Genomic DNA, 72089 nt, shown 5'->3' with positions numbered 1-72089 from the left:
CACTTCATTAAAGAAAAACTTGAAGCCGGAATCATTGCTTTCCCGTTTGTGAAGTCTGCAGACCAACTAGCCGATGTCCTTACCAAAGCTGTTGCCAGCAGTGTTTTTAGTCACTCTTTAGACAAGTTAGGCATGTGCGATATACATGCTCCAACTTAAGGGGGAGTGCTAGAATTAAGGATATGATTTAGTCAATATTTGATTTGGTCAATATCCTTAATTGTGTAATCTTATTTTATGCCATAAGTGTAGAATATTTCCATGTAATCTTGTATTCTTTCCTTGTTAATGTTTGTACTATATATATTGTACAACTACGATGAATGGAATTATCAGAAAATTACTCCACAATTGTGTTTATTTTCATAGTTCGTGCAAAGACCGCTTTGTGAGGCCCAGTTCAAGATCTCACAAAAATAATCCGAACCGTTAAGTAATCTTAAAATACTAATTAAGTGGCCTCGTAAAGAAACTAGGCAAATGGGAGACGGTTCTATACTTGTTTGTCAAATATAACAAATTAGAGGCTTTAAAAACGTCGGTGGAATATCTACAGAGCAAAGGAGTTTCTAGACAAAATTACAAGGACGATGATGACAACACTATTTTGCATCTTCCTGTAGCCCTCAAACAAATAGACGTATTGGCAAACAATGAGCTCTTATTTCAGTTGGTACGCCTCGCTTAGTGGAGGCATGGTTCAAGCCTTGCAAGAGATGGTTTGGGATTCAAGGTTATGGATAGCCTCTGAATTTACTGTGAACTAACATATTAACACATGCACACATGTAGTTACCCACACTGATATGACTAAAAAGAAGGAACAGTATGACCAAAAAAAAAAAGAACGGCAAATTCATTTTGTCCATTTATGGGTTGTTCTCAAGTCTACCTAAATGACGAGAAAATTTTCAGTGCAATGGTTATTTGTAACGTCCTTTCACATGATGTGCGCTACATGATGTGAAAGAGAGTTACAAATAACCGTTGCATTAAATATTATGACAGAACAGTTCATATTTAAAATCTATTACGGGTAACGTCAAACTCCGCTCCCCCAATTCCTAGCCTGTCAGCTTGGGACCTTTTGGTATCCAAAGGATATCATGTTGGCTCTGTCTTCTTCTTTTTTCCTGTATTAAAAGCTTTTTTTTTTCCTGTTTGACGAAAGTCGAGTTTTCTGAAAAACAATTGTTCTTGGAAAACAGCTTCTTACAGCTTTGATGTATTATTTATGACATTGTTGTCTCACCTAGTTACACCTCATCTCAATAAGACTCGTTCCTCGCCTCACACCTAGACCGGCCCTAACAGACTTCTGCGTCTCGCCCTAAATAATTGTGCTTGGTGCGGTGGTAACCAAATGAAAACCAAAAGCCTCAAGAAGTTTTTGGTCTAGGGTTCGGCTTCTGCCCGCGTGCTATTTATTCTTGTGCTGGACCTCTGTTAGTGAACATTGAGCCGGATACTAAGTTATAAAAAGGTTAACCTGGGAGGAAACAACATCTCTAATATAAAATTTCTCAGGGTTTAATTGCTTTTAATTCTTGCTCTTAATTTTGTGGCATCATTTTCCAACACTAATGGCGCTTTGGATATGCAGCAGACCACAGAATATCTGTTAGGAATAAGGAGTAGTTAAAGACCACGCCAACCTTAAGTACCAGAACGGTTCTACAAGACTACAACTTTTGATGTCGTGACTACAACTTTTGATGTCGTGGAGCACTGTTCCTACAGAAACCTAAAAACCATGAAAATCAGAAAATTTTCTTCTACAAGCATGTGCTTGTTAGATCCAATTGTGATGAGCCGAATCCGAACCCGAGTCACCTCCCAATAATCCTCCTCCTCCTCAACATTGCTGTAAAGCTGGAGTAATGTTAATGAGATGCATTTCTTGATTTTGGACTCTATATATATATATATATATATATATATATATATATATATATATAGGTATAGGTATTTTTTCTTATGAGTTACATATACACTCATACACAGGCAACACTGTAAATGATAGCTACATGCTCTTTCAGTCAAATTATTAACTTTGAGTATTATTCTCACAGATGTTTGTATATTTGGTGTTTAGTGGATTTGTTTTTTAGTTTGTTGTCAAAATATATATAGTTAGGATTAAAAATTGGGCTCGACGAGTAGCTAGAATTGAAAAGAGCGTAAAAATATAAATCGAGTTGAACAAAATTGCAAACAAGACTCAATTTTTTTAAATCCATTTTTAGTCAATTATTCTCAGTTTTTTTTCCTAATATATTTTTAATTTTCCGATACCTCTCTCAAGATAAATACTACCTGATTTCTAAAAAATTCGATGTGAATGTAAGAAAAAACTAGAAAAAGGACAAATACAATTATTGGTTCAAGGTAACCCACCTGAAATTGCATCGGAAATTTTCATATGCATCAAAGTGAACCTGACGGGCAAAACATACAGAAAAATAAGTGAATGAGATTAAAAGTAATGAGGCTATCAAATAAAGATTAAAAGTAATAACAAAGACTTCCATGCAAAACAAAAAAAAAATATTGACCAAGACTTACACATGAAACAAAGGAAAAAAATTAATACATCATGACCCAAACTTTGTGACAAATGCGTTGTGCTAATCCAGAAGAAGGAAAAGTAGACGCAACCAATGAAACTAGCGAGTGCCCGATTGAATTGATCTGGTCATGTAGGTACAAGATTCAAGTCTCCCCCCATATTCGATTAGCGTTTTTCTATTTCAAGGTGATTTACGCAAAAAAAAAAAAAAAAAAAGCATTCACATTGATTAATCAATTGATTATTTAAAACTAAACTTTTAATGACACAAAATTTCGTGTAATTCATACTAGTACTTTTAATTGGAGAAGAAATCAATTGATTAATCAATGGGAATGTATTCTACAATAACAAAGTCTTGGTCATCGTTTTTCTTTCTTTTCACTTATAAGTCTTATCCATCTTTAACAGAAAAAAAGCAAAAAACAATCTTTGAAATCCTTTTGTAATGGTCTTTTAGATGGAATATTGCGCCAGTTTTGTTTTGCATGAATATTGATCTACTTAACATTCTCAGCAAATCGATCTTACTAAAGCTAAGAAGAGATTGAGTTGGAAGAAAGAAGAAAAAATGTGTCATGTTTAGATCTGCGATTGCCGCTGCGGCTTTATCCGTTTCTTCCGAAGGGACAAACATGATTCATCTAGATGAGGCAAGGGCTACTTGGTCTATTGAGAAAATTTTGGGAGCCGATTATTTGGGTAGTGATGAGGATATAATAAGCAAATTCATGACTACGGAAGCCAAAGATGGCGCAAGGGCCAATGTTCAGGATTCTCAGTGTAATGATTGATCCTTAGTCATCTCGGGAGCGGGTTTTGTTTTAGGTGTCTTTTTGCCTTGGTTGGGTTTTGGGCGTGGTGCTTCTTCTTTGGGGTTGTATGCATTGGTTGGCTTCTTGCCATCTAAGAATGGTTATTTTTCCCTTCAGGTTCCTGGTGCTTCGTGCTTTGGATCCTTTTAATCTTTGTAATTTATTTTCAAAGATTAATAAAATTCTTTTCCCTGTTCAAAAAAAAGCAAATCGATCTTACTATTTCAAAGAATAAGATCGATTTAGATTATAGAGTAACTTTGAGTGTAACCTAAAGTAGCTTCTTTTGGCACTAATAAGAAACAGTTTGATTAGAAAGGGTGTATACGTACTAGATGCCATGATTTTTTTTTTTTTCCTTCAGTTTGTTGTCAAAATATTAAGGATTAAGAATTCAACTCGATGAGATCGAAGAACTGCAAAAATATGAAAATATGAATCGAGTTGAACAAAATGTAAAAACGCTTCAATTTGGAAAAAGTTTCTTTTTTTTTTTATACCATTTCTTTCATACAAAATATTGATTTGTGGAACACTACAAGAAAATCGTTCTATAACAGCGGTCGAAAGCGTCCCCAAAAAATCCAAAAACCGTTGGTAGAGACCCGTTTAGGCTATACCAACGGTTCGAGAACCGTTGGCCAAACCGTTGCAATATATCCGTTGTTGTACAGGTATAGCAACGGTTTTGACGAGCGTTGGTACAGATTTTTTTTACTAACGGTTCATATAACCGTTGCTAAAGGCAATTTTCATTTTTATTTTTTTTTTTACTAATGGTTCATATAACCGTTGCTAAAGGCAATTTTAATTTTTTTAAAAGCCAACCACTGTGTGACGTGGCAGCCGCATGGCGCTGACGGGGTGCCCACAACAGGCGAAATAATCTTGCTCCTCCTGAGAATCGAACCGCCGACCTCGTGTGTGCGCGCGCGCGCGAACCAACTGGGCTAGCCCATAACTTGTATAAAATCATACACCTTTTAATATTTATACTATACTAACCGGATTTTTTTAATCTTTTTTTTAAAATCCGGTTTATACTATACAAACACTTAATAATATTATTTTTTTCACTAGGTTCAATAATTACCTTTTAAAATTGGTATAAATGCACAAGACTGTATGCATGTAATCATATATGATACTATATTTAATTATAATTGTTTTTTTTTAACAGAAATTATAATTATTTAGATTGATGCAAAGTAGGATAATAATTTTGAGAGGTGTTTTATTTTGTAATATTCATTTACACAAAATGATATCTTGTGTGAGAAAAATAGTTCCATTATTCACTCATCTTTAATTAAATTGACTTGCACCATATACATAAAAAAAAAAAAAAACCTCTCTGTTTTCCTTTTTTTTTTTCAATATTAATTTTGCCTTCTCTAAATTTTTGTTAGATTCACAAAAAAAATTTTGATTGGTAAGTCATTTCTATGAGATTAGTCTAAAAAATAAAATAAAAATGCAATTAAAAGCATAAAAAATCAACATGGGCAAAAAAATATCAAACAACTAACATTTGTTGTCTTTAGTGTCATCTTATATGATATTTTTTTCAACTTCGGTCCACAATTTTATACTTTTTTTATTCTTATTAAGATGAATGATTAATCCCAAAATGAGATTAGTTTCAAAAATTACCACAAAATGCTAAAAAAATACGTTAAATAAACAATACCGGAAAAAATACCACAACAAAAATTTAGGAAAAATAGCCCTAACAAAAGCAATGGTCTCGATCATCATGATTGTGTCACGGTCAAGGGGCTAAAGTATGTTCAAGAATGAAGTTAATCGAGTATCACTACACACCTATCGGACAGAAAAACTCATTTTATTAATGAAATTGTGTATCGATAAAGAAATTTTCTAAATTTGATCGAGCCAAATTTCTACGAGAACGATTTAATCAACATGAAAAAAAAATCAACGGTCTCGATCGTTAGTTCGGGTTTGGAAAACCGATCGCATGAAAGAAAATTGATTTTGGCGGTGTAAAATTCTACTAACGGTTAATGAAAACCGTTGCTATAGTCCAGTTTATAGTAACGGTTATTTAAAACCGTTGCTATAATCCATCTTATAGTAACGGTTATTGAAAAACGTTGCTATAGGTCAGTTTTTACTAACGGTTAATGAAAACCGTTGTTATAGTGTTGTAATCTACTAACGGTCATACGAAAACCGTTGCTATAGTCCTGTTTCTAGTAACGTTTTGTAAACCGTTACTATACACCATCTATAGCAACGGTTTTTCCAACCGTTGCGAAAAAAACCGTTGGGAGATCCTGAATTTCTTGTAGTGGCAGTACTACTCCATGTATTCATTAAGAAACATTGTGCTCGACAAACAAGACCTGTATTTCTATTTCATATTTTCCTTGTGCGACTCAAGGCGATCGAGCTTCTTTTTAATTTGGTGGAAGCAGTTCTTTTTAATTTGGTGGAAGCAGTAGCGGCGGAGCCAGGATTCGGACGCGGAAGTAATACCATTAAATGGAAATCTAATTTTATATTGTGCAAAAAAAATATGGAGAAAAATAAAAGGTTTGGTTCTACTCTTTTAAGGTAGTAAGATAATAAGATATTGATTTTTCTTTATCCGAACCTATCATTCTCTAAATTCCATTTTTTACAGTATTTGTACAAAGTTTTAGTTTTTATTACATACCCGTAAATAACTAAACGAACCACATTAGTCTATAAAAAAAATTATGTATCCGAATGGGTTATAGAAAATTTATTGTCCAAATGGGTGACAGAAATTGGTTCACAGAGGAAGGACTATAACGTGGAAAAATAATGGAGAAGAAGAATTTCTTAGGAGTATTAATTATGTGTGTGACTGCAAACGACTTGGACTACCTGTTTGGCAGAAATTGGTTCATAGAGGAAGGACTATAACGTGGAAGAATAACGGAGAAGAAGAAAAACTTAGGAGTATTAGTTATATGGTGTGATTGCAAACGACTTGGACTTGGAAGAGGTCCCACAACTAGCTGTTTGGCAGAAATTGGTACACAGAGGAAGGACTATAACGTGGAAGAATAACGGGGATGAAGAAAAACTTTGGGAGTTCTGTGGGTCATGTGCCCCTGAATAGGTCTGCTGCTGCCTAAAAGGCTTTAAAGCTCAGATAATCGTGTAGGTCTTGGATTCGAATGGATGGACCCTAATAGTGATGTTAACTTGGTGTTTACGCTAGTGAATAACTTATGCAGAATAATTTTCTGGTTGTCTTTATTCAATTTTTTTTTTTTTTTTGCGTTTGTTAGTTTTATGCCAAACTTTTATATGATATGGGTGAGTAAGGACGAGAGGAATCATGTCATGTCACGTGATATCTTAGCCTGGTGGGAAAAAAATGAAGATAAATATCTCGTTCTTTCAATCATGTCACGTGATCTACTAACCCCTCATGTGTCTTCAGTGGCATCCGAATCTGCTTTTAATGCAGGTAAAAGAGTGTTGGATGAGAGGAGGAGCAGACTAGCTCCAAACATTTTGGATTATCTCATATGCTTAAAAGATTGGGAGGATGCATGCCTTGGAATTGAAAAACGCTCAGATAAAGATGAATTCAAGGGCTATTTTATAGACTCTGATATAAAGAATGATTAGGGGGACGTGCTAACATTTGGTTTATACCTATTATTCATTTATTCTGCTAGAGTTGTGTCTGTGGCTTATTCATTTCAGTATTGTATATTTGTGTTTGTGGTTTATTCATTTCAGTAAGTGGGCTGAAGTGGATGTTGTGGCAACTTATGAAGGCCTTAAATGGCAACATGATATTACCCCCACTTCAGTTTTTTACTATGAAGTATTTTCTTAACTAATATCTGAGCCTAAGTTTTGTTGCATGCCTTATGGTTTGTTTAGCTTCAGTTAACTAAAGTGGATGTTGTCTGCATGCGTTGTAGTGTATTTGTAGTTATGGCTAATTCATTTTAGTAAGTGGGCTATTGTGGATGTTGTGGCAACTTATGAAGGCATTAAATAGCAACATGATGTTGCCCCCGCTTTAGTTTTTGACTATGATATATTTTCTTAACTAATATCTGAGCCTAAGTTTTGCTGTATGCATTGTGGTCTGTTTAGCTTCCCTTAACTAAAGTGGATGTTGCCTGCATATGTTGTGGTGTGTGTGTGGTGTGTGCGTGTGTCTCCTTTTAGTCTGAAATGAATAAGTCACAGACATAACCCCAGTTTTTGGCTAAGAGAAGTGTGATTGTGTTGCAACTTATGACGGCCTTAATAGCAACTTAACGTTGCCGCATCCATTTCAGTTTTCGGCTATGATGATAAACCAAAAAAAAAAAAAAAACTAATGTCTGAGCCGTAGTGGTATTGTTATGAACTATGAAGTGGTGATGCAATTTATGAAGGCCTTAATGATAACTTAACGTTGCATCCATTTATTTTCTACTATGATGATAAAAGGAACTAATATTTGAGCAGAATTCAGTACTAAGTACATTCAGCACTAAAATGTACCTATATCTGAAAAACAATGTACTTAGTAATATTTCTTAGTTCATTTTTGGTGATGTTACGAAGTGCTGTTGCAACTTATGAAGACCTCTTAATGGTAAATTTCAGTTCCAATATTTTAGTTACTCTAATTTCCATTGGTATTCAATCTTTCTATTCTCTTATTGCTTTTCTGGTACTGTAGAAAGGAGGGACAGGACACCAATGACAAATTGCAGAAGAGGAATATCCGTGAAGAGTTGGAGGAGAGGGAGCGCAGGCATTTTTCATCAAAGGACAAGTCCTATGGTGGTAAACAAAATTGACCAACCTTCTTGTTAACATTTCTTCCTTATTTATGATTGGGACTGTGTTTTGTAATTTGATTGATATTATTTTTTTTGTAGTCGCATTCTTCGGAAACTAGCTAGTTCATGTGCTAAGGTAAGCTTTTGCCTATGTCTTGGTTTGTTGCTTGAATTCTAACACTTATGTGATTGCTTTATCCTTGATAGTCATATGAGTTTTACTAAATGCTCTTCAGTTCTTTGAAATCAATCAGTTTTACTAAATGTGTTTACCATGGATCTTGGCATCAATCTGTAAATGTTAGTTTTTCCTCCCGACATTGGAAATTTTGCTCTTCCTACATAGCTGGAGGAACCACTATTAGGATTTTGTATTTTGATTGGATGTCACAATGTTGTGGTTAGTGATGATGATGAGGATGACGACGATGAAGATGACACAGAAGCTCTTTCGGCTGAGCTTGAACAAATAAAGAAGGAAAGAGCAGAAGAGAATCTCCGTCAGGTAATTTCTCTTTGAAAATATCCAGCTGTCTTCCCGGGAAATAGTTGAAGCTTGTGATCTTTTATGCAGATACAGAAGAAGTGTGAATATTTTGCCATATTAGTTAGTTGTTATGAAGAGCTATATAAATTTGTGATAGAAAAAGATTATTCATGATTCTAACCTATTATCTTTGTCCATTAATGGGACTCCTGGAAAGGGCAGTTTGTAAATTAGTGCTCGATCTCGTGGAGTCTTAACTTACCGGAGTTGTATAAAATTCTGTACTTTGCTGTTGTACCATAAAAGGTGTTGAAGAATTAGTGTTATATGTTGACTTTTTGGTGTCACACCCTCTTCTACTTTTTTTGCAGGTGGGATGATGATGTGGTGTTCAAGAACCAGGCTTGTGGTGAATCCAAGACGCCCAAACGCTTCATCAATGACACCATCACAAGTGACTTTCGCCGGAAATTTCTGCGGTACATGAAATAACTCACGGTTTAAGCTTAAGAAAGATAACTTTAAGGACATCTTCTGTATGTACTGAACTCGCAATATTTGTGCTGTGTATGAATTTAGTCAAGAAATGACTCCGAAAGTAGACATCTCCGTGGTATTCTGTTGTGATATTTGCTTTTCAAGGAACTTGAAAAGAAACAGTTGATTTTCTGGATTGATCAACGTGGTGTAGTTGCTGATCAAAAAAAAAAAGTGGTGTTCTACTTTGTGTGCATTTACCAATTTCAGTGATCAATAATTAGTTGGTGGATACTGGATGGACATATACAATTCTAGTGCAGCAGTGCTGTACTGCTGTTTGTTCCATTCAAGCATTGAAAATGCGATTCCCGCGTGGTTTATTAACCAAATCTCTTAGTATAATTTTGTGAATTTAACATGCTTGTTAGTATTTATATTTCTTTTCGTGGCTGCAAATTGAGGTAGAAATGCAACCTTTAAAAGAAGTTAAACTCCCTTCGCAGGCAGGGCGCTGTCCTTGGAAAACATTCACTGCTGGATGACTGATTAATTGTGATAAGCTATGCTTAAGCATTGATGCATCTGGTTTTCATATTGTCTCCGATGAGTGAATGTGTGTTTTTTGGGAAGTTTTTTTTTCAAATGAAAATCGGTTGGTGATATGTATATGAAATCGACGGCACGACACGATTCAAAAAGGCATGGCACAGCACAACACATAATTAAGTAAACGGGCCGGCACGGCACGACATGAAACGATAAAAAATGCACAACACGACAAAAAAGGCACGACACGAACCATAAAAGGCACGGCACGACACGGCACGATTAATTAATCGGGCATGGCACGACACGACACGATTTAAAAAAGACACGGCCCGATACGGCACGATAAAGTAAAATGGCCTAGTAAGGCACGCTTAAAGCACGGCACGTCGTGGCACGATTAAGTAAACAGGCATGGCATGGCACGGCACGGCACGAAATATGGTTGGCACGAAATTAGTTGAACGGCACAACAGGCACGTTTGACACCTCTACCCAGAACCCACCGTCACTAGAAAGAACATCTCTCCAAAACCCACCTTTGCCGGAAAGATCAACCATCGCCAGCAACTCAACAGCAATCGACACCAACAAAATCTCCCCTACATAATCGACACCTATAGAGTTTGGAATTTGTATTCAATTGCTACCAGAACCGTCATATGGAATCGAACCCTTTGTCAAGTTTTTAATAAATTGTGTTGCCTATCAAAAAAAAAAAAGGAATCGAACCCAAATTAGTTTGTTAATCAATCAACTTATTATCAGATATTTGGGGAGTTCCATCCATCCAGAAAAATTGGAGTAAATAAAAAACACAAGGACAAATTTATGTGATCCGGAACACTTATTTCTCTTTTTGAGACATTTTCGGGTTAACTTTTCGGACGGCTTAGCATTAATTCTTATTACCTAGCATTAATGCTTATAACTTTCAAAGACAATTAAACCAAAGTTCTATCTGAAACATATAGGCCTCGTTTGATTCGCGGATTAATTGCCTGGGATAGGACTACATGTGCCTAATACTGAGTTATTCCACGTTTGATTCCCGAAATGGCTGTTGGGATTATTAATCCTAGGATTAATTTTATCCCTATACGGGGGTACTAAATAATCCTAGGGGGGAGGTGGGATTACGTAAGATTAACAAATAAGGAATTGTTTTCAAAAATATTTCGATGACATTGAGATTGATTTCAAAAAGTATTTTCAGAATTATTTTCTTTAATATTAATTTCATAAAATGTTTTAAAAAAACCGTTTTAAAAATATTAATTTCAGACAATGTTTAAAAAACACCTTTTTTAAAAAATATTAATTTCAAGGTTTTTTAAAAAATATTAATTTCAGAAATTGTTTTGAAAAAACTTTTTTTTAAAATATATATATATTCAAAATTTTCTTATTTTTCTAAAATGTTTTGCAAAAATTTTTTTAAAAAAAAACTATTTTAAAAAATTTCATGTTTTTCAAAAATGTTTTCAGAAATTATTTTTGTTAAAAAATACAAAAAATGTTTTTTAAAACTTTCTTTTTCTCAAAAAATGATTTCAAAAACTATTTTGTTTGAAAAATGTTTTCAAAAAGCCTTTTTCTTTTTTTTTTCTTTCAGAAATTGATTTTCAACTTTTTTAAGAAATTTGTTTTTTTTTTCAAACATTAGTTCAAAAAAAAAAATTCCCAAATTGTTTTGTAATAAAAATGTTTCACAAAATTATTTGTTTTAAAATGTTTCTTTTTCAAAAGTTTCTTTTTTCAAAATATGTTTTTGAATTTTTAAAAAAACAATACTATTCCTTATCCCATAATTAATCCCATGCGAATCAAACATGGGATTGGGTGAAATTAGGGATGAAATTAATCCAGGACTATTAATCTCAGGACTGTTAATCCCATTATTTTCAGTCCGCGAATCAAACGAGGCATAGAGGATAATAATAATTACCAAAAAAAACAAAAACAAAAAAAAATTGAGGATAATATCGTAGGTAAGGTTAGTTAGGGATAAGAATTTCAAATTGGGCTCGGCTAAATACAACTGCGAATTTACTATATGTAGCCAATTCATAAAAGGGAATCCCAAAATTTCCTTTTATGAATTAACTACATGTAGTAAATTCGCAGTTGTATTTAGCAGCACCCTTTCAAATATTTAGTAGAAAATTATGGAGACCAAGTCCCCCGTAGTCAACATCTAGACCTAGGAGAAAATTATGGAGACCAAGTCTCCCAAAGTCAACTTCTAGACCCATGTTCTCTAAAATACTTTATTTGAGTTTGTAACCGGATGTTCGGGCCATGCAGTTTGCACGCATCTCATCTTATTCTCGAACCCTGAAATTAAAGACCGGGCAAAACTTTTAGTAACCTCAAGATTTGAAATGTTTGGCCTCTATGATGGAATTTAAAAATGCGACCTCACGTTGATCAAATACTTATGTACTTTCTCAAACCCACTCGACCAAATTAACCTCTTGGTTACTCTTAAGCCCCGTTCTAGAATACCTTCTTAAAAAATAAGTACTAATTTCACATTTTCAAACTCAAAAATAATATAAATAAAAATTATTTTTTTAATTATTTTTTTGCACCGTATAAAAGATCTCTTAATGAGATTTATCAAACAAGATCCATATTGATAAGAAAATTATTTGCATAAGTGCATAATTTTTGAGATTGAAATTGCCTTCTTAAAAAATAAGTACTTATTTCCCTTTCGAAAACGGGACCTTATTAGGAGCACAGAATCCCAAACACCCATGCACTTTGGCTCCGTTTTGATGACCGTCGTCATTTCACACCAAAATCTACATATGTATGCATCTGTCTTTACTTACATTGTAGCATATACTGTAGAATGCAGACTGAAGCCTAGATGATTTTGGTGTATGGAATAAGAAGTTGGTATTTTGGTCCAGAAAACGTGAATACATACTTATACAGATCAAGGTGGCTCTTGAGTTGTATAGAGGAATCGAATCAATACAAGAAACTCTCGCAATGAATTCTATGTATTGAATTTTGCCATACCGAACAAGTGTGTGCTCCTCACACCGAAGCGCGTGTTGTGTTGTAGACTTATTGTTGAACACATTTGTGCCCCAGTCACTACATTTTTTCTTCTTTTTTTTTTCAATTTTCAACGTTGAGTTATGAGAGTTAAAACTAAAATTACAATTGATTAGGTTTTTATGCAATATATTTCTCTTATGACTATTCTTTTGGTTTTGCTTCAAATATTTTGCGGACCAAATTAAAAATTTTGGGAAAAATACCAAACATTCTCGTCATATAGAATGACTTTTTGTTTAATCTTGTTAAAACTTTTATTTCAAAGAATATGAATTCTATGGTAATTAGATTTATAGAGTAACTTTGAGTATTATTCTTGCAGATGTTTGTATATTTGGTGTTTAGTGGATTTTTTTAGTTTGTTGTCAATATATATATATATATATATATATATATATATATATATATATATTCAGGATTAAAAATTGGGTTCAAAGAGTAGCTAGAATTGAAAAAAGTGTAAAAATAAAAATCGAGTTAAACAAACCATAAACAAGACAAAATTCGACTTGAATGTAAGAAAAAACTGGAAAATGACAAATAAAAATATAATTATTGGTTCAAGGAAGACCCACCTGAAATCGCATCGGAAATTTTCATGCCTTAAAGTGAACCTAATAGGCAAAACACATAAAGAAAAATAAGTGAACGAGATTAAAAATACGGTTCATCTATAGTCAGCGTAGTGGGCTGACGATGTTGTCTTGTACGCGCCCTAAAAGGGCTGTAATTCCACCCAATTTCAAAGCATTGCCGGCCTTTTCCTCCCATGTGATTGACTGATGTGAGTTGTCAAAGCAAATTGACCCCTTTACCCTTTTTTCCCCATCTGAGATGCACCTCCTTTTTTACTACTCCAACAACCAATGGTTCATTAATTTTCTTTCCACAGCTTCAGTGAGTGAATATTATTTTTCGACTTTCGAAATAAAGCTTGAATGATTTCGGTGTCTCCGGTCATTTTAGAGATACTGTAACTTTTGACATAACAAAATCATTATGAGTATAACCAAAATCCATTATAAACATAACAAAACCATAACAAGGCATAGTTGGTTTTTTGGATATTCATTGGTTATGCCTTATTTGGGTTTTGTTATGCTTGTAATAGATTTTAGTTATGCTTATAATAGTGAAGTTATGCCAAAAATTACAGTGTCCCCAAAATGATCGGAGACACCATAGCATCATCCAAAGCTATTTTACCAAACAACGTTGCTAACCACACAAACATTTGCGTACAGAGTGTGCATAGATTTTTATGTGGGATTTATCATCAGTTCCACACAAATGATCCGATCTGTTCATTAAATGTAAAATATTTTTTCAATGATTTCCGTGAAAAATCAACTCAATCAGATACTTTTAGGTGCTCAATCCAATCATCCAATTTTTTATTCAAATTTCGACTGTATCTATAGGTATCGAATTGAGATAATTTTTTGCGGAGATCTTTAAAAAAATGTATATTTAATGAATGGCTCAGACTATTTGTATGTGATCTGTGATGGATCCCACAACAAAATTTGTGCCTAGTCTGTGTACAATTTGTCTGTGTGGACAGACTTATTGTTTACCAAATTTGGACTCCAAAACAAGCTCGCATCAACTCGGGTAAAAAATTAGCCATTTTTCTTTTAGAAAAAAATTCACTACAAATATCAAACCATTGTTCATAAGTTTTTAAAATATTATTTTTGTCTTTAAAACTCTTATAATTAAGTCTTTACTTTTTATTTGGTATTCTGTAGAGCAGATACTTAATTATGATAGTCCTATAAACAAAAATTAATCATAATCCCTTAGAATAAAATGATTAGAAAAATAAGATATTCACCTCGGGTCAAACGGATTACAAATTAGTACACTTAATTTTTTAACCACATTTTTTAATATACAAAAAGTCTAAAAAATTAAGTGCTCCAATTTTTATTCCATTTGAATGGGTGCGAATATCTTATTTTTTTGATCATTTTATCCTAAAGGGTCGTAATTAATTTTTATCTCTAGAACTATCATAATCAAGTATTTGCTCTACAGGGTCTCAAATAAAGAACAAATACTTAATTATGAGAGCCCTGCAGACTAAAATTAATTATGACCCTTTAAGATAAAATGACCAAAAAATAAAAAATTTCCACCGATTCAAACGAATTTAACATTGGAGCACTTAATACCGTCTAAGAAAAATTACACAGACAAAAAATGTAAATTTTAATTGATGATAAATAGTGTTGGTGTAGGTATAAAAGAAGAAAAAATTGATAACTAAACAAAAAACATGTACTGTTCATTAGGTAGTTTATCTATAGTATTTATCAATGTACATGTTCCTAAGCATGCAGCCTGAAATGGTAAAAGAAACTAGTAGTAGTAAATTAAAACAAAAAGTAGGGAAAGTTACTTTTGTGGGAAAGTGTGCGTGATTTTGTAGGAAAAATAACCGCATACTCTTTTTGTTATTTACAAGGAATGGTGGGTTATTTCTGTCATTTTGGGAGTAGACTTTTTACCTGCACAAGCTCTCAGAAAACGTGCCAAATTTAAGAGGTAAAAGGGACCCACTTATACTCTGACGGTAGATTTTGCCTTAAAAGTAATTGACCTATCGGAAAAAGATTTAAAGTAATGACAAAGACTTCCATGTAAAACAAAAAAAATTGACTTCCATGTAAAACAAAAAAAATTGACCAAGACTTGCACATGAAAGAAAGGAAAAAACAAATAAATTGACAAAGACTTACATGTGAAAGAAAGGAAAAAACAAATAAATTGACAAAGACTTACATGTGAAAGAAAGGAAAAAATAAATAAATTGACCAAGACAAAACAAATAAACTGACCAAGACTTACACGTGAAAGAAAGGAAAAAACAAATAAATTGACCAAGACTTTGTGACAAAAGTGGGAAGATTGTATTGATAAACGTCCAGCGACACTTACAAAATGGAGATCATTACAAAGAACTTAAATAAAGCCAAACTAATCATCTAACAAATACAAAACAAGTAAATCACAAGGCAATCAATGTCTTTCATCCTAACTCAGACATGGCCTGACGCAACAACAGCACTTTTAAACTGCCTAATATTCAATTAGGAGTCTCAAACGAGAAAAAGTGAAAAGTTAAGAATAAAAAGACATAAAATACCCAGACAATTAGATACACTGTACCCAAATATGAACGCGCCAATAAACTCTCAAGAACTACAGATTTGTCAAGCCGCTACGGGTTGGCTCGCCAAAGACATCGTATACGGATAGAGCACTAAAGCACATATATCGTTGTGAAGCAATCTCGATTGAGAAAACCCAATCTGTAGACAAAATTCGTCCAAAGACGAAACTAATAACTTTCGTTAAACGAGAGACAAAACTCTCGTAGAACAAGAGAAAAAATTCTTACAGATCAGACGACAAGTCATTGATCTAAAGAGACAGAAGGACAAAAAAAAAAAAGGGAGTCAGTAGTACCATGGTCTTCCCCTCCCGCCGCCGCACACGGGTATGAAACCCAAGGGGGAGGGGAAGAAAGAAGAGGAGTTGTGTTGACTAAAGTTGAGAGAGAGGAAAAGAGAGATAGAAGGCTTTTTACTTTGAGTTTTTACTAAACAATTAACTTACCCGTTGTGCTAATCCAGAAGGAGGAAAAGCAGATGCAACCAATAAAACTGATACGAGTGCCTAATTGAATTGACCTAGCCATGTAGGAACAAGATTCAAGTCTCCTTCCATATTCGGTTAGCGTTTCTCTATTCCAAGCTAATTTACTAAAAAAAGAATACGTTCACATTGATTAATCAATTGCTAACCTTCACCCACTAGACAGAGGATAATATACACATAATTCCAAAACAAATTCGAATATCAATGCATATTTCACGGATATTAATATACTTTCACGTATATTAATACATCTTTTTCAGTTATCAATGCATATTTTACATATTATCCTACACCCTTTAAGCGGATTGCTTGACGATTTCCTAGTTCTAAAATAATGGGTTGCCCGAAGCGTAGGGCTAAGACCGACGTATCACAATATCCAGTAAGTTCGGAATCGAATCCACAGAGACAGTGATGTGTGCTTACTAAAAATTTGGGTTGTTACTGATTAAAACAGACTCTTAGGTAGCCACCCCTTGTCGATTGGTTGAAATTAACTAAAACTTAGGAAAATATTTATTCTTTTCGAATAATTAAAAAGGAGGTACGGTCGTTGGGTTCATAGCACTCGTAACCAGTCCGGACTTAACCGCTCCATTCGATGTTCTTAAAAACATTTGACTTTAGAGAGAAAAAGATACCCCGAGAGATGCAAACCTTAATGGTCGCTGTTTATCCATGCGTAACAGGGAATGAGTTTTGGTCCTCCATTCCCCCATTCATATGGGCTCTAACAATGTCTTGGTTCGTCTAACGAATGTTCTTTATTAACCTAAAATTGCTTTTTTCATTATTTGAAAATAGGAGCAGTGCCCGGATTAGTCACGGTATGCTAATCACCCCGCGACTTTACCTAAACGACTACTCACTAATTATTGAACAAGAAACACAAGAAACCCTAATTTGAAACATGCTTCTATTACGCAAGATGAAAAATAAACAAGAAATATTAACTAATCAAATACCAGCGAATAACTTTTATTAAAAATTAAAATTAAAATTAGTTACCAGAGTACGAATAATTGAACAAAGCATCAAAAACTTAAAAGGAAAAGGAAATACTAAACAATATTGACCGCAGCCCCTCTCCTTCGTTCTCGGCAGCCCCGTTCGGCTCTATTTCGTCTGTCGAAAAAAAAATCCATTTATCTGTTGCTGACCTCCAAATGAACTAGCTTCAAACACTGTTTAATATTTTCTTTTTGCATATTTTTTTATCAAATCCTCAAAATACCTATAACACAAAAATTAAGCATTAAAACACCAAGTAATAAAATAAATAGACTTACCGATGATAAATTATAGGGCGCTTATGTGAACATTTACGCGTCTATCACGGATGTTAAAATAATCCAACTTTTAATAACACAAAATTTCAGGTAATTCATAGTAGTTTTAATAGGAAAGGAGAAGAAATCAATTGATTAATCAATGGGAGTGTAATCTACCGTCCCAAAGTCTTGGTCATCGTTTTTCTTTCTTTCTTTTCACTTATAAGTCTTATCCATCTTTAACAGAAAAAAAGCAAAAAAAAAAAAATCTGTGAAATCCTTTTGTAATGTCTTTTAGATGGAATTTTGCGTTAGTTTTATTTTGTATGTATGATCTATTCAACATTTTCAGCAAAGTGAATGGTTTATATAACAGATACGTTTTTTCGTTTAATCAGTAATTATAGCTTCTCCCCTCTTTAAATTTCACGTCCAGCCTAGCTCCTATATCCATCGCCTTATGAGCATTCTCACAAATAATGGAGTTCTTATTCCGGATGTTATTATTAGATGATAAAGAAGAAGAGGGGACATTCTTTTTCCTGTGATTCAATTTTTCGGCTTTAACCCTAATCTTTGCAAGAAGCTCTTTTTTGGAATCTTTCTTTTTGACCTTCTCAGGTCCCGTTCCGCTTTCTTTCTAAACTTTCTTTTTCAAAAAGAAGATAATTTCAAGCTCAAACATAATAAAAATGAAAAATAATGTTTTAATTTTTTGTTTGCACTATTTAAAAGATCTCAATAAGATATATCAAATAAAATTTATATTGGTGAAAAAATTATTTGCATAAACACATAAATTTGAAGCTTGAAATTAATTTCCTTTTCTAAAACTTGCTTTTGTCATAAATCTCTTTGACAATTTATGACAAAAGCATATTATAGAGGGCCCACAATCAGAGGCACTACCGGTGTTGGTGCCTTGGGCACTACGGGAATCCCAAATCCATACGGTACATGTAGACTTACATACAATTGACAACATTGAATACATATGACCCGCAATATTACACTTTTTCTTTTTTCTTTTTTTCTCTCTCTATTTGCAATGGTGAGATAGTTGAGTTTGGATTAAATTGATTAATTTTTTCTATTATACTTCTCTACTGTGAAATTTTCTTTGTTTTGCTTCAAATATTTAGCAAACCAACTAAAAAAAATTGGGAAAAAGTTCCAGACATTCTCGTCATAAAGAATGACTTTATGTTTAATCTTCTTAAAAATCGATCTTACTATTTCAAAGAATATGAATACTATGGAAATTAGAATATAACTTTGAGTGTAACCTAAAGTAGCTTATTTCAGCACTAAGAAACAGTTTGATTAGAAAGGTTGTATGCTTTTTCTTTTTCTTTTTTATACAAACTGAAATACCCATAAATTAAACTAGAGAGCCCACAGTCATATGCATGGACTAAGTACCATATTACAGACAAATCTAAGAATAAAACAAGAACCAAATTTAGGTTCTAAGGTGTCCAACACCTATAGCGTCGGCGAGAACAAACTCCCTAGCTGCAAAAGGAACATTTTCGATAACCACCAACTCCTCCTCTTGTTGGGAACCTAGACGAGCCAAACAATCCGCAACTTGATTAGCCTGACGGAATGCATGTGTGGGTAATGGTAGAGTTGGAGAAAGGGTGAATACGTACTCGGTGCCATGATTTGTTTTTTTCTTCAGTTTGTTGTCAAAATATTTAGGATTAAGAATGCAACTCAATGAGATCGAAGAATTGAAAAAGTATGAAAATATGAATCGATAGCTATATTAAAAATTAAATTTTGTTTTATAAAATAAACAATCCTGAACATTTTAACTTAAAAAACTAGTTAAACCCCGTTTTAAAAATCAAAAATCAACTTTTGATATAGCTATTGATGTCTGGCCAAACTGATTTTTTGCGTGAATATGTTACTTTAATTGCGGGCCGTACAAGATGAACGATTTAGATTGCTGCAGTAGACGCTTGTTGTTTAAGCTATTGGAGGTGAAACTCCAATTTTCACAATGTATTTATCTCCTAACCTAACCAAAGTTTTTGAATACCAACAAAATCACTGAACACGAGCCACACGCATGACACTAGTATAAGCCAAATAGACCGCGTGCTCACGACGCGAAAAAATTCTTCAGTGGTCCCGAAGTATCACATGGCATGTCTTACGCGGAGCTTCCGAAACTATTGAATAGTCGCTCCACGACGCATGACACTAGTATAAGACAAAGGACTAATGAATGCACATGTACGTACTGATGTGGCCGGTACAGTACAAGACAAAGGACTAATGAATGCACCAAAATGTCTCATTTCAGCCGAGACTTTTCGAACTTTCCATCCAACTCTTGTTGGGGACTTTTTCCATTCCATTTCCGTACGTACAACAAGGGTCCCATGTGACCTAGGTCGTAAACGTTACGATCTGTGTTCTGCGATGCTCTTGATAGATTTTTAGTGGTGTCTGATAGGGGTCCAAATATAGTCAAAAACATTTGATCAACTTTTATCAAAAGGGCCCGATTGCTTATCCTTTTCTGGTTAATCAAAAGCAACAAATTGCATTCATTAAAAAGTCATCTGACACTTACAATTTTCATCCAAAATAGAGAAAATGAGCTACAACCAAAATCGAGACACTAACGATATCTAATAAACACAATGAGACAAACTTATGTTTAAAACCTAAACGCGAGCCTTAAAACTCTATCCACACCGACAATAAAATTCAGCACTGATGGTTGTTAGAGATTTAGACCTTAAGTCGCCTCCGGGCAGTGCAGAACCAAATCAGAGATATGATCAGTTAAAATCGATGGAAATCCCAACTGCGAATTTGCTGTCTCGATTGCTTATCCTTCCTTTGCTCCAGATGACAAAACTACGATACAACGTTCCATTGCTAGGTGGGGTTTCCGCGGAATGGCTGCTTACATCCCGAATTATGAGACAATATGGGCTAGCTAATTTAGATTCAAGAGAATGGTTTGGAACTAATTAAAGAGAAACCTCTCTTCAGGCTCTACAAAATGCATGGTTTACAAGTTCTACACTATTTTATAAGTTCTACAAAATGAACGGTTTGGAATGGTTTTGCATAGATACATTATTTTATAGGCTCTACAAAATGTATGATTTGAATTACCAATAAAATGCGCGAGGGGGTCCATAGGGGGTGCTGGCAGAAAACCTCCTCTATCCGGCTAATCTGGGCAGAATTTAATCTCATCTTCATAATCTGCTAATGAGAGTTCAAAATCTGAAAGTTGAGAAAAAAAAGTATTTAGTACACACTCCCTTCGCAAATTTTCGTTGCTCATTTTATGAATCTTTTGCCCCATTTTATGAGCTTTTGCATTGATCTAATACATTTTTAGCTTGTGTGTTATTCATTGACCTAATGCTTAAGTCGTAGTGATAGTTTCAAGAATATCTAGGTCCAATTGCCTTAAGGTTAAAAAGGGTTTTTATTTTTTATAATGTTTTCCAAGAAAGAAAAAAAAAAGTGCAATAAATTTAGCTCCCGTGTGTAAGCTGAAATTTTTCATGGCAAATAACATGTTCTATTGTTAGGTAAAGTGTTCTAATGAATTGATTGTGGCTTGATATTTTGATAGCTAAGTTATAGGTTAGATGGATGTTCTTTTTAATTGGGAAAAGAAGGTGCATATGTTCATTTTTAACCTAACATCAAGGTATACATTTGGAGTGAGAGGGTTGAGCAACCTGTAAGCGGTCAAAAAGGGAGTTCAGGAACTTACAAAAGAGCTCTTTCATGTTGAGTTTAAATTCTTTCCGGATGAGGTAGAAATACCGTGGTTTCTATTGCCTTTATATTGTGGGCTCCACCGTACATTCATTATAATAATTTGAATCGTTAATCTTGTAGGATCCATAGAATAATATACCCACGCAAAAAAATTAGCTTCATCGGACATCAATAACTATAATAAAAATTAAATTTTGCTTTATAAAATAAATGATCCTGAACATTTTAACTTAAAAAATAAAAATTAAAATTAATTATCAGAGTGCGAGTAATTGAACAAGCATCAAAAACTTGAAAGAAAAAAATAATACTAAACAATATTGACCTCGGCAGTCCTGTTCTACGTTCTCGGCAGCCCTGTTTCCTGTCCGTTACCCTTTTTCTTCTCCTTTTATAATAGTTTAAAACCCTTGCCATGTAAAACTTGGAAAAAGCCTTTTCTTCCTATTCTGGCCCACCACAGCAAAGGCCAATACAATAAATGTGCCTTTTTCCTGTTGGACCCACCGACACTTGTGTATTTTGTAAACCAATTTCAATTCTAAGAGCACATTGACGTTGATGGACGGTAGCAGTAAATTCCAAGGCTTAATTCATGATTCAATCCTCTCAACTCTCAACTCTGGCCACGTTCATTAATTAATAGGCTTTTACGATTTAAGCTTCCAAACACCTACAAGACAAAAATCACATTATTAATCTCCAAATAACAATATAAATAGACTTAACAAAGATAAATTATGGGGCACTTATGTGAACATTTATGCGCCTATCAGTCACCTCCTCCCACCCTTTTTTCCGGTCAAAAAAAAAAAAAAGTAAAATTTTTTTGGAAAAGTTTCCAGACATTCTTGTCATAAAGAATGACTTTATGTTTAATCTTCTTAAAAATCGATCTTACTATTTCAAAGAATATGAATACTATGGTAATTAATTTGATATTAGAGTAACTTTGAGTGTAACCTAAAGTAGCTTCTTTTAGCACTAATAAGAAACAGTTTGATTAGAAAGGGTCTATACGTACTCGGTGCCATGAATTTTTTTTTTTCTTCAATTTTTTGTCAAAATATTTAGGATTAAGAATTCAACTCGATGAGATCGAAAAACTGAAAAAGTATGAAAATATGAATCAAGTGGAACAAAATGTAAAAATGCCTCAATTTGGAAAAAGTTCCTCCTTTTTTTTTTTTACCATTTCTTTCATACAAAATATCGATTTGTGGCAGTACTATTCCATGTATTCGTTAAGAAACGTTGTTCTTGACAAACAAGACCTGTATTTCTATTTCATATCATCTTTGGGCGACTCAAGGTCATCGAGCTTCTTTTTAATTTGGTGGAAGCAGTGGCGGCGGAGCCAGGATTCAGATGCGGGAGTGACACCATTAAAAGATTGAATAAAGTCATATAATTAGGTTTTCGTGGGTATTTTTTTTTTCAAAAGAAATAAAGGTTTGGTTCAACTCTTTTAAGGTATGCAGATGCAAGATATTAAGATAATGATTTTTCTTTATCTGAACCTACCATTCTCTAAATTGCATTTTTTACAATATTTGTATGAAGTTTTAGTTTTTATTACATACCCATAAATACCTAAACGAACCACATTAGTCTATAAAAGAAATTATGTATCTGAATGGGTCATGGGAAATTTATTATCCAAATGGGTCATGTTCCTTTTCAATTAGTGAAAAAAATTACAAATTTTGTGGGAACTTATGCAAAAAAAATGAGAGAGAGAGAGAGAGAGAGAGTGCGCGCGCGCGCGCTTGAAAAACGGAAAAACATATAGTGTGCCAAGGGATTCAAACCACGGTGGAAATCACACTGGTGGCTACAAGGAGGGGCTTTACCGCTCTACCACAGCATGCACTTGTGTAGAATTCTTCAAAGTGTTTATATTTAACCTTTCTCTGAGTTTTTTTTTTTTTTTTTTGGTATTTTGAAAACGAGGGTGGCACGTCCTCAGTCTTAGGTCCGCCCCTGGATGGAAGATTAGAGGAGAGAAACCTAGTGGACCACTGGTCAAGAAAAAAAGTCCTTCAGGGACATCCGATAAAATTGGAATGAGGTGTGGTATAATTGAGGAGAATAAATTTTTACACCGCCGGTATAAACATTTGTTTCCTCCAAATCAATTACATTGCGTCATATTGCAAAACAGTGGTCCGAATCAATAAAACATGACAACATGGCGCAATATATAATTTGGAGAAAACAAATGTTTACCCCGGTGGTGTAAAGAATTTAATCTCAAAATTGAGTTCACTCATTAATTTGTTGCTGATCGTACTCCTATATTTTTGGACTGATATTTGCCCTATCTTCCCTTGTGGTGGTAGACAACTGGATTCTCCTTCACAGAAATGCTCGACCTTTCTTTTTTTTTCCTCGGCAAACGAAATATTTTTATAAATCTCGAAGAGGGATACATCGACCTTTTATCAATGTTTTGTTGTGCTTGGTCTCATTAATGCTAGGTACCCAAAAAAACTCACTCAAAAAGTATTCCGAAATGAAAAAATCAAGAGTACACCTCTTAAAATACGGGCTCCCCTTTCTGGATAAGTTGTTTGGATACCTAGCATTGCTCGGTCGGCTTTGCCTATATAAGAAGGTCTAGTATGCCGCTTTGATTTCATAGCAGTTTTTTCCTTTCTTATTACTTGTTTCGAGTGGTCAGTCAAATATTTCTAGTCTTTCCTTATTATTAAAGAAAAAAAAAAGTTAAATATTACTATTTCGATCGATATGAGCGAGACAGAAGAAGTGGCGAAAAGGCTCTATGAAGCCTGCTTGAGTGGGAGTGTCGAAATGTTAAAAACATTGATTGAGAAAGATCCACTCATTCTCGACCGAGCTAGCTCAACTGAGTGCTTCTCCAGTGACACCCCCTTGCACGTAGCGGTATTGCGCGGTCATTTGGATTTCACGAATGCCCTTCTGAGTCAGAAATCAACACTTGCCGCCGAGTTAGACTCGCGACGGTGTACACCCCTCCACTTGGCTTCCACTGAGGGCCACTTCAAGATTGTACACGAGTTGTTACGGGTGAACCCCAAAGTCTGCATCGCTCGTGATCAAGACGGTACTAATGTTGTTTTTCTCTCTCTTTAGTAATAAGTAGCATTGTATTTTTATTTCTTTTCTGTCGAACAAAACAAAGTCGTTGCTTTCCGCGTGAAGATTCTAGGAGACAGTAACAACTCCAAAAATCTAACCTGATGCTTATAGAAACTTTCCTCAAAGTGTTTGTGACTTCGTGTCCACTCCCTGGCGGCTCTACAGCTTGGCCAATAGAGATGGCAAAATCATGTCCCCACCCCGAACCCACCCCTAGCTCGTCTTGATTTGTCAAATTTTTGAACACCAGGATGGGTTCGGCGGAACTAAGAAAAACTCAATCGGGGTTGGGTAGGGTTCGGAGTGACATTATACGGCCTTGTTATCCACCCCGAAATGATTTAACATAAAAAATTCAATGTTTTTACTCATATATTTCACTATTATACTAAAAGAGTTGCATGTTTATCCATATCTTTTAACTATTTTAGTAAGAAATTATACTTTTCGCTTCTTTATTCACCATCAATATAAAATAACAATTGGTATATAACTATTCTTTCCATTTTGTATTTAGTTTACACAATTTGTTTCTCAATTTTTATGGGGTGGGATGGGGTGGGTTGCGTAAACCAGTTCCTTGACTTGGGCGGGAACGGGTCACCCATACATTAACCTGTTAGGGTTCGGGGCAGGTTCGAGCTCGAGGATGTGTTGCGCTTTTCAGGTTTGGGTCAGATATGACAAAATATGCCACACCCCGCCCCGTTGCCATTTCCACTGGACGGTCACATGACAACCAAATATTTTTTTCATATATATAACAGATGTAAAAACTTTAGGTTCATCCATCTATTAAACACTTCGCCCGAATATGAACGAACACTCGATTCAAAATTAAATGAACACCCACCCAACATATATTAGCCCAAAAATCAATCCATTTGAATAACCCAAAACAACCCATTACCATCCCAATAGCCCATAACAAATAAAAAACGGAAAAAAGAAATGAAGAAAAAGAAAGATGGGAGTCGTTAAAATAGAGGAGTCCTCCTCTCTGCACTTTGTTGTTTTCGGTTGTTGATAGGAAACATAGTAATAGTAGTCAATATAGCACATGGTCGTCAAAAAAATAAGCAAGTAAATTGTACAAAGATTCAAGTGTTGCGAACGACAAACGATTAGTTAATTACAACAAGTAGGATGTGCGGGATAGGACATCTTTTTGGAGGAATTATAGTCGTAGCCCTGTTAATAGAGTTCTGTGTAGAGCATGGAACATTTCAAAACATATTTTGTAACTAGCAGTAGTTAGGCTCTTGTTTTTTTAGTTGTTGGTGTTTTTGTTTGTTTCCGGTAGGTTAATTGGACTTTTTTCCGGGGTATGCCCTTGGTTCTTGTATTCTTGTTTCTTTTTGGTAATAAAATTTCTCTTTACCAAAAAACAAATAGGCCATCGTGCTCCCTCTTCTTTTTTTTTGGAACGGTGGATTTTTTTTATTAATCATTGAGAGATTACAAAGACTAACGGGAACAAAGAGAAGGGCAACAAGTGTCATCCGAGACCCAAACCCTTGATTGGCAAGATGCCAACCAAGGGAACACCTAAGGGACAAAGCTCAGATAATAGTGTAGGTCTTGGATTTGAACAGATGCCCTAATAGTGATGTTAACTTGGTGTTTACGCTAGTAATTAACTTATGCAGAATAATTTTCTGGTTGTCTTTATTCAATTTTTTTTTTTCATTTGTTAGTTTTACGCCAAACTTTTATATGATATCGGTAAGTAAGGACGAGAGGAATCAAAAAAGTAGGAAAAAAAAATAACTTTTACGCAAGTATTTTGAAAAATATCCAAAGAAAAGCTTAAAAAGTTAGTTTTTGGACTTTTTCTTGAATATTTTTCAAAATACTTGTTTAAAAGTCATAATTTCGATTCCTCTCGTCGTTACTCACCCATATCACATAAAAAATTGGTGTAGAACTAACAGATTTAAAAAAAAAATTGAAGAAGGACAACCCAAAAATTATTCTACATAAGTTAATCACTAGCGTGAATGGGGTTTGCCAAAAAAAAAAAAAAAGAACTTATGCAATCCAACATTGAAAAATGGGTGAGCTTTGTTATGGCGACAAATTGTGATTTTTGTGGTGTCGTGACAGAGCTTTTGTTTGGTCTTGTTGTTTGTTGGGTCTTTTCATTTTGCTTTTGGTCTTGTAAAGGATGTTAAGTGAATATGGTTGTACTGTCTTCATATTATACATAAATGGAATTATATTGTTCGTAAAAAAAAGACATTGAAAAATTTATAAAAGTCTTTTAGTAAGAGTTTTCTGACAAACAAGTATTCCAACAGGTAGAACCCCTCTTCACTTGGCGGTCATGAAAGAGCGAGTAGAGGTTATATTGGAACTACTTGGGGCCAAACCATTTTCAGTTCATGACAAACTAGGTAGAGGGGAGACTGTGTTGCACTTGTCAGTCAAGTACAATAGGCCAGAAGCTTTAAAGACATTGGTGAAACATCTGCATAGCAAGCAGAGCAGTGACATGGAATCTCTCCTAAACTCTAGAGATGATGATGGCAACAATATCTTGCATCTTGCTGCAGCCCTCAAACAAGTGAATGTAAGTACTTGTGTATACATGCAGTTATCCTCACTAACTTTACTAAAAAGGACCAGACTATGTAGTTTGTTTGTTTAAATTGTGAGTCATTTTCAGATATTCTTTGATAACGTAAAATTTATAAATCTCGCTGAGACGACGAGACCATCAACTATGTCAAAACTTAATTAAGTTGGCAGCTTCTAGACAAAAACGTAAGCGTTTTTACCATAACTAAATTGACTCTTATTGTACCGCTACAAGTTGCGTACAACAGTTTTTCATCCCTCTACCCCTTTTTAACATTTCTAACCATAAAACGAAAGAGAGAAATTGATTTCATAGACTTGGCGCAATGGTAATCAAATGAAAACTAGAAGTCTCAAGAATCTTTTGGCCTAGTGTTCGACTTCTACCCGCGTCTAAAGCTACCGATTCGTTAAAAAGAAATTGGGAAGGAAAATTTAGTCAAATTTTTTATCAACCGTTAATTGCTTTTAATTCTTGCTCTTAATTTTGAGGCACTAATTTCGAACATTAATGGCACTTTGGATGAGCAGACCATAGAGTATTTGTTGGGAATAAAGAGTGTCAAAGATCATGCCAATGACAAGAACCAGAACGGTTCTACAGCTTTGGATGTTGTGGAGCATTGTCCAAACAGAGACCTAAAAACAATGGAAATTCGTGAGTTTCTGTTGCAAGCTGGTGTTCAAAGATCCAATTGCGATGAGCCGAAACTGAAACCCGAGTTACCTTCCAAAAATCCTCCTCGTACTGAACAAAAGATTTCTCCGTTTTGGAAATGGTTTGAGGTCGACCCTCACTGGATCGAACAGGTACTTTCTGATGAGTTTCCACAGTTTTATATAGATACAATCATGCACACGCATTGCTCTAAATGACAGCTACACGTACACTCTTTTCATCAAACTTTTAACTACTGATTCAAGCAAAGTTTCAGCGTTAGCGAAGAAGTAAGTAAACACCAGATTCGTCTTGTTGTGCCCTTCATCCAAGCTCAAAAAGTGATTCGAATCGTTTATCTGTTTGAGTTTGTCGCGTACAACAAATTTTGGACACCGATAACAACAAAATTCGGACATCTTCAGACATCAGTATAAGCATGACCAAAATACTATCTCACAAAAATTAACGACTAGTATGATTTCCGATACTAAACTTTAGGATAAACATGTTTAAATCATGTGACTATTGATTTTTGATCGGTGTGGTCTTTTATGTGCAAGAGAAACTCGATGAGACGAACAAATAGAACGATTCCAATCCTTTTCAAGTCCTAATGGGTGTGTGTGTGTGTGTCTATATATATATATATATATATATATATATATATATATATGATGAGCAGTGTTGTGTTTAAGATACAGTCTTGATAGTAGCAATACAACTAGGGGGTCTTATGAAACTTTGGGTCTTATATTGAACTCCCAACCATGTACTATCAATTTCTTTGTAAGGTCAAATTCTATATAGGGTTTGGACCCTAGTTTTAATTGGATCCTCCATTAAGTACAATGGAAATGAACCCAAATTAGTCGGTATATGCATGGGGTCGGAACTCAAAACCCACTTTTTCAAGTTTTCATGACCCAATAGAAGTGTATTATAAATACATGTTCTATGCCAACAGGTACATGGCCATTTAATAACGACAGCTGCCTTGACGGCAACCATGGCTTATCAATGTATTATGAGTCCGCCTGGTGGTGTTTGGCAAAATGATAAAAAAGGCAGTTCGACTGTCCGTTCTTATTCCTTGGCCGATACTGCAGAAGAGGATGACGATGGGCATAAAGCGGGACACGCCATTTTGGAACATCGTGGCTCTTATCGTACTTTCTTGGCTCTAAACAACATAGTCTTGGCAGGATCGTTGGGCATTATTATGCTGGCCATGAGTGGATTCTCAATCCGCAATAAGTTTCTAACATGGTCGTTGGTAATCACTGTGTATATCACAGTTACATGCATGGGTGCAGCTTATGTGACAGCAATTAATTTAGTATCCCCAGAACCAGTTTTAGGGGACATACTTCATATACTGTTTGTGGCTTGGCTGGTTCTATGCTCAGTTTCTGTTGCGGTGCTTCACTCATGCCACTTATTGGTATCGCTGTGGAAAAAGACAAAAAATATGTTTCCACAAACTCGACGCGCTACCAACAATATTATAGTATAACGAGGAGTCATAAGTGCGTGGGAAACTTTTGCTTGCCGGTCTTTGTTGTACTTTGGGATTCTATTCGAAGCCGAGGATTTGTGTTTGTGGGCCTGGATGATTGCTGCAGACTGGCGGATCTAGTGTTGTCGTCAATCTTAAATAAAGAGTACTGTAACATAATATGCGTGTGCCCGAGGCCCTTTATTATGTGACTGTCTGTTGTATTTGTGCAATTCCTATGTTTGCACTAGCCTATATGGTGTGTAGTAGTATGAAAGAAGCTAGATCCTTCTTCTTTGTGTATTTGCCTGTATGGTTGTGGGTGCCATGTATTTGTTGTATGGTTGTTAATGAGTATTCGGTTTGTTGCATGTTATTGGAAGTGGTCAATGTATTTTAGTTCTTATATTGTTATTAAATTAGAGTTACTTCTAAATACGGAAGCAAGATTACTTTAGAGTAACTAATGTATTAGGCTTCAATGGACAAATCTATTAAAAATATTTTCAACAAAAGCTACTCTAATAATGGGGAATTTTTCAAAAAATGGGGTAGCAATTGCTCTTTATACATAGTCACTCCTCGGTCCATCCCTAACTAATTTATTCCAAACATATAAAGAAACCTTCTTATAATTTGTGCACAGGTAGTTCGTGCACAGTGCGTAGACTGTGCACAAACCGCTTTGTTGGGCGCACTTCGGGGTCTCGCAAAAGTAATCCGAACCTTTCAGTAATCTTAAAATACGTTATTAATTACTGACCTCATAAAGAAACTAGACAAAGAAGAGACGGTTCTACACTTGTGTGATATCTGCAGAACAGCTCAAACTCCACTCCCCCAATTCCTAGCCTGTCAGTTTGGGACCTTTTGGTATCCAAAGGATATCATGTTGGCTCTGTCTTCTTCTTTTCTTTTTTTCTTTTTTTCAGAATTATAAACTTTTTTTTCCTTGTTGGGCGAAAGTCGAGTTTTCTGAAAAACAGTTTTCCTTGGAAAACAGCTTCTTACAGCTTGATGTATTATTTATGACACTGTTGTCTCGCCTAGTTACACCTCATCTCAATAAGACTCGTGCCTCGCCTCACATTGAGGGCCCAACATATTTTTGCGTGTCGCTCCGCCTCTCGCCCTACATAATTATGCTTGGTCCAGTGGTAACCCAATGAAAACCAAAAGTCTTAAGAAGCTTTTGGTCTAGGATTCGAGTTCTATCCTCGTGCTATTAATTCTTGAGTTGTACCTCTCTGTTAGTGAATCTTGGTACGTAATTTAATCCCTCAATGGTTTTAAAGAAAATGGCGGATACGAACCAATCTACGAACATCAAAAGTTATTAATATTAAAAAAAAAATGAATTTCGATCGTAATTTTTCAACCACGTATGTTTAATGCCTCGCTAGCTGTTTTGTTGGCTGAGATTAGCCTTGGACTCTAATTGATTATTGGTGAAATTAGTGGACCAAGCAAGAAAACAATTGCCGTAACTGAAACTGGGGAATTGAGAAGCACTCAAAGATTTTTTCATTCCAATAGTTGTAGAGATTTCTGACATTTTTTTGTGTATATAGACACAACTTTGGGCCTACACACAAATATAAAGGAGGGCCAACACAAAATATTTCATGGCCCACGTACAAACTACATTTTATGGCCCACTTACATAATTACTAATATTTAGCCCAAATACAAAATTACAACAAGACATTAAATTTAACATGTTTCCAGAGTCCTAAGAAGGGGAACTTGTTCCAATTTTATTATCGGATGATCGGATGTCCCTGAAGGGACTAAGAAGGTGAACTTGGTTGCTGCATTAGTTCGTGGCATGCGCGTGGAAGACGCGGCGGTGTTGCAGTTGCAAATGTCGGTTAAGCGAGCCTCCAAAACGGTATATCAGGTGATAAAAACCATTGACTAATGGATATTTTTCCTGCATTTTCAAAAGAAAATAAATCCTTTCGGCCACAGGTTATAAACTCAGCCAGGGCAAATGCAACCCACAATCACGGATTAGACCCAGATCGTCTCCTCGTTGGTAACTACCAGAAATGAATTACCCCTTCTTGCTTTTACTTGAAATATGCTTATTGTACATTTTCATGCTTCTTACGGCTCAGGCATTCGTTGGGAGGGAAGGGCCTCTTCCTAAAGAGAACCCCTTTCCACGCTAGAGGAAGATGCGGAATAATGCATAAACCGGAGTGTAGATTGACCGTGATAGTTAGGGAAATAACTCCAGAAGTGGAGGCTGAGATAGCTAAGCTGAAGAAAGTTAGCAATTTCCTCAAGCTTACCAAGCGGGAGAGAGACGGCTTGTTCCCCATAAGCTTATTGAGACTACTCCGATTTGGAACCACAAAGGCAAATCAACAACTCGCGGATGACCTGGTATGGGTCCGTGACCAAGCTTTTCTTCAAATTTTCACATTCTGGTATGAAATCGTGTTGTGGTTGAAAGATGCGTAAATGTAAACTGTCATTAGGATCATTGTCCTTTTGATAGAATGGTTTAAAAGTTCAGTTCCTGTACTACCAGAGATGGATCCATGTATGGGCGTACGAGGGCCATGGTCCCCGCGTCGTTTTCGGGATTTTTTTTTTCAAATTTTAATATTAAAATTGGTTTTTTTTTTTTTTTTTGTTAAGAACACCTAGAATGTGTTCGTTTTGGGTGCACACGGTTTTCCATAAATTTTTCCTTTCTTAATAATCTCATTTCTCTTTCTATTTTTCTTCACTCATTATCCAAAAAATCCCCATCAAAATCTAAACCAAACAAACCATTAAATTTCCGAACCTTAAAATTTCAAAATTTTGTTGTTCATAGTTTGGCCTCCGTGCTTACGAAATCTTGGTTCCCTCCCTGTGTATAACATTTTGACAATGAGGAGCTTTGTTATGTGCAAAGACAACTGCGTGGCGGTGCCCAAGGGCATTGAATAATCCTTCCTTGCTTGGGACATTTGTGTCAATATATACTGTTTTTTTGTTGTTTGTTATTAGAGTGTCAGATTTTGGAATCGCATTTCTTGGACGGTGATAATGCTGCCTCGTTACATGCATGGGGTTGGAACTTAAAACCCACTTTTTCAAGTTTTCATGACCCAATATTAGTGTAATATAAATATATGTTTTATGCCAACAGGTGTGCGGCCATTTAATAACGGTAGTTACTTTGATGGCAACCATGGCTTATCAATCTATTTTGAGCCTGCCGGGTGGTTTTTGGCAAGAAACAAAAAACACCACTTCTCCTTCCTTGGGCTAAACTGCGCGCGGATGACAAGCAGATAGCGGGACATGCCATTATGGACACAAAGCGCTCTTGTCATGCTTACTTGGCTCTTAACACCGTAGTTTTAGGAGCATCGTCGTCTCGTTGAGCACTATTATGCTGGCCATGAGTGGATTCCCAGTGAAAAACAAGTTCTTGACATGGTCGTTGGTATTCACTGTGTATATCACAATTACATGTATGGGTGCAGCTTATGTGATAGCAATTAATTTAGTATCCCCAGACCCAGTTTCGGAGGATGCACTTGATGCCCAATTGATCTGTTGGTTGGCTCTATGCATAGGTTTTGTTTTGGTGCTTTCACTCATGCCACTTCTTGGTATATATGGCTGGGGAAAAAGTTGGTAAAACTCGTTAAAGCATGTTATGGATGTTGCAAATCAACTCCAAGAGCTACCAACAATATAGTATAACGAGGATAAACCAGCCGGCAGCCATATGTGCGTGGGAAACTTCTGCTAGCAAGTCTTTGTTGTACTTTGGGTTTCTATTCCAAGCCGAGGATTAATTTGTGCTTGTGGGCCTGGACGATTGCTGCAGACTGGCGGATCTGGTGTGGTCGCCATTATTAAATAAAGAGTACTACTGCAACATACGTGTGCCCGAGACCCTTTATTATGTGATTGTGTGCAGTATTTGTGCAATTCCTATGTGTGCACTAGCTGTGTAGTAGAATGAAAGAAGCTAGATCCTTCTTCTTTGTGTATTTGTCTATATGATTGTGGGTGCCATGTATTTGTTGTATGGTTGTCAATGAATATTCGGTTTGTTGCATGTTATTGGAAATGGTCAATGCGTTTTACTAGTTCTTAAACTATTATTAATTAAATTACAGTTACATCTTAATACGGACGTATGATTACTTTAGAGTAACTAATATATTAGGCTTCAAGGGACAAATCTATGGAGTAAGAATGTTTTAAACAAACGCTACTCTAATAATGGGGTTTTTTTGAAAAATGGGGTAGCGATTGCCTTTACATTGTCATTCCTCGGTCCATCCCCAGCTAATTTATTACAAACAGATAAAGAAACCTTCTTATAATTTACCGCTTTGTGGGGCCCACTTCTGCGTGTCACAAAAATAATTCGAACCTTTTATTTATCTTAAAATACTTTATTGAGTGGCCTCGTAAAGAAACTAGGCCGAGGGGAGACGATTCTGCACTTATGTGTCAAATATAACAAGTTAGAGGCTTTAAAGACATCGGTGCAATATCTTCAGAGCAATGACAAGGAGTTTCTACTCAACTACGAAAACGATGATGACAACATCATTTTGGATCTTGCTGCAACGCTCAAACAAATAGATGCATTCATTCATTTGTGTGCACAAGTAGTTACCCACATTGATATGACTATAAAGAAGGACCGGCAATTCACTTTGTCCATTTGTGGGTAACGTCAAACTCCACTCCCCCAATTCCTAGCCTGTCTCAGTTTGGGACCTTTTGGCTTATCCAAAGGATACCTACCCGTGATGTTGGCTCTGTTTTTTTTTTTCAGAATTAGAAACTTTTTTTTTTCCTTTTTGGGCAAAGTCGTTCATCCCTCGCACCTAGACCCCAACAGATCTTTACGTGATTACGTCTCACTCCACCTCTTGGCCTAAATAATTGTGCTTGGTGCAGTGGTAACCAAAAGTCTTGTGTAAATGGACGCTTTCTTGACTATTGTAAAGTAAACTGTTACGACACTCCAAATGCTCTTTGGTGTCAAAAATGTTGAGAAAATCGCGACCGTTGTACCCGATTCTCGATTCCCTACTCCCTCTACGAATCATTCGACTCTCCCCTTCCACCATCACGTCGTTACAACTAGCGTTATGCAGCCCAGGATCATCGATCGTCCCCCTCTCATCTCCTGATCAGTCACTTGCCACCTCCATTTTGGGATCCGAACGCGACCCAAAGACTTATGGATCTTCGTTCCATTGACATTTTTGCTATGTTGACGTTGCAGATATCATTTCAGTGTTTTGAAATGGAGAGAGAATTTCGCAAGTATGCGAGCATTTTTTTTCTCTATTTAAGATAGTTTCTTCTTGGAAAACATGAATATATGGATAAACCATAAGACATCGTCGAATCTTTTGAATTTTGTCTGTGTTCTTTTTTGGGAAATTTTTTTTCTTGAATTGATGAGCCAATAGGATAATTTTACTTAAAGCAAAAGACATAGCAAACAATTGATTTAAGGAAACTCGGTAGGGATAGATTAAGTTTACTTTTTTGAAATGTTTTTCAAAATTCAATAGAGATTCCTAAATCAGGGTTCAGCTAACAAATTAGCTTATTTGAATTCGTGGTAGAATAAGAGAATATTTGCTTGATTATTTGGCCAATCAGCTCATGCCACTTGTTGCATCGAGGTTCCTCCTCACGAAAAGTGCCTCTGCAATAATATATATTACAGATGATGAAAGCAATATATTTGATTTTGTTCATCAGGCCAGAATCACAGCAGAGCACAAGGGTTAACAAAAGTTGGTTTGAGTTACAATGTTGAGCAGTAAGCGCGAATGTAATAGAGTACTACTGATCGCTTCTTTGAAATCTGAGGATCTCCACGCCCAAGTAATCAACCGGACCCTGAACAGCAACATGCGGCTTGCCGACTGTGACACGAAGAGCAGATATCTGAGGGTACTTGATCAAGGTTGTCGATGCAATTTGTTGAGCCACCGACTCCAGAAGATTCTTAGGCGGTCCCTCCACAATTTCTCTGACTAAGCTGCCAGTCCACCGGATGAAACCATAAGCAGCAGGCATTTTAAATAGGAGGATGATTCTAAAATCGTAACCCAATATATTTACATGAAATGAAATTACATATGATGCAAGACTCCTCGGATTAGAATCTCCCCATAGAAGAGCTTAGCCACTTTTTCTAAGCTGTTTCATTATTGTAAGACTTCAAACATGCAAGACTCCTCAGATTAGAATCCCCGAGCTTGTTGATGTTCATCTCCTTGCTTGGATCTTCGATTTAAGTCTTTTGTGAACAAGAGTGTGAACTGGTGCAAGAGCCCAAGTTCATGCAGGCGCTACGTAAGTGTGCTGAGATGAAAACACTCTACTACAACATATCTAAATGTTGGCAAGGCCCAAGGGTGGGTATTAGGTATAGCCTACGAGAAGGTTTGTTTCCTGTAAAATGAGGACACCTCATCGTAATTTTTCTCCAAAAAACCAAGGCTAATCCAAAAGATGGAAAAGTCAATTTTTATCCCCAAGTGATTATGAAGTGGACCAACCGGACTTATCTCCATAATAGGTTTACCAACAGAGAAGAGATCTCAGAGTAAGTAAATTATGCATGGATACACAAGTGGGCATGGACACATTAACATGCTCACGTATGCAGGAACAGAGATTGATGCCAGAAGTAGACATATATTGGAGAAACAATTCCGATTTTCCATCAAATTTTTGCTCCGACCTTTGGTGCGTAAGCCATCATTACATCTCTTGGAATGACATTGAATTAATTGATTTTTAACATATCTGACAAATACTAGTACTACAAATTCAAGAGGTGCAGCCACCGCAAAACAAAGGGAAACCTACTATTTATCCTAGACTACTAATATAGTACAGATTTGGGTCCTAATGCATAGTTTACTATTGGAAAAGTGGAGGGAGGGACTCATATGAGCCAGGGACTGAAGGGCACAATCAATCCTAGAAATAAGCCCATTTACTGAGAATTATGGAACTCAAACACATCATGGGCGACAACGGGGGTTCCCTCCAAGAAAGTAAGAACTGGTGAAAGTGGGCAGGGCAAACTACCCTAAGAAAAAAAATGTGATTCAAAACTGGATTTAAACCATTAAATCTCCTGGATTAGCATTATACAAGTTGAGGACACATCTTTTCTATGCTATAAGTCTATAACACAACAAAATCTCGGGAACATTTATGTAAGGTACCATGCAACCCGTTGTCCAAAAGATACCATGCAACTTAACAAGTAGATGTGTGTAAGGTATTGTTGAACATAAACATGGAAAGAGTAGTGGAATCCAAAAGATACTTGCGAGAAACTATTAGACATTAAGCACCAAGTGCTACAATCAACTATTATATGCATCCTAGATACATGAATAGGTATGTTACGTATGTATGTTCCCTTTAGGCATGTGTTTACATGCTATATTCATAAATTCAGAAGATCAAGGACACATGAAGAGAGCGAAACATTCATATACTAAAATAGTCTGCTCTTAGTTTCCTGGTCATGATAGTACTTTCGGATAGTCTAGAGCATGAAGCATCAAACATTTAATTCATTTGAACCAATAAGTAAATATAGTCCAAGACAATTAAGTGCAATAATATTCCACACACATGATCAACCATTCTTGTTAGATGCATGCATATTCTGAACATGTATCCCGAAGCTTACCAAATTTCCTAGGCCTGATACGAGAACTTAATATGCTTATTGGGGTCTATACCATGGGGGCTATACATATATGCAGAGGAAAATTAAATTACACCAAATGGAAACTTATTTCCTGAACAATTTGATGCATTTCTGTAAACGTAAATTTCAAGCTGTTCAACTTCAAAGACTGCCTTCAAACTTCAATTAGACATACAAAGTCAAATCTCATATGATAGACCAACACTGAAGCAAAATCTGAATGGAAAATTCACAAACTCTGGTCAACCAGAAATTGAGCATGAGTAAAGAAGGAAAGAATTATCTAGTTGGTGGGGCCTCCAAAAACTTACAAGGAGGTGTCAAAACAAGAAGTTTCACCTCAAGTGAAATTATGACTATTAATATATATTGTAATGACCCGATTTCCATATAAAATCATAGCCATAAAGCATGTAAAGCTCGCTACCATGAACACTATTGGAATTGACCGAAGTTCCCCAATACAATTCCACCAAACTTAGAATTATCTGTTCCTCTAAAAAAACTGTGAGTGAATTCCCCATTATATGTTATAGGCTTATCACTAAACCATAACACAAAAACCATTAGATGAGTGTGTTCCCTTTCGCTGGCATTTTTGTCTCATTATGGGTCCCACTGACCAACTGCACTACCACATGTCCTGACATGCATCAACATCACACAAGCCTTTATGTCAACATGCACACACAACCTACAAGATTAACACTTGTATCCTCCATGTAGGCATAGTTTTATGCATTGATCCTCTCTGGAAAATAATATTAGGCATCTGCATGAATCGAATTCTCATCCTCTATAGTCATTTTGTTTTAATTTGATAAGCTAAACAATAACAACCAACCACTAATCAAAGAAACATGAGGTATCACACACACATATATACAGTAGACGAAATGTTGTTGGCTGAGAAAATGAGGGTAGAATTTTGTAAACTTCAGTGTCCATATTGAATTGTCAGTCTCAAAGGAGATAAAACGGAGAAGAGCTACAACCATCACTCACCGGTATATGTCAGAATAACTAACTGTATCTGACAAACAGTCCGATTTACCAGCTGCTTGGAGGTCCGTCCATGCATCTATGTCTACCAAGAACTTCTGGCCCAGATTCCTTTCTTCCGACTTCACCCCATGAAACCCGTGGAACTTGAGTCCTCTTAAAACAAGTTTGTCCCCTTTTATTTCCTCATTATTGCCCATCATTGCACCTGATGAAAAACCTTTGCTTTTAGAAATGCATCCTTGGATTAGAAAGTTAACAGTATACAAGTTGATTGGATTTGCTAAGATACTTAAAACGTATTCAACCATCATCAATTAAAATGCAAAACAAATTATTATGGATTTCAATGACATTTAGTTTCCAAATGCATATATACGTACATATGTATATATGTCTGTATATAACTCATGCAACCAGGAAAATCTTCAACCACGAATGCATTAAGATTGCAATAAATTTGGTATTTGCATCTCTCCACCGCCATCAGAACGTGCTGATGGATTGGATATGAGTTTAACTCAACAGACAACAGTATAGCCCATTCACTCCCTAGCACGTAATAGATAAGAATTAATAACCAAAAGACATGAGATGGACAGTGACGCTGACGAACACCACCAAAAACACAAACTTACCGAGTAAGAAAGTGAATTCCCTGAAGAAATCTAATAACTGTAACAGAGGTAAAACTGGACTGATGGTTGCAGAGAATAAGCGCAAGGGAAAATCACGGGGATAAGGAGAGAGTTCCTAGGAATGTGGTTGACAAAGCTCGTTATTGTAACAAATCAGAAAAAATAAAAATGTGCTAGTGTTCACTGTGTTCTACCCAACTGCTCCAAACTTTCATGAAGAGTACAAAGATGGAGGGAAAGAAGAAATGAGCTTTCCCAACTTCTCTGGTATACCAGCGCACATATTAAGTAAAAGAAAACCCTAGGTTTTGATCAGCTAGTCGAGATGTGCTGTACGTTTCATTCGATTTGGTTAGAAAAAAAAAAAAGAAATCAGCTCAACAAGAAGTCCAACTTTCAAATCCTTACCAACACAACTGATCTCAAACAACTGCTAGTATGAATATCATTTCCAAATAGCTCATTCTGCAGAAGCCTCTGTTTTAATTGTGCTATTTCCCCCATTGATATTTAAACGAAATGGTACTTGAAGTAGCGGCGGTCCCAGGGGGGGCTTGGGCCCCTGCAGAACTACTCTAGCATATTTTATTAATTTTCAGGTCAATTAAGAAAATTTTCATGGGACTAACCCCTGCAAGTCCTTCGAGTGAAAAAAAAAAATCTTAGAATTTCCACATGTGTGGAGTAAAAATCCCCAAAATTTGAAGTTATATATCTTTTCTTGCCAATACGAAATTACACGTGATTCGGGCCCCTCCAAAACACAAATCCTGCGTGTTTCAAATCACATACCGGATATAACTACAAGTAAGCAAAAGAAACCTACCGGGTCGAAATCTTTCCACCAAGTATTACCGGGCAAGTTCTTTGAGTACATATAAATATTATTGAAGAATAAGGGGAAAAAGGAAAGGAGAGAGAGAACCTAACAGAGAGACTCGGCGGAGGAGGGGATGCCGGATGGTGACTGGTTTGGTATGCTGGTTATTGAAGAAGAAAGGAGAGAGAGAGCGCAATGATATGGAGCACTCAGCTCCGATCCAGTCCCACTCCCATCCAGTGTGGTCCAGTTTGGGCCATTTGTCGGCCGACTCGGCCCTTCTCGGGCTCACAACAATGATCGAAATTGTTTCACTTTTTAGACCTCGTTAAGAACATCGCCACATCAAAATCAGGTTAATCGGATGCCGCTTGATATAATTTCGAAACAAGGTTCTAAATACCGTATCGGCCATGGTACCGGTTTTTCAACTGGTATAGTACGTACCAGTACCGGTCAAATAGCGGGTACCGTTTCGGATTTACTGCAACTACAATTATACATAATATAATTATAACTCAAAAAAATTCCCCATACCATGCAATTCATATAAAATCTGACAAAACACACGCAAAGCAACTTAATACACATTGTGTATAGTGATCTATTCGTTACAAGTTTCAGTCTGTGTAGTGATAAAATATTCAGTGAGAGAGAGAGATGAGTGGAGCATTCGGCATGTGTTGGCTATTGGTTGTTCAGAACCGATTGAATTGGGTGTTCAAATTGAAGAGTAGAACACATACGTATTAATTATCAATGCATTCATACATCAAACTGGGTGTTCAAAATCAAAAATCAAACTGGGTTTTAACAGTGTACACGTCGACCAAATAGAGTGTTGGAAACTTGGAGCCTAGAGGGAGTACCTTCGGTTGAGGGTGGCTCAGATCCCTGCTGGCGGCGGGAACAAGCTGCGCTGCACCGACTCCGCCGTGGATGAGATTTGACGGCGACAAACTGGAGATGAGAACAACTTGAATGGTGAGTGTAAGTGACTCACTGATCGATGTCTGCATGATTTGGGTAGATTAGATACACTAGATAGATACACCGAATTGAGGGGGAAAATACGGTCTTAGGACATAATTTGGACATTATTACAAAATGGACCAGCATTGCGAAAAACCGGCCGGAATTTCCAATAAGAGCATCTCCCCCGGTATTTACCAGAACGGCTTGTACAGAGCGGTATCGTCCAGTATTGGGACCGGTACGATATTGGAGGGTCATGGTAACGTTTACTCATCAATCCGGTACACACCAGTCGGTACTAGCAGGTACGGAACGGCATTCACAACCTTGTTTCGAAATACATTAAATTTTAGATAATTGTGTCAAATAAATTACAATTCAGTGTTGCGCATTTTTTTTAAACGAGATCAATGCATTTCAAAATCATATCAAATGGTATCCGATTAACTTGATTTTTCTGAGGGGTCAATGTTCTCGGAGAGGTCTAGAAAGTAAACGGTTCTGATGATTGTTATGGGTCCAAGAAAAGCCCACAAACAGACCAAACTGGACCGGACTAGATGGTGAGAGACTTAATGGGAGCCGAGTCCGGAGAGATGAGGGAGGATTTTTAAAAATAAAATTGATCGGTGAATGGGTCGAATATGTGGTTGTAGCCCCCCACACGCTGTAAGCGTGTGTGCGCGCGCAATTGTGCGAGTAAATGTACGTGGTTTTGGCATTTTTTTTGAATCGGAGGCAGGCAGGTTTGCCCCTATCCCGGCCCGCCCTATTCCCATCCCTCTCCCGCTTTCCTTTATTACAAGATGCCCAGGAGAGAGAGAGAGAGAGAGAGAGAGAGAGAGAACTGCATGTCATTGTATACCCAAAAGACATATCCATGTATTCCACATATATTCAGCAAAAAGGGAGAATTTGCTATCATTGTATTCCCACATATATTCAGCAAAAAGGAAGAAATGTAAATGCAAATGCATTTCATTGTATTCTCGCTCAAAAAAAACTAACATTACAAAACATCTTTTTCCTTTTGGGGTGGCAGCACGAATGTACCAAGTAACACAAAGGACACGCCCTTTGTAAGAATCTGCTATCCTGAGGCGTATGTACATACGAATTTCACCATTCTATTACCTGTGTATTTACATTCTTCTCTAATTCGGAACCCATGCAAAAAGATGCAGCTTTCCAGGTTCCCCGGTGCTTTCAGAGACAAACAAATGAGAATTTCATAAAGAAATTGAAGTTTCTCTCTTCACCAGAAGTCTCAAAAATAATCTCACTGTACGTCCACATAATATCAAACATCTGCTATCCTCCGGTAAAAAAGAACGTAGGCAGCTGATGACTTTATCTGGTGCTCACCAATAGGGGAGACATGACTGTCATCAAACTCATACCACTGATCACGACCATGCTGTACACAACAAACACAAGACTTTCTTAAAGCCAGTGATGGATAATAACAAACATCTTAAAGCTGTTTTTTTATACATGGATCCGTAGAGCATTATAGGGAAAACAATAAAGAGAGAGATACCAAGACAATAAGGGACAAAGCTAGATTTGTTATTATTTGGTTTCCCAATCATTTTCCAGTTCCTTGACAAATTTGATCAGAAATCCATGATCAAAACATAGGCAAATGACAAACATTCAACTACCAAGTACATTAAAAAATGAAATATCCCCGTAGTGTCCCTATTTTTTCGGTTTCTCGCCGAGTCCTTGTATCCTATGCTTTGGAGTTTGATATGTCAAAGGTCAGACCCCCTTATATACCCACCCAAGTCCATACAACATACTTAAGCTGGCTCTGAACAGTTTATAATAATGATGGTATCAAAGAATTCAGTTATAATAGAAAGTAACCACAATGGTAACCTTCAAATAAAACTATAAAAGCAGTACTTACTTGGACAAATGCAGTATAGTGACCACCGCCCAAGCCACCATAGTGATTACTAACTGCATACAGCTTGTAATGATGGGACTGCTGGCTATTATGAACAATGCAAGTTGAGAGATCAAAATTGTCAATCGGGAAGTCAACAAATGTGTCCAGCTTGTTCTTGAAAAAATGGTTGTATGAAAACCTCTTTAAATGAATAATTAAAATCTTGGGCAGTCGCCAAAGATCTAACTTCTTGTTAGCCTGTCGATGCGTCTTGCAATTGGGGCAGTACCTACAAGACACATAAAACATCTAACATTAGAGGGGCCAACCCACAAGACAAGTCAAACATTCGTATGGAAAAATTTTTTTGGTCTCGCACATTATTAGATACTCCCTCCGTCTCACCTTGTTGTGCATGTTTCCTTTTTTGGACGTCTCAAAAAATTGTCTATATATGTTAATTTATAATATTTTATATATTCAATTTGGATCTTGTCTGATAGATCTCAATAAATTCTTTTAAACAAAGTTTTTGAAATCGTAAAAAATATATAGATTGTGAGATATAGACAATTTTTTGTGAGGTGCCAAAAACAAAACAGACACAAAAGAGTGGGGACGGAGGGAGTAGAAGTTAAGGCAATACAATTACGAAAAAACCCAATGTCCTGCTATGTCACCACATCTAGTCAGACTGTCAGTGTCAGGAACACGCTAAGAAGATAAACAGACATACAGATTCGACATCTAAAGTGACTTCATAATTGGAATGTGTACTAACCACATGTCTTCTGGCCCTAGAGGCTCCTCCTTCAAGAATGCTTCAAGGCATTTATAAAGTGAAACAGATTCTCGAGGTTGCTTCGTAGGTAATCGAGGTTTGCAAACCTGAGGCAAAGAGCTTAGAACACAAGTATCGTATAACTTAGTCATTCTATCTGACCAAGAAACAAGCACGTTAATCTTCCCGGTTAATCCTTTCATTGATGTTGGCTCAGTCATCTGTATCTTAGAACATTTACGCAATAGTGTCCTCTCTTCCATCAAATAAAATTCGAAGTCAGGATTCAAATTCGAGTCATCCCCAGGTGCACTGTCTGACTTTTCATCTCCGTCAGATAATCTCGAGCCAGTAACATCCTCCATCTCGAAAACTTCATTAGCAATTATTTCATCATCATCATCCTCATCATTCAAAGAATCTCCAGCCCCAATAAAAAACGGATTGAGTAATTTGAGGAACTCTTCACGTATTTCGGATCCTCTAGAAATACTACATATCCTTGCCACAAGAGGAATACCAAACTTCTCCGTCGATGAAAATGCTTGACCGCGACAACTGACCAACAAATTAGTTAGTATTATGAAATCTATGCAAAGAAATCAATTTCCTAAGAAAATACATTCCTATTTTGTGCAAGTACATTTACATATTGACCAACAAAACAAGGGAATAACTACAAATTAAAAAGTGAAACCAAATACATAGCTTCAATGACCAAGTTCTGCTACTAAGATAATGAGTGATTATCTTCCACTACCTTCATATGGACAAACAAGTTAAGGATGGGGCGTGGAATACAACTGCAGTACGCACACTCAAAATTTCAAGCTATCAAGAGAGAGAAACAGAAAAAATGTGTCTCTGACAATGTTTAACTGAAACCTAAATACTTTACTTCTACAGTAAGACTGGAGTATTTTAGACACCCCAGGACCAGTATCAAAAAAAAAACTAGCTGATCAGGCTAAAACTGTAAAAGACAAAAATTCATTCCCGTTGGCCATTCCAGAAGACAACGAGCAATAGCTCTTTCAGCAACAGTTGATAGCAGATGCGCTCTCATAAAAGTAGGGGTGGGCATCTTGTCGTGTCGTGTTCGTATCATGTTGTGTCGTGTTCGTGTCAGAATTCTCTCAACCCTAACCCCACCTGTTTAACTTTTCGTGTTATTGTGTCGTGTCACATTTGTGTTTCGTGTCAGGAATAGCCGACCTTAACCCACTAACTTCGTGTTGGGTTATCGTGTCCTTTCATAAATTCTCGTGTTGTGTCGTGTTCGTATCAGAATTCTCTCAACCCTAACCCGACCTGTTTAGCTTTTCGTGTTATTCGTGTTTCGTGTCAGAAATAGCTGACCCTAACCCACTAACTTTGTGTCGTGTCGGAAATTCTCACCCCTACATAAAAGCTTACACTTTGGGAGTAGAAAGTACTTAACATGGTAAGGCGCATTCATAAAAGCTAACGCTTTGGGAGTAGACCGTACTCAAGTGGTAAGTTCTGGTTCAAACAAATTTCCAGATCAGGTTTCTCCCTTTTTACAATATTCATTTTTTTTTTTTTTTTACTCTGGTATTCACATTATTTGTGCATCTCAACCCACTCACCCAGTAATATCTGCTTCTCATGCTAGAAGAACACAAACACGCAATAGAGGGAGGACTGCTTAACATACAACATGGCATATCCTTTAACAGCTTAAGCTCCTGGGGAGCACAACTAGGATGACAAAGAAGCTCAAAAATTTTGGTTATTAAAGTACTCTAGAAATAATGAAAACTGCGAAAGAGACAATAACCTTCTTTAATTACTCAACACCGCCATACCCATACCAGATAAAATTCAAAGTACTACCAATTACAAATTCTTTCAAAAAAAAGACAGAAGCAAGACCTACCGTCATGCATATTCAACTCACAATTCAAAATGAAGTAGGAGTGATTCAGCCAAATCTTTAACAGACCAAAGCCCCCGCATAAAATCTCACTATTCCGAGTTTATTTCCCCACTCATCAGTTTCTTTTTTCCTGATAAGTCAATCAGTGGTATATAAGATAGTATTATGGGAATACAACCAGGTAACGAAAAAAGCCATCATGAGAAGGCCCTCCACACTCCATGCAGATCAAAATGCTCAACATGAATTGCCCAATAAAAGAATCTACCTCAACTCCAATTATGGAATGACTAACTAGGGAACAGTAAGTGTTTTCAAAGAACTCTCTATCCCATCAATTTGCCGAGATCCTCCCCGACAAATGAGCCACATCAAACGAAGATGAATCAATTTTCATATCTTCTTCCTCCGAGTGCAATAGCTCTATTACACTCCCAGGAAAAACCCATGACAAACTAAACAATCGAGCACCGTATATCAATATGGTTCCATGCCACCGCGCTGTGAACTGTTATTTAGAGCTTTTGTACTCCTATTTTCCAAAGGTTAGTTGGGGTTGTCTGCTTAACCTAATGTAGGTTTGTATATCTTTGATGACTAGTAATATACAGTTACACACTTCTTATTTCCAGTTCTCTTTTTCAATTGCATCTTTGTATCAGAGTCGCCATTAGAATAATTTGCACCGGCCAGCGCTGCCGGAATAGTTATTCCACCAAATTCTGCCACCACCTCTCCCTTTCACAAAAAAACAAAAAAAAAACCCCACAACTATCACTTCCCAAGCAAAGCTTGACTGAAAATCATTCTCCACTGCTTTGGTACCACCATTACTATGGAGTATAAGGAAAAAGGGGTTCCCCTACCTTTACGCCCTCCATGGATTGGAAGAATCTTGTTGAAATCCCGTTCACTAAATCCGATGTTCTTTGTGGAGACATACAGAACACTATCCATTTCCCTCCTTCGTCACCAGTTCCCCTCCTCTCCATCATACGGAACAAGAAGGCCCAGTTAACATCGTCTTAAGCTTCCTCAAGGTCCAATTTACATGCTACCCCCAGAATCCCAGTTCTCAAACTCAAGTCAATGCATTCACTGGGACCACATTCAAAATTTTCCTTCCTGCAACAAATGTATCCTAAGACTCTGAAACAAGCTGTCCCAGCACACTTTTTCAGCCTACTAATCCCTTCTCCATTTCTCTCCTGATTAAATTGTACACCGACTCTCACACTTTCCTCCCTCCCTCCAAAGCAGTGAGCCAGCACTTCATAGGGAATAACAAGAGACCTTGAACTCCAAAATGACTGTATTTTTCACTAGAGACCCCACATTGAACAGTGAATTAGTTTGGAAATATATTTGGACTATCTTATCCAAAGCAATTCACCACAGGGCCTTGAAACATCCAAGACACTGAATATATAATTTTAAAACTTCATTCATTTGGTCACAGTATTCACCATTGTTGCGAATGAATGTTTAACTTATGTCACTCTTAGTAAGAAATGCAAGAGATAAGATTCTGAAATACACAGAAATAACTCATACCCCAGTCTAAGGAATAAAGAATTAAGGATATCTTGTGTGGAGTATGTACAAATGGCACTTAGAATAATCTACTTCTTAGGCTTTGTCATACAAGACACTATAAGGTAGGTACAAGCGCAGCCTTCAGAAGAAAGATCCATATAGCGAACGCCAGATAGTTGAACAGATTGCATAATTTCTAAGGCAGGGGCAACAGTAGAATTACTATCAAGAATCAAACAGAGGCAAAAAATAAAAAGAAAATAAACAATTAAAAGGTGCAATATTAAAGAAGACATCTAGAGCTCCGATTTCAGAAGACTTCAACTGAGTATAGATAACAAAAATGGAGCCCACTATAAATTACAAAAATGTGAATAATGGAATTATGTATGCACAACTAACCTCTGTTCATGCATGAATACAACCAGAGGAGATGTCTCATTGTCTTTTGGCAGTCTATATGCAACAAGTCTATCATTATCTCGAAGAAGATCTATCGACCCGGATGCCTCATCCAAAGTTTGGAGTATGCGATTGTTGAATATCTGCCAATGCACCCATAGGATCATATCACAATATGCTAATCTTACAAGCACAAGCATGTAAAAGAAAATTTTTAAGTCCATGTAGACAAGTTTCCCATGCTAAATCTTGGAAAATAAAGAATAGGATCTCCAGTAGACTGGGGTAAGGGTCTGACCTAACAAAACACAGATCAACGCACAATATACAGAACAACTATATTTAGTGTAATTTTTCTTTGGTACATTGGAATATCGTGTACCCGAATTCCCACAACTACATATAGGATTAATTTGGCTTGAGAAATACAGAAGTGCTTACATTTTTATAAATTGCTGTCTCTTGGTCAAATTTGTTGTGTTACACAACCACACAAGTTCCATTCCACCTACTGGTGTGCTTGAAGAACTATTTTCAGTTTTAAGGTTCCAATACAAGATATTCACATATTGATACACTAGAAACCTCAGGTTCAAGCAACACATTGTCCTCCTGTTGTCAACTGGAAACTGAAAACAAAAGAAATTGCATGCTTTATGCTATACTCCTGACGATCAAGCAGACTATGCTAGAGGAGTAACAGACTAAGAAACCAAAGATGCCCTTTTCTCAATTGGGGCCTTTAAGGCACCAGGACCAGAGGGCTATCAGGCACTCTGCTTTCCCAAGTTCTGGCATGTGTTGGGAAGCTCTATTTGTCCAGAGAACATAACTGGTCAAGTGTTGCATGACCAGTTACAGACTTAGAGTGCCTGCAGTCCATGCTGTACCATCATGCAATTGTGACATGTCAATATGGTATTTACCCCGTCATTTCGATGAGCCTTGATGTAAATTGCCTTTTGCATATATGTAGGGAATAGCCAAAGTTCACAAGTACTTCATATGTTGTTGACCACATTGCTATGAAACATACCTCAGCTACCAAGAAAGTTTCATCTTCTCTCAAACAGCATGCAGTGCTTAAGGCCTGCACAAGATCCTTACACCTTCCATCCTTTGGTACCGTTACAGTGACAGGAAATGGCAAAGCAGTCCCGTCAGTGTGCACGACTGTCAGTGTTATTGTGCGCATTGTTGTTGAAGGCAGTGGCAACGAAAGGTACATGAATGGATCAAATGTAATGGACAACTTCTTGCAAAATGGACAAACTAATGTTGACCGGTATTGACCCTATAGTCAAAGGAAAAGAATTCAACTGAGTCAGAAAGACCAACAAATACGCTATTTCAGTCAAAGTTTAAAACCCGTAAAACTCATGTAAATACTGCTTTAGTCTCAACCATAACGCGAAAAACATTTACCTCTTTGAAAAACTTTAATGAATCTTAAGTACAGAAGTAAATAAATTTACCATGGGTCCATGGTAAACAAGGCAGCCTAAATTACCAAAGACTCACTTGAAACAAATCAACAATGATGGAGTCATTGCGAGCTAGATGATTCTGCCAATGTTCATCTGCCACTGCTTCATCGGGATGACCTTCTACATCTTTTGCTTCTATGTAAGGCTTGCATTTCACACGATTGAGATCTTCATGGAGCCCATCCAACAAAAAGGCAAGAAATTCCTATGTTCAAATAACGAATTGATAAGTACTTTGCCTCCAGAAGATAGGATCAATGCAGAGTATACTTCTGAAAGCTGGGAAATTCACCAACTTGGGAATCATGCTGGTTATAGCCACTGAATTGTGGTGCAAAACCAGCAAGTTTCAATTTGAACACTCCTGGGGAAACTGGTGCCGCTCCTGGAGCCCATAGCTTCCTTAACAAATCTCCAAATCGGAAAGCAAGTTCACCCTGGACAAAAGGTGTACATTGAGAGAGAGGTACAGATAGATAGATGGATAGCAAGATACACACACACACACACAGAGAGAGAAGATCTCTGAGCAACCGTATGCAACATATATGCGAGAACACAAGCAACAACCCAACAAAAAGGGGAGAATGCAACAAGAAGTTCTAAAAAAGGTAGAACAATAAAAAATTAAGGTTTCTGAGCAATACACACCTTCATTCCCAATGGATTTCCAATATTTATATCCTTTCTGTAGTCTCCAAGAAAATAATCAACAAGCTTTGGAGTATGCACCAAGCATTGGATAGCACTGTTCAGGAAACAAGTATTCCCCAGATTATATAACCCTGTTAAGCCCAAATTACAAGCTTCCTTGTAGGTGCTACCAAAAGCTGAACCTCTGTTAAGTGTAAAGTCGGACTTAACATGGTCAGTGCCCCCATTCATCTGAATTGACCTATTATTAAAGGAACTTCCAATCATTGGCTGTTCTACAACCATTTCATTTTTCCTTTCTTCTCTTGTCTTCGTCATACAAGACGACCCGTAGACTTTCAACTCCAGATGAATCTGCATGCAAGCAGGGCAAGAGGTGAACCAAATTAAGTAAACCGTTCAATGCCCCAAGTGAAGATCAAAATTTCATACATGCAAAAAGCAAAGCATGACACACAAAAATAAATAATAAAAAAAATTGAAGCCAACTAAGCCCATTTGGGTTCCAAAAGTTACAATCGTAAACAACTAAAATTGATAGGGTTATCACACCTGAAATGAACCCTAAAACTATTCTGAACAAATGCACAAACCAAAAATAGTCACAGATTCCACAATTGTCCGGCAAACAAAAATAATATGCCCAGCCATATAAAACCTGATTTTCTTGAAAACCAAAAGATGCATTGCTTCAACAAGAGTAAATACGATGACCAAATGCGCTAGAGTGCTTTATGCTCCAGTTCTTTTGACACCTCATAGTGAGTGCTAAACAGGCAAGAAGATGTCGGGTCAGCATCAAACTTAGAGGTCCTCAGCAAACTACTATTATAGCTGAAAATGGCAATTACTGCATTGCTAAGATAAATTAGTAGAGCGCAATATTATGCACAAACAAGTGGGAGAACGCCATAACCGTCCCAATTCGAATTAAAAGAGGTGCAAGTACCTTTATAAAGAAGTTGGAAATTCCTACTAAAATGCAAAATGCACAAAACAAAAACAAGAATGAACTTAATGAAATAGTACAACTTTGGAATCTCTATAAGTTATCAGTCGTAAACAAAGAGAATCATCTTTCAAAAATCCATGTCTAAAATTGCAGTAGCTCAAACGAGAGATCTTCCTCCATGACAGAACTCACCAGGAGCAGAAACTGTCAAGTATGTTAAACAATGATACATAGCTTAGTTGAAATTGGCATCCATATAATAAAAACATACCCGTGTAATTCGATGAGGATGTTATTCAAGAAGACTATAATTGATAACTGATTCTTGAATAAAGGATTGAACACAATAAAAACAATTTAGCATAAAATCAACAAGACTAGAAGATTAAATAAAATGCTTCCATTCACTAGAAAGTAACACAATAAGCAGCATAGCATACACATTACCACAAGCTAAAGAGGCACAGCCGCACAGCCTCAAGGTCAAAAATTGCTATCTAGTACAAAAGATAACAAAATGGAAGCGACTGTGAAACGAAGTCCCACATTGCCTGGGTACCAATGTAATTTGAAGTATATAAGCGTGAGGGAACCCTCACTTCAATAGCTATCTTTTGAGGTTGAGTTCTACCCAAGACCGCGTAACATTGTATCAGAGCTAAGGTACCAAAGCTGGGTAAGGTGTGTGTAAGCCTGCACGCGGCAGGTGCTGCCGAGTGAGCATGCTGCGAGTGAGGGACGGTGTGAAGCGAAGTCCCACATTGTCTGGGTACCAAAGTAATATGAAGTATATATGCGTGAGGATGAGGGCACCCTCACTTCTACAGCTAGCTTTTGGAGTGGAGTTCTACCCAAAGACCGTGTAACAAGGACAACCCGCAACATAAATGGAGAAATTGTATTATACTTTAACTTTAGACTACATATAGTCAAAAAACACAATTTCGTACTAATTCCAGCAGAAACGGTTCTGTCACAGAAGACTGATATAAAACATTAGTGTGACACTGAACCCCTAACTTTTCCACTGAAACATAAGAAACTCAATTGAAACATGAAACACAACAGAACATTGATTTGTATCAAGATCTCTGATCCAAGTACCCACACCTTGTCACCAAAAAGATATCCCTATAACTTGGAAACATTTGGTTATTGCGGTTGTTGTTATCACTATTTCCTTGAGCACATCAAGAATCATAAGCACTTGGGTTTTGTGGAGCACATGTCAGAGATAGTGCGAAAGTATTTTACAGACATCCAACATCACTTGACTTCAGCAACTAAAAAAAAGTGTGTTGCACCATCCTACAGCAAAGCCTCTTGTGGTAGAGTCCACCAATTTTCTACTCCTTTTTCTTTTTACATATGCAAGGTTTAGAAAGACAAAAGCATGAAATCAAGCAAAAATTTATTTTCTCACATTAAACTTGTTCTAGGCTTCTAGCTTTTCTACCCGTTGAGGAAAGAATGAACCTGGGGCACAAGTGTAGTCTTTTAGCATCCTAGTTGTGTCAGTTATAGCAACGAAAAACGTACAGCCATTGCACACGAAGTAAAAAAAGAAAAAAAAAAAAAAAGAATAAGGAAAGATGCAACTTGACAGCGAAGTATATGTGATACAGCCCAACAGACTCCCAGGCTCCTAGCGTAAGTCAGCCCCTTAACAAACATGGCCACCAATTCCCTAATCAGAAATGTGATTCATAATGTGTATCAGACACATCAATACAATTCACCCAGCTATCAATTTGCATCTAACAGGTGAATAGCTGGAACAAAAGAATCACACGATTCGTATGGTACATTCAATTCAAAATGACTAAAAACTGATTCACTTCAACATGTATCGCTTGCCAAAGGATAAACTTGAAGTCATCAAATGATATATTTGCAAAAGAGGGGTGATTTGAGAATTGAAAGACTTGTGAGGTGAGTATACAGATTAGATGAACTACAAAAATTGTATTAACCTATTTGATGAAAATAGAAGAACAAAAACAAACAAAACAAAATAAAATATTATTACGAAATTTGTGAAGTTGAAAATCTTGTAATGGGTATATATATACTAAAAAAATATGGACAGACACCGTGTACAATCCCTCTCAATTTGAGTTAAAATATCGGGGGTTTTATCTTCTAAGATGATATGTCCTAGATTATGGTTTTTAGTATTCTTTTTTTTTTTTTTTTTGATCGGCCTTGATTTAGTATTCTTAGTATGGATTAATATATCATGGCATAATAATAACATAAAGAGGGAGACAAATATAAAAAGATAGCATAAAATAATCCTACCGACCTTAAATGGGTTATGTGAATCATTTTTTTCACAATAGAAAAGGAGCCAAACAATCGAATTCACGTCTCTTGCAATACAAGGATCTTCCCTAGTCGACCACGTGATTCTCCATATATCACTTAAGACAAACTTTTTATTGAGGCCTAAAATAATCACATTTGCGATACATCTACCTCATCAAAAAACACCAAAATCTGTTTCAACATATCCAAGAAATCAAGATCAGGTCAGGGCAACTTAGAACAATTTGATTCATGGTTGACAACTATGGCCCCCAAATTAGCTGTGAAAGCCCATTTACCAAACCAAAACCAAACCAAACCGAGCCTTACGTCCCAATCACTTAGGGTCGGCTATGATTGAAAGCCCATTTAACTTCGAAAAATAATCTTGCCATGATTGGAATTTGGAAGTGCCTTCCACCATATGCCCATTGCTAAGACATGCAAGTTCAAAAACAAGAAAGCTAACAGCATAAATCAAATACATGAAGTAATTACCTCTCCGTCTGGTTGCTCTAAATTATCAGATAACAAAGTTCTGCCAATTGCGGAAAACTGATTTATCTTCCCTGAGAAATCCCAAATGCTCAGCTGCCCAAGAGGAAAAATGAGTTGTCAAACTTGCCCCGCCAAAAAGACAAAAAGAAAAAGAACCAATCATGGGATTAGCTGTTAATTTACTTATCTCACCATCCCAGACTCTATACAAAAAATATCACAGGCTCTAGTGAAAGCTACACTTTCATTGTCCTGAAAAATCACATTACAAAAGCAGGAAAATTTCATTAAAAAAAGGCAGAGACAAAATCATGTGCAGTATTGAGACAACAAAAACAAAAATTTAAGTGTACTTTAGTGAGTACAGTCAACTCAATGGCCAATTATATTTTCACGTCGTCACTTTCTTAGGGTAATAAGTCCGACTCACAAAGCACAAGGATAAGAAACTCAGGGTATGAAACCGAAACTGACAACCAGAAAAAAGTAAACCAACTAAAAGTAAACACTTCTCTTCTTCAGCGAGAGAAGTGTTTACAAATATACCAACCTTGTCAGTTGAATACTTACTTCTTAAGACTATCAGATGTTACACGTGCATGTATCTGCAATGATTGGCACTAAAATCAATGTTTTTCACTTGGCAAATGCAAAAGACAACTAAGAATCATAACTCTATCTTCAGTCTATCTAATAGTGGAATAATACGTTTAAGACACAACATATCCGGGGATGTGCACTTTTGCGCTCACAACTTTAGTGCCTTTTCAAAGCAAGAGCTCACCCCCAGCCTCCATAATCTAAAATAATCGATTTCGGTCATCCTTGCTGGGAACATAAAAGTTTGTATTCTTTCTGCTGTGAACAGCCATATGCTATTAAGTATTAACCATATTTAAGAATCTTACATTTGCCACTTAAACCCACAATCCATGCCTAGATCAATCAAGACCTATGAGAGAATTTATCCCGGATAGAAATGCTAACTTAGATAGTTTCCCAATCGATGATTTGTGTCTATTAGAAAAATGTCAAAATATACACAACGTTTGACTTGTACCCATCCATGGCCCCAAACAAGAAAACGTAAAAGTTACCACCCAACAAGACTAGAAATGCTAAAGGGAACTATCTTATCCAGCAACATTATCTGACTATAAGGACTTTTAGAAACCAAAAAAACTTTCTATTAGATCTCCAATGTCACCAGATTCCTTCTTAGTTCTTACTTCAATCCTAGGACCTAAGACATCTAGGATGTGTTGCATGACCTATCCCCACGGTTGATTCAAACATTTCAAGAAATTGTTCGAGGCCCTCCCAACAAACCTTAACTAAGCACCAAGGACTTGTTAGACTTGTCCCACATCGCTCATCTAAGCCACCCAAGCTTGGTTAATAAATTCTAGAGGCTACTCCACCTATAGACAATTGGTATTAGGTTGGAATCCTCCTAGAAATTTAACAGGACCTTCAAACCTCTATCCAACATCGTAAATTGCTTTATCTTAAAAATTGACATATAACATCATCAATTACGAACCAGGATATGCAAAATTTCCTAAACCAGTCCTGTTAATCATAGAAATCCCATATCATAGTGAAAGCAGGGCTTTATTTTTCAATTGCGCCAGTGGCTCATGTTCCTCACCCCTCCTTTTCAGCCCTCCAAAAATTAGCACCTCATTAAACAAAGGCATGTTTCAAAATTTCCCACGAAAGAAATCATGGCCTTGTTATACACCATCAAGTAGTTCTTCCTAGTTGTCTCGTGGTTTTTCCCTCCTTTGAAACAGTGAAGTTCTTTAAAGACATTTTCCAAAATTTTTTTGAGGGAGAGGCGCTAGAGATAGATGAGACAAAATAAATGCAACTAAAAAATAGAGCTGCAAGGTATTGAATTCATTCCATTTTACTTGTCAGGTTCTATGACTTGTATTTCTATTACAAATAAAAATTGAACACCAATCCTACCACATCAACAACCAATTCAAATTATGATACCAAGGTTGAGCAAGTCTTTGTCAGACCTTCCAACTAATTTTTACAACCAATGAATTTGTTTCGAGTGAAACAGAAAGCTTGATTTGTAAAGAGAACAGATCGCGAAGGTTCTCTTCTCCAGCTAAAAAGCCTTCCCCTTCCTTCATTTCGCTATGCCTGCAACAGAGGAAAATAAATAGTACATGGTCAGCTACCACCAAAGAGTACCCACAGTCAACGCCCATCAATTTTGGATGCATGGTTAGACAGCCGGTGCAAAAGATACTTCAATACAATCAAACAAGATAGGTAATTGGGCGTTCGTTGAGAACTTACTGCAGCAAACACAACTACTTTGGATGAAACTTTAGTTAGCAGTTGTTAATGACTTTCTTGTCTTATTTTGAGCCGTTAATCAAGTTGTTTTGGCAGTGGACTCCCATATATAAAGAAACAAAAGAGAAACCATAACAATTTTAAGGTACTATGCTAGATAGTGGTTTCTTAAACACTCCTAGTATTAGACACGTCCATTGCACATATATTTAGATAGGGAAGCGAAATTTCAAGCATTTTAAAAGCACCCCTGGGAAGGTAACAATAAAGCATCTGAAAAGCCAATGCAACATTCTTGAGAGAGAGAGAGAGAGAGAGAGAGAGAGAGAGAGAGAGAGATATGCAATAATATTCTAAAAGATTAAGAAGCAGCTATTTCAATTCATGCCTTAAATTCCTTTGCAACATAAATCTCTATTGCATGGACTCTCCTGAACATAAATAGGTCCAAATAGGTCCCCCATTTAGACAACCATCGGTCAGCCCTATTACGTTAACTAGAAAATGAACATTTCTAACCTTTAGATGTAAATGGAAAACAGAAAGGATTTTCTTTAATCCCTTTGGGTTGAGAACATTGTTAAATGATTCAATATAAAAAATTTCAACCAACCTATTATCAAACACTATGATAAATTTCCAATATTAATATGTTCAAGATGTCTCCTACACCCGTGACCCAGTCCAATATCCCAATGTTTAAGTTCAGGAAGCTCTGATAACTGGACACGCCCTTGCACCCAATAAGTATTATCTTTCTTTTATTATATGTTAAGCTGTAGGAGAATTACAAGCAATGAATTACAATAACTGGACACTATATCAATCATGTGAGATCCAAGAAATACCCCCATATGGGGAAGAAATAAACTCACAACAAAACATTCATGTGCAAGATTTGACCGCTTGACTCTCTATTGAGAGTGTACAAAGGTGGCCAACTAGGCCTAGCTTGTTGGTTCCAATAAGTATTAGTATCTCTAAAGATACCAAACCAAACCGAGCCTTACGTCCCAATCACTTGGGGTCGACTACATGAATCTGTTTTCTCCATTGAGCTCTGTCAAGGGCCACTTGTTCACACAAACCCATTATACTCATATCTTTGCGTACAACAGTATCTAATGTCAATTTAGGTCTACCCTTCCCCGTAGCATTGCTATCTAGAGTTATCCTATCCGCTCTCTTAACTACTGCATCTTCTGGTCTACGGTAGACATATCCAAACCACCTTAGCCTATTTTCCATCAACTTCTCCTCTATAGATGCTACACTTACCATCTCACGAACTGTTTCATTTCTAATATTGTCTCTTCTAGTCTTACCACACATCCATCTCAACATTCTCATTTCCGCCTACACTCATCTTGCTCACATGTTTCCTAATAGACCAACATTCTGTCTCATAAAGCATCTCTAAAGATACAACAAAGATTTGCAAACAAGTGCTTAAACATAATTGCGCACCATTTAAAAGCCCGCAAGAACATCCATTCCGCAATCAATGCGTAATCACCTCCTTCGGTACCGTCCCAACTCAATTCATTCGGTGAACCATGTACTCTCTTCATATTAAGAACGATTTCCGCCTTCGGATGGTATCCCCAAATCACCATTGGCTCCAAAGGAGCACCACCAGACGATGACTCTACCGCATACAAAACACCCTTCACCTCCTCGCTCATGTCGAGGTTCCCAAACAAGCACTCACTTGCCTCGGTCCACCACCTGAAAACAGCATTCAACACCACATTTTTACCAAGAAAACAAGAAAAAAAATCACACAGCATCAAACTGCACAAGTAGAAACCCAATGACAGATAGCACCTAAGGGGTTGGCCCGGAGACTTAGTGTTTGCTCTTCGAAACCTCTTACGCCGCCAGTTGACGGTGGGATTGGTCCCGCAAGAAGTGGACCGTAAGATTGGTCCCTAGTACTCGCTATGGACTCTTATCAGTCCCTATGACCAGGACGGAGGGAAAGGAGGGCACGTCCCCCGCTCGAAATTAAAATAATTTTGTTATATTTTTGTATATTTTTCATAATTATGAAATTAAGTGTGCTACTACACATAAATAAGTGCATATATCTTGAAAATATACATATAAAACTAGTTTTATGTTTCAATTTCGTCATACGGTGCATTTATACTTGTTGATTTTCGAACTATTTGTCTACTTGGATTGATTCTTTCTTAATTGTACTTATTTTTAATCGTCTAAGAGTAATATTTTAAAATAATATCATTAATAAAACTATATCGATCATTCTAAAACGTGTCGATGTACATGGAAAACATACTCTCAAATTTTGTCTGAGATTTTGTGCTTATTTTTACATAATTTAAGTGAAAATATGTGTTATATATTTTTGTAGTTTGCATTGCATGCCTTAATTATGTAACGATCTTATTGTGGTTAACTAGAAAAATAAATTTTCGTCCCTATGATTAACAAGGTGCCCCTACTAAACAACATTTCTGAATCCGTCCCTGCCTATGACTTAGGGTTTTCTCTTCACTTAAAGTGCTATCGACTTCTTTGGGTCCATTACGTAATCTTGGACTCCTTTGGGGCCAACACATACAATACGCACTACGGAGCTTTCGCCCCGGGTTCAAACGGCCCCGTCAGTAGACGGAGGGATTGGTCAAAAAACTAATCAAAGGAGCAAGTAAACTGCCCGGGACATATCAAGAAAACAAGAAGTGACGGGAGATGGGGGGGATGGTGTATACCTGTGAGGAACGAAGTAGAGTTGTTGTTCTTCGTCGCGGGCGTCGGAGTCGGGGGCGGTGGAGGAGGAGGAGGGAGGGTGGGGCCAGCGGTCGACGAAGTCGGCGTCGTCGGCGTCGAGGGGGAAGAGGAGGTCCATTGAGAGGAAATCTAGGGTTTTGCAGAGGAGGGGGCGGAGGAGGAGGGAGACGGAGGCGACGAGGTTGCAGAGAGAGAAGCGGAGGGTCCCGATGAGGCGGCTCAGGGTCATGCAGAAGGGTGGTGATGATCTTGATATTGATCTTTCTCTCTCCTCAGGAGATCAGTTTTTACAGCTGTGGGTTCATTGAGAGAGAGAGAGAGAGAGCCAGAGGTGGTTTTAGTTTTTTGAATTTTGATTTGACGAGAAAGATATGGAATTATTTAGGGCTCTAATTGGATTGGAAGGGAATATGGAGGGTGGTTCAGTGGTTCTATCGTGGCGATACATATATTGCTGCGGCTACGGGTCCCGTGCGGATTTTTATGGGAAGTGCTAGGATCATCGCATCATTCCCGTCGCTTCATGCGGGACTCATTTTGAATTTTACAAAAAATAAAAGAAGGTATTAGTAAAATTTAAATTTTTTTTATGGAATTCTGCAAAAAGATTAGCTCAATCGCGTATCAGTAGGCATGTTTTCTGATTTCGTAAGGGCAAAACTGAGCAGTTGAACAGTTTCGCCCTGCGAATTAAGAAAACATACATATCGATATGCGAATGAACTATTTTTTACAGTGTCTCATAAAAAAAATTATAAAAATGTTTTTCGTACTTTTGTAGGATCTGGAGTGGGCCCCACGTGGAGCGGTGAAAATGGTGCGGTGATCCTAAACTTGATGGATTTTTATTCCATTAGATTAGAGGGGAATGCTAAAAAGAGCTCCAGTGGAGTTTTGTTAAAGTTGGAAAAATGTATGGAAATGTGTATAAAACTATGTGAAAAATATTGAGTATAGAAAAATGTACATAATGTAAGACCATTTTTTATCATTTTCACTCTAATTAAACGAGCCCTAATTAACGGAAAAACCTCTAATGACAGTGTGAGAATAAGATTATTTCTAATGCACATGATTTGTTGGATTATTAGAATTTGCAAATGATACTATGTTATCCTCTTTATTAAGGTTTGATATCAAATTGATAAAATCCTGTAACCTTCCGTTAGATCGTGCTTGCGTGAAAGAGTATTAATTCGACACGAAATTATCATTTAGCTGGTCGATGGCAACTCCGAAAGATGAGATTGAACGAGAAGTCCCGCCCAATATTCATATGAGCGAATGGACGCTTTCTCCCTGCGTTCGGTTATTGATCAATATTTTACTTCTCATCGGACTAACTTCTCACTCTAATTTTTCTACCCGGGGCTATAACTTGTTTCAATTGCTTTTACAGCTTTCTTAAAAGTCGTTTGTGGCCTAAAGCATCTTTAAAATGGTCTGGTTCCTATTCTTGATTTTTTTTTTTTTCCTTTGTTTCTGATTTTTCTTATTTGTTCCTTTATTCCTCTCTGAATTTTTCCTCTCCTTGCATGACATATGTTTGCGAAGGATTTTTTAGTACCCAATTTGGCAATTTGTGCAGAGGAGGATATAGTACAGATTTCCTTTTCAAGTTGATGATGTTGAGATCCTAATTAACCAAAGGAAGAGAAATGATGGTTCAACTACACAAAAGTTGAGCTTCTGATAAGGAGCAAAAGTTTACAAACAATTACTATATTCCATTTTTTTTATAAACGGTTGCCCAGACCAGCTTTAGTGCACCTCGACTAATTCCGAGACCCTGAAGGTAACTGTTGGGTATAACCCCAGTAACTCCAAGGTTTGGAATAGTATTCCTAGGCAAAAACGCTTAAAAGAATAGTATTGTCTTCAAATTGCTTGTACACAAAAAACTTGCAATATCATGATCAAATGGAATGCCAAAGAGCACAATAATACTGGACCACATTTTCTTTTTAGTAGGCCTATTTGTGTCGTATTTCCGTAAACACGCAAATAAATGGACACATTTTAATATATGTGAAAATGTGAGAAATTTACAAATACGATGATCTTATGTAATATATGTTATTTTATCATAAAACTACATACAAATATAAAAAAAATTATCATGTAGCATATAACAATTTTATAGTGAACAACAACTAATTTTTATCATAAATGCAAACAATATAATTTACATATAAGCTACAAAGAATGTATCTTGCAATCTTATTCCAAAATTGGTAGATAAAGTAATAAATGAGAGAGAGAGAGAGAGAGAAAGAGAGAGAGAGAGAGAGAGAGAGAGAGAGAGAGAGATTCATAAGAGTATAATGCATGTGACTTTTATGCCTTTACAAGATAAAATAATAACTCATACTGATGTCATAAATTAGAACACAAGTAGGGGTTGGATTTAGAATGCCTATTTAACTCTCACTTGTGTTTTTTTTTGAAAGGCAACTTTCACTTATATACTTCCTTTAAAGTTCATGGTCACGCTACTAAAGTTTGACTTTTGCGAAGAGTTTATAATCCAAAGAATGGTGCATGTAAACATTTGGGAGCACTGCAGACATAGTTAATTCGCTAGTTTTGTTTTTCCATTGATATTGACATTGCAATACTATATATAGTTGCAAAATAATACTTTCTTTACCGTAAAGCAACAATCTCTATTCATAGCAATATCTCACATACATGTTGGTGATAATTAAGAAGAGTACATACACATATTAACGATGTGAATAACAAGTTTGCACATGATTATAGACATCATCATGAAAAGGAAGGAGCAGGCATAGAACAAACCATAGAACCTTTTCAAGTGAAGTTGAAAATGTGAAGCAATCATGAAGCGCGAGGGAAGATTGTGTAGTAGGTCTGAAGAAAACTCATGCTAACAATAACAGTCGCAGCAACAAAGGCCAAGAATGTCCACGGACTACTGAAATACTTATGAATCAATTCGGCAAACCATGTCCTCGCCTTGTTATTGTAGTGATGTTGGATTTTCCGCTTCACCTTATCGTATATTCTGAAGTCCTCCACTCCGAATGTGGAGATGCTGTTGAACATCTTGACCACTTCTTCATCACTAGTGCAGGCGCTGAATAGTATATTCTTTGCGCGCAGCTCTTTCACATCTTCCACGCTATTGATGAGCGACTTCATAAAGTTCATGTAAGCCATCGTGGGTAGGTTGTTAGGGTTGTTTGGCGTCCACTCGTACGCAATTTGGTTTGAAGTATGTATGATGAACTGAGGATTCAAAATAAGAGGAGGAATTTCGAGCACTGCAAAGAAGAAGAAAGATTTGAACTTGAAATCCCTTTGAGTATAAACACTACCACTCCTAGCATGGATTCCCTTAGCTTTGAGCTCACTGACAGATTTGAAGGAGTAGTAAAAGTCCGAGAAACCAATGTTTACTAAGGTTCCACGAGTTTGATCAGATTGGCTTAAGTTATTATGCCGCAACCAAATGTATTCAAGGTAATGAAGTGGTTGCTTCTTATCAATTCCACTTTTATTGTCCATCAGCCATCTGAATTCCGTCCCGAGTTCTTTCTTATAATCTTGTCGCTGCGACTCCCTAGACTCCAAACTATCCAAGAACTTATCCATCATTTCGGTCAATTTGTTGTGTTTGGACTTTAAGCTCATCAGTAACTCGAGAACTTGAAATGGGAGTTGATTCTCAAGCAATGACGTTATATCACTTGGCAGAAGGTACAAAGCGTGTTTACCCAAGTGTTTTACTAATTCGTCCTCAATTTGTTGATCCCCGTAACCTGGAGTAATGGACTCAATAAGAGCCGAAGCAAATAAACCATCAAGAAGCATCATTTCAGCAAATTCATTATCGGAATATTTATCTGTTGATCCTTCAACGTAGCAACTTCTAGCATCATCAACTATCTCCAAAATATGCTCACGAAATTCATCCATGCCCCTTCCACTGCTCGAAATAAACAATTGCGCGATAATAGGCTTGATTCTCTCGACCGTCTGGAGCTCCTTCTTCCCATGATGATACGGACCTATTGAAACCACCCTAGGATCAAAGTACCCCTTAGTCTTTTCATCTTTTCGCATTGTCAACGGGACTTTTTCTATACGACGTTTCGGATACATCTTAGTTCCTGAAGACTCCATTCCAGGATCAATCATGACTTCTAACGCGTCGTTTCTAGAAGTTGCAGCAGGTCCAGAACTGCTGCTGCTGCTGCTTCCTTCATCAACTCCTCTACATGTCCCATTTTCAGAATTTTCCATTCTAACCAACTCCATTCCACCTGCTGTTGTTGCTACATGTTAAGAATTTTTTCCTATGAAAACACGATGTGTGCATGAAAATATCACTAGCGATCCCTGCACGAGCAAGCTATATTTGTTTTGTTTTTTTGTTGGGGGTAACGAAATTCATTGAACGATCGATTCAGAGGTTAATTTGATTGACATGGGGACCACTCTGGTTGCAATTTGCAACAAAAGCAAACAAACCATATTATTCAACGGGGGAGAGTTACACATATACCTAGGGCGAAACTAGAATTTCGACTTAGGCTCCGTTTGTTTCGAAATAAAATGTTTTACGATGTAAAATATTTTTTTGGTTGGCAGTGCAAAAATGTTTTCAGAAAATCGACAAAATAGTGTAAAGATGGCTTAAACGGTGGAGAGAGATGAGAATATTGGAATTGAACGTGAGTCATGACTGACGAGTAAGAAAACTGAGCAGTGAGAATTACAGTAGAAGACAGCTGGTTCATTTCGGAAAATAACTTATGAAGATTTAAAGGTAAGTCATTTTCATTCAATTAATAGAAAATTTACATGTAAAATATTTTTCATATTTGTTACACAACCAAACACTGAAAAATAGGTAAAATATTTTACCGAAAAACATTTTATGCCAGACAAATGGTGTTGAAAACCTTTTTTTTTTTTTGGCCAATATTCTATTCATTAGTGGGAGTTAGCAGAGTATTAGTATATTAGTCAATAGAGGGTTTAGAGGTTGTTCATAGCACTGAACCTCAATTATAATTGGAAAACCTATTTTAATCTCCTAATTATAATTGGAAAAGCTCTTTGTTTTTTTATTCCTCAATGGGCGTGTCGTTTGAAAAGCTTTTATTGCTCCTACATAGAGTTTTTTTCGAGCAGCTCCTACATAGAGTTAAAGTTGAGAAAGTGCAGTGAACTAATGTTTTTTGTTTTTTTCATCGGCCAGTGAACTAATATTCGGAGCAACTCCAACCAAGCTCTATAATGCTCCAAATGATTTCTATATCGAGGGAAAATTTTGCAATTTATTCTGTTTATTCTTCAATTTTTTGTACTTAATGGGAGAATCTTAGAGGGACTAATCGTTTATTTTAGATATTTGGTCTCTAAATTTACTTTTGGATCTCCAAAAATGAAGACCACACCTCCAAGATTCCCTCGTAAAGTACAAAAAAATTGAAGAAAAGATTGAGTGAATTACAAAATTTTATTTTTGTGATTTAATAAAGAATTTATAAGCCCACAAGTCCAGCCCAACATTTTGTAAGCCCACGAGTTCACACGTGTAACCTAAACCCTAGGGTACCCTATGAATTAAAATCCTAAACTCTATGAAAGTGCCTAAGCCCTTGTTTGGTTCAGCATTAAGAAAAATTTGGAAAGAATTTTTTGAATAATGAGTGAAAAGACAAATTAGAGTAATAATTGGTTACATGGGTTACGAGTAGAAAGAGATAGAGAAAGAAATAAGAGTAATGATTGGAGATATGGGTAATGAATGAAAAGAGAAATGAGAGTAGTGATTGGAGATAGAAGCAATCAGTGTATTTGGAATGGAATTTTTTTTTCAAATGCTGAACCGAACAAAGCATAAACCACTAAAACCATATAATAGAAAAGTGAACCCTAAAATCCAGTATGAAAGTGTCTAAACCTTAGGATACCCAACCCTATAATAGAAAAATGCACCCTAAAATCCTATGAAAGTGCCTAAACCCTAAGATACCCTACCCTATCCTAAAGATCGGACTAGGCCTACTATGGACTTTTAAAATGGACTTTACATCTTACAAAACTAATAGGTGAACTTGTAGATTTATGAAATTCACATAATGGACCTAAGACCAATTTTTTATACAATATTATCTCAACTATTTAACTTAATAAACATATGTGGAGTTTGGACTAAATTAATTATTTTTTGATACTGTCTTTGTTTACACTTACTGTCAGAAAACTCTTTCAAGCTTTTGGTCCGATATCTGACTTTTTGATTTTGAAAAATGGAAAATATGTATGAACTGAATTTGACACAGTTAACCCAAAGGAATTCGCCACGAGGTGGAATCAGAATTTAATGGTAATGGGGTGGTCAAATGTATGGAGCCTAAAATTTTATATCCATACTCAATAAACAGTGGAAAACTCCTCGTTCCGTTTTCTCAAATAAGTACTTAAAAAATAAAGATTTATTTTCAAGCTTAAATTTAATGGACTTACAAGAAAAAAAAAATTTTTTTTTGCAAGATTTGATAGATCTCATCGATATCTATCAAACAAAATCTATGTTGCATATTTTTTTTATTTCAGTAAGCTTGTACGCTATTTTTAAGCTTAAAAATTGCAAATAAGTAGTATTTTTTAGGGTTTTTTATCTCTAGGTCCAGAAAATATAAAGTAATTCTCATAAGGTCTACTTTAATTAATGAAACACTGAATTCCTATGAAAGTGCCTAAAACTATAAACCCTGAAAGTGCCTAAACCCTAAGGTACCCTATGAAAATGCCTAAATCCTAGGGTACCCTAAAAAAATGCCTAAACTGCTAAAATCCTATAATAAGAAAGTACATAAAACCTCTATGAAAGTGTCTAAACATAAACCTTAGGAGAAATCCTAGCCGTACCGACCCATTTCATACCGAAACCGTACCGACGGCCGCTCCGGGCTGTCTCCAGCCACTAGACGGCCGATCCGAGCCGTTCAAAAATTCTAAAAAAAAAAACCGAGGGGCCTTACACGAGAATAAACGGCATCCGATGTGTGTAGGGTGGTTAGATCGAGTACCCTATTTTTCGTGTATACTTGTGTATATATGTATACGCGAAAAATAGGGTACTCGATCTAACCACCCTACACAGATTGGATGCCGTTTATTCTCACGTGGGCCCCTCGTTTTTTTTTATAGAATTTTTGGACGGCTCGAATCGGCCGTTCGGTGGCCGGAGACGGCCCGGAGCGGCCGTTGGTACGATTTCGGTATGAAATGGGTTGGTACGGCTAGCACTTCTCTAAACCTTAGGGCTCTATGAAACCGCCTAAACCCTAAGGTACCCTAAACTCTAAAATCCTAGGGTATCCTAAAACCCTAGGGCCATTAATGGTAAATATATTTTTGTAAAAGTGGACCTAGTGGTAATTAATTATTTCATCTTTTGTCAATGAGAATTAAGATTTACTTTTCTATATTTTGAGATAAAAATCTCTATTTTTTTTTAAGGAGAAAAAACGGAACGGAGATTCAATAAAATATTTCACAAATGAGAAATCTACTCCTCAGACAGTCATGAGTCGTACGGAGTCCTATACAATTTATTTTTTTGGTAAACAAGTACTATACAATTCCATTTGCATCATAACCCCAACGATTTTTCATAACTATTAAAATCAATGCACAATAGTAGTAGCTCATTTGTAATGCTATAAAAAATCTCTCTCTCCCGCCTTCCTTCTCTCTCTCTCTCAACCAAACTATATCATGCATTGGAAGGCTCGTTCCTACTTCAAAAAGTTTTGATGATTCTCGTGGTAGTGTTTTTTTTAAAGAACCTTTAAGGGAAATCGACGATGCACAGAACTGACACGCCTGACCAATTCTGAATCCCATACGGATAAATCTAAGTTGATCAATAATTCTAAAATAAATTTTTGAATGACTCTTCGAAAAATCAGCTAAATGTAGGCACTTGATCTAATCTTCTAATTTTTCATTCTGATCGGAGAACTTTTCGATTCCTAAAAACACATCTCATAACCGTATTTTCTAAAGGAAAAAAATAACATGTCAGAAAACTCATGCATGACGAAAGTTTATCCTAATCGACAAAGGAGGGCCACAAAATAAGTTGGCTTAGATTGGATTGAATCAAAAGCTCCATTTTTTTTTTTGGGTTCTAACAAACAGGGGCGGCGTGTGAGCTAGCTTCCGTATATCTCAACTAACTCCGTTCCCGATCTGATCAAAGCCAATCCGGGCCTGAACTAAGAAATTCGCAAAAAAAATAGTTTCTTACAGCCAGACCCAGAAGCCCCGACTCAGTTAACAAAACTCAAACTCTGAACTTCGAAGTAAACAATGCAGATAGCAAACAATCCAATTGAACAAAACTTAACAACCCTGCACAACCCATCAACGTTCCCCAATCGACAATTGCGTAAACACACACACTCACAAAAAATAATAATAATAAATTCAGAATCTAAGAAATACTAATCAATTTCCCCCAAATTAATTTGGGTTTAGGACTTATCAGAATGGAAACATATGAATTTTTTTTTGTTACCTGAGATGATATTAGAATCAAGGGGTTGCTTTGCTCTCAAATTGAGTTGGCTTCCTTTCTCTTCCGCAGGACAAAACAACTCGCTCTGGAAGTCACACCGTGATTTTGTCCCAAATCACAGGGTTTTAATGCTTTCGTAATCATCCTTTGCTTTGCCTAACAGCAAAGAACCTGTTCCATCACCATTTTTGACGAGAGAGAGAGAGAGAGTGTGTGGAGAGAGAGAGAAAGAGTGGAGAGAGAGAGGTACAGTAGTTCGCAAATGGGTGCCGAAAATATCCAAATTGGGTACCTGACAGCCTGTTAAGGCAACTCTACACGGATTCCAATCAATCAAATACCCCTTTTACCGGTGTGTAGGTCCCCATGCATGGTTGGCTTAGTGGTTAAAGACTTACCACGAGAATCTACTTGCCACGGTGTAAGACCGACCTAATCGGACTTGGCCACATATTTGGGTCCCCGTTCATTCGGTATTATGTCTCGACTTTAATTGGATCCTGACCAGTGGATTAGTAATCATGAATTAGTGAACATTTGCATAAACTAGTCTACACAACCAAATTTATAAAAAAAGAGATAGGAATTGAAAAAGGTTTTGACTCTAGATAACATACTGTATTAGTTAGTTACTCCAATTAATTAGCCAAACAAGCAAAGGTCAAGAAAGACCTAATAAATTGTACTTTAGTAGAATTGTTTAGTCCAAACTGTGAGTGTAATTGTAGTCATTTTCCACAAACTAAAATATCCCGGATACTCACCAACAGGTCACTTCTCAATAGTATTTGTTTTTTCTGTTTAAAAAAAATAAATAGTAATTTTTTTTAATGTGTTTACCGAATACCGATCACCCTCTGGTCACTTCTCAATGGTACTGCATTTGTTTTTGTGTTTACTGATCACCCACGGGTCATTATATTATATGACCACTTGCCTTGAATAATTGTGCTCATTTTTTGAGTCATCACTTGATTTTAAAATGATCGCGTTTAGGCCCCGTTCTGCTATGCAAAATAAGTACTTATTTTTAGATAGGTAATAAATACATTTTTGAATTAAAAGTGATGTATTGTAAGAGAATAGCCTGCCTCGGAAAGCGGAAAATAAGAATATTAACGGAACGGGATCTAATTTTAAATAATTAGACGTATGTGCTCAATGCTCATAGAATAAGGGCCCGTTCCGGAACGTAAAATAAATATTTATTTTTTAAGAAGATAATTTCAAGCTCAAAAATAATGTGTTTACGCAAATAATTTTCCTACCAATATGGATCTAATTTAATAGATCTCATCAATATCTTTAATACGGTGCAAAAAAAATTTAAAAATTATTTTTTATTTATATTATTTTTGAGTTTGAAAATGTGAAATAAATTGCTTAATTTTTAAGAAGATTTCTGGAACGGAGCTTAAGTACTATTGAGCCTAAGAGTGTGCACTGCGTTCGACTCTAACCTGTCAACCAACCTGATGACGTTGGGTTGTCAAACCTGTTACCGGTCGATTTCAGGGAGAACAAGGTCATTGTTGTCGGCGGCGGCGGGCTGCCGGACGGAGTTGATTGGGTTGGTTGGATAATGGTGTACTAAGGCCCTTCAAACCCATTCATTTTTATCTGGTGTTTGGTTTCTCCTTTTCAGTCAGGCTACTTCTCCGGCGGATAAGCTAATCTCAATCGCCCACCCCCGGGCAAATTATTGGAGTGCCCCTCAAATCTCTAGAAACCATTTTTTGTATTCTTATTACAAGAGGCAATTACTCTTACATTAGGTTTTTAACCACCAACTCTTATCCATTTATTCCAACTACCAATTGGATTCCTTCTTAGGATGTGTTCAAAAAAGTACTTATTTTTTGAATTAAAGGTAATATATTATGAGAGAATGATCTGTCTCATAAAGGAAAAATAAGTACTTACAAAATAAGAAACTTAGCAGAACAGGGCTAATTTAGTGCCACCCTTGCATTCTCCTAAACTTTTTTCTCTTCTTCGTTTTGTGTGTTTTATTCGTCTTTTTTGAATTTTTGTTAGATTTGCATTATATTTTTGATTAATCATGTGTATTGACAAAATGAGTATAAAAAATAAAAAATAAAAAAAAAGTTCACTGAAGACAAAAAAAATTTAAACGACAGTCTCTTTTTTTTTTTAAGTGTCATTTGATATGAACTTTTTTCAACGCTAGTCCACATTTTTATACCCTTCTGATTCATTTCCGCGAGTCGAATGATTAACCTCAAAAATTACAACGAAAAACTAAAAAATATAGTAACAAAAAGTAAAAATTATAAAAAAAAAATTGTTTGAGACAAAAAAAAAAAAGTTAAGAAAGAATGGAGTAAAAAGCACGTAAAAGTAAGAAAAAGTAAAAAGCGCGTAAAAGTAACAAGCCATGGACAAATAAATTTACCTTACCAAAATGTCAAAGCCTTATCCCTAAAATAGTTTGAGACCAAAAAAAGAGTTTAAAAAAAAACCTTAACAAGCCATGGACAATTAAATTTAAAAAATCGCGGAAATCTTTAACGACTCCTGCTCCAACCACAAACAGAAGAAAAAGAAAAAAGCACGTAAAAGTAAAAGATGCATGCCACATGTGAAAATCATTATTGCCTTGCAAAACTGTCAAAACCTTATCCCTAAAATCTCCGTGACCAATAGATGATAGCCACGCGGCCGAACCGGCCGGTAGTGTGGTTACTCTTCGGCTCTCGACAAGTCTACCCTACCGTTCTGTTTGATCGCTCTCCCGTTGCAGTGCTCAAATCAGTAGTGTGATTACTCTTCCTTGAAAAAGTTATTTTAAAATTCGAACCGCCCAAAATATTTTTGAAAAGTAAAATTGAGAACGGTTGCGATCGGTGTCGGTGGGGTAGATTAGTTTTTGCTCCTTAGGCGGAGCAATTTAGGGGATTAGACATCACCACTAGGTACTAGGTAGGCTTAGGCTTTAAGAAATTGGCATAGAAGGGGAGCTGTGCTCCGTGCACAACAGCTGTGCACAGAGCCTTCTTTCTCCCGCTTTGGGTTGCACAAAGATGATCGGAACCGTTCATTTTGTTCAAAATATGTCGTTTAAGGGCTTAAATTTTGAAGTAATTTGGGGTGTTTTGTTAACGCCTCTAACGATATCGAACGAAGCTAATTTTTTACAGAGACCTTAAACGACATATTTTGAACAAAATGAGCGGTTCCGATCATCTTTGTGGGACCCGAGGCGGGAGAAAGAGGGCTCTGTGCACAGCATGCTGTGCACGTAGCTTTTCTGTAGAAGGGTGGCTGGTTGCGTATTAGACTTGGGTCATACAGCATGGTGCTGTCCCGGCCTTGTAGGGCCCGCTCTGGTCTCACTTCGATAATCGAAAATGTTCACTTTATAGAGCTCGTCGAGTAAAACAATTATGAAAGCTCGTCGAATAGAAAAATTATGAAAAAAATTAGCTTGATCGGATATCATTAAGTGCCTAATTAAAACATTTTTATTGTGAAATGAATAGATCTGAAACACTGAATCAAATCCACTGGATTCCATTATTGGCAAGTTGTATGTGTTCTAATTAGGCGCTTAATGATATTCGATTGAGTTGATTTTTTTTGCATGGTTGTTCTATTCGATGAGTTCTACGAAGTGAATGATTTCGATCGTTGGAGCAAGACCGGAGCGGGCTCCGCAAGGCCGGGACAGCACCGTGATGTCCCTTGGAGGGCACAACATAGCTTCTCAGTCCGGTTATATACAAGCTATAGTTTTAAATCAAAAGGTAATTATCTAATTTTAAATATTAGGGTCATTACATGCATAAAAGTTTGCAAATGCGTATTTCTAAATTAATTTTTTTTTGAGATTCTACTAACTTCTTTAGCATACATTAAGTATTATCTAAATTTGTTGACCGATAATTAGTAAAATATTATTGGCAAAAAGAGGAAATCCATAATTTCAATGGAATTATTTCATATTCGGGGCAATTTATTAAAAAAAAAATCGGCACAATTGACAAGACATCATAAAAATCTAACCAATTTAATGGAGAAATATATAAGCGGGTCAAGTATTTATTTCATACTTGGGGCTATTTAATCAAAATTGTGGGGTCAAATTTTTTTATTTTTTTTGAACGGGGTTCAATTGAAAAAATGTCATAAAAATCTACCTAATTTTAATGGAGAAATGTATCAATGGGTGGGGTCAACTTGACCCAGATCGGCCATGCTCATTCTCAACTCATCTGAAGTACTGTAATTTTTTTTTTTTTTTTTTTAAAAGAAGAGAGTAAGAAACTGGAGTTGCATGGAGTACAGGTTAGTTGCGTGAGCCGTGCTCGTGAGCTACTCAGTGTAGCGTGTGCATCAATTAGTGTGAAAATGAAAAACACAAAATTTGTTGAAGAAACAAAAAGACAAAATCCATTTGTTATACAACAAACATTCAGATGCGAATGTCTAGATGTTGGGAATACTCCTCGAGATTTGGGATTCGATTTCCCCACAAGGTGAGTACCTTGCATTAAGCGGGGGCTGTGACGGTTGTAGCCGCATTAGCTCCTCTGGAGGTTTGGGTTATGCAGTTTGGTCGATTTAGTGGCTTGACTGTAAAATTGTTCTTTCGTTAAAAAAAAAAAAAAAAAATAATGGTTGTCTGGATATCAAAAAAATAAAACGTGCCTGGTCTTTGTGGTGGAGGGAGTGTGTGCACGTGGAGTGACGAGAGCAAGTGGTGAAATAAAGCAATAAGTCTGTTGACATAGACTTCTGGTACATAGATTCCGTACAGATTGTGGGGTCTATTACGAATCTCATACAAATAATTCGAATTGTTTATTAAATGTAAAATATTTTTTCAAGTTCCCCCACAAAAAATTAGCTCAATCTGACACTTATAGGTACTTGATCCAATCATTTAACATTTCATTATTCTGAAAATTGAATGAAAAGTTTGATTATTGGATTAAACATCTATAGGTATCAAATTGAGCTGATTTGTCACAAGGGTCCTTGGAGGTATCAAATTGAGCTGATTTGTCACAAGGGCCCTTGAAAAAATGTTTTACATTTAATGAACGGATTGAATTATTTGTGTAAGACCCATAGTAAGCCCCACAAAAAAACATCTGTACAAGATCTGTTACCTATTTACCTGTGTGTATAGCACAGTTCGAAATAAAGATGGAAAAAAACAGCCGATTAAACGGGGTCCCGACGTGGAGTTCTGGGTGTGTCATGCACACGACAGTATTATGCACGCATTCCACGGCTTCAATTTGTCATGGCAAGTTGAAGAAAGAAGGGTACGTGGGAAATTTTATTTTATTTTTTCAATATTTGTTTGTGGTTTATATTGAGTTGGTGGCATAAAACATTCTTTTGGTATGTTTGGATTGTGGTACTTGAAGATCCAGGTTGTTACAAGTACCATGTGAGCAATGGTGGAGCCATTAAGTTGCTGGGGTGGCCAAGGCCCCTTGGGTTTTTTTTTTTTTTTGAGTTTTGTATGTGAAGTATTTTTTAAAAATAAATAAATAAATCTTATTCTG

At 36.5% G+C, this 72089-nt stretch overlaps 4 protein-coding genes across 11 annotated transcripts; 1 reads left to right on the top strand and 3 right to left on the bottom strand.

Annotated features, from left to right (window-relative positions):
* Window positions 1-23883: 23883 nt before the first annotated feature.
* Window positions 23884-29705, top strand: LOC131318557 (ankyrin repeat-containing protein At5g02620-like). Its single transcript, XM_058348418.1, has 4 exons — window positions 23884-24558; window positions 26894-27165; window positions 27705-27983; window positions 28799-29705. The coding sequence occupies exons 1-4, from the start codon at window positions 24222-24224 to the stop codon at window positions 29345-29347; spliced, it is 1437 nt and encodes a 478-aa protein (XP_058204401.1). The 5' UTR covers window positions 23884-24221; the 3' UTR covers window positions 29348-29705.
* Window positions 29706-34940: 5235 nt separating this feature from the next.
* Window positions 34941-40546, bottom strand: LOC131318549 (dihydroneopterin aldolase 1-like). Of its 5 annotated transcripts, none has more exons than XM_058348405.1 (3): window positions 40388-40546; window positions 38064-38268; window positions 34941-35360 (listed from the first exon to the last, which is right to left on the bottom strand). In XM_058348405.1, the coding sequence occupies exons 2-3, from the start codon at window positions 38261-38263 to the stop codon at window positions 35162-35164; spliced, it is 399 nt and encodes a 132-aa protein (XP_058204388.1). In that variant the 5' UTR covers window positions 38264-38268; window positions 40388-40546; the 3' UTR covers window positions 34941-35161. The 5 variants fall into 5 exon arrangements, with proteins under 5 accessions (XP_058204388.1, XP_058204392.1, XP_058204389.1 ...); XM_058348409.1 differs by having other exon boundaries at window positions 38064-38288; window positions 40388-40530; XM_058348406.1 differs by lacking the exon at window positions 40388-40546 and adding an exon at window positions 39624-39783.
* An 807-nt stretch (window positions 40547-41353) lies between these two features.
* Window positions 41354-58427, bottom strand: LOC131318548 (ubiquitin carboxyl-terminal hydrolase 8-like). Its single transcript, XM_058348404.1, has 13 exons — window positions 57965-58427; window positions 56694-56954; window positions 54938-55067; window positions 53100-53159; window positions 52908-53000; window positions 49148-49504; window positions 48793-48933; window positions 48531-48701; window positions 48046-48303; window positions 47010-47152; window positions 43172-43729; window positions 42409-42679; window positions 41354-41910 (listed from the first exon to the last, which is right to left on the bottom strand). The coding sequence occupies exons 1-13, from the start codon at window positions 58210-58212 to the stop codon at window positions 41794-41796; spliced, it is 2808 nt and encodes a 935-aa protein (XP_058204387.1). The 5' UTR covers window positions 58213-58427; the 3' UTR covers window positions 41354-41793.
* Window positions 58428-60624: 2197 nt separating this feature from the next.
* LOC131318547 (UPF0481 protein At3g47200-like) lies at window positions 60625-66799 on the bottom strand. Of its 4 annotated transcripts, none has more exons than XM_058348403.1 (2): window positions 66550-66799; window positions 60625-62305 (listed from the first exon to the last, which is right to left on the bottom strand). In XM_058348403.1, exon 2 carries the CDS (start codon window positions 62265-62267, stop codon window positions 60825-60827), a length of 1443 nt encoding a protein of 480 aa, XP_058204386.1. In that variant the 5' UTR covers window positions 62268-62305; window positions 66550-66799; the 3' UTR covers window positions 60625-60824. The 4 variants fall into 4 exon arrangements, with proteins under 4 accessions (XP_058204386.1, XP_058204383.1, XP_058204385.1 ...); XM_058348400.1 differs by having other exon boundaries at window positions 60625-62275; window positions 66550-66695; XM_058348402.1 differs by having other exon boundaries at window positions 60625-62284; window positions 66550-66691.
* Window positions 66800-72089: the final 5290 nt, after the last annotated feature.

This window comes from Rhododendron vialii, chromosome 3a, assembly GCF_030253575.1.
Source record: "Rhododendron vialii isolate Sample 1 chromosome 3a, ASM3025357v1".
NCBI classification, from domain to species: domain Eukaryota; kingdom Viridiplantae; phylum Streptophyta; class Magnoliopsida; order Ericales; family Ericaceae; genus Rhododendron; species Rhododendron vialii.
This window is presented reverse-complemented; position numbering and strand designations above follow the sequence as displayed.

What these genes read in the sequence shown, in the direction of transcription:
- LOC131318557 (XM_058348418.1), top strand. Translation starts at nt 24,222, where the DNA reads ATGAGCGAGACAGAAGAAGTGGCGAAAAGGCTCTATGAAGCCTGCTTG. An exon ending in CATCGCTCGTGATCAAGACG is followed by an intron (nt 24,559 to 26,893) that starts GTACTAATGTTG and finishes GTATTCCAACAG; the next exon opens with GTAGAACCCCTCTTCACTTG. An exon ending in CAGCCCTCAAACAAGTGAAT is followed by an intron (nt 27,166 to 27,704) that starts GTAAGTACTTGT and finishes TTGGATGAGCAG; the next exon opens with ACCATAGAGTATTTGTTGGG.
- LOC131318549 (XM_058348405.1), bottom strand. Translation starts at nt 38,263, where the DNA reads ATGATGGGCAATAATGAGGAAATAAAAGGGGACAAACTTGTTTTAAGA. An exon ending in AGTTATTCTGACATATACCG is followed by an intron (nt 35,361 to 38,063) that starts GTGAGTGATGGT and finishes GTGGACTGGCAG; the next exon opens with CTTAGTCAGAGAAATTGTGG.
- LOC131318548 (XM_058348404.1), bottom strand. Translation starts at nt 58,212, where the DNA reads ATGACCCTGAGCCGCCTCATCGGGACCCTCCGCTTCTCTCTCTGCAAC. An exon ending in TTCTTGCGGGCTTTTAAATG is followed by an intron (nt 55,068 to 56,693) that starts GTGCGCAATTAT and finishes CCTCTGTTGCAG; the next exon opens with GCATAGCGAAATGAAGGAAG. An exon ending in TCATTGTTGATTTGTTTCAA is followed by an intron (nt 48,304 to 48,530) that starts GTGAGTCTTTGG and finishes CTTTGACTATAG; the next exon opens with GGTCAATACCGGTCAACATT.
- LOC131318547 (XM_058348403.1), bottom strand. Translation starts at nt 62,267, where the DNA reads ATGGAGTTGGTTAGAATGGAAAATTCTGAAAATGGGACATGTAGAGGA.